This window comes from Pseudophryne corroboree, chromosome 10, assembly GCF_028390025.1.
Source record: "Pseudophryne corroboree isolate aPseCor3 chromosome 10, aPseCor3.hap2, whole genome shotgun sequence".
NCBI lineage: Eukaryota > Metazoa > Chordata > Amphibia > Anura > Myobatrachidae > Pseudophryne > Pseudophryne corroboree.
Genome location: NC_086453.1, coordinates 278,642,099 through 278,714,187, shown reverse-complemented (window position 1 = coordinate 278,714,187; position 72,089 = coordinate 278,642,099). Strand labels below are relative to the sequence as shown.

The 72,089-nt window shown below is 46.4% G+C and overlaps 1 protein-coding gene across 1 annotated transcript; it reads left to right on the top strand.

Annotated features, from left to right (window-relative positions):
- The first annotated feature begins 20,223 nt into the window (after positions 1-20,223).
- Positions 20,224-67,677, top strand: APOA5 (apolipoprotein A5). Its single transcript, XM_063943286.1, has 4 exons — positions 20,224-20,462; positions 27,928-28,007; positions 40,979-41,084; positions 62,744-67,677. Exons 2-4 carry the CDS (start codon positions 27,959-27,961, stop codon positions 63,618-63,620), a joined length of 1,032 nt encoding a protein of 343 aa, XP_063799356.1. The 5' UTR covers positions 20,224-20,462; positions 27,928-27,958; the 3' UTR covers positions 63,621-67,677.
- The last annotated feature ends 4,412 nt before the right edge of the window (positions 67,678-72,089 follow it).

Genomic DNA, 72,089 nt, shown 5'->3' with positions numbered 1-72,089 from the left:
GGACTGCTTCCGCTGTCACCCAAAGTTTTTGAACTTGTCAAAGACTTCTGATGAATGCGCTCCAGGTGACGTATAAGGGAGGATGTTCCTAGGTGGTTAACGTCATTACCCCTACTTATTTCAGCTTGACAAAGGCAACACACGGCTTGACACCTGTTGTCCGCATTTCTGTTGAAATAATTCCACACAGAAGAGGTGATATTTTTTTGTATTTTGACCAGACATGTCAATGGCCTTATTCATCCCACGGACAACAGGTGTCTTCCCGGGTACCTAACTTAAACAAACCACCTCACCATCAGATTCCTCCTTGTCAATTTCCTCCTCAACGCCAGCAACACCCATATCCTCTTCCTGGTGTACTTCAACAGTGACATCTTTAATTTGAATATCAGGAACTGGACTGTGGGTGCTCCTTCCAGCACTTGCAGGGAACGTGCAAATGGTGGAAGGAGCCACCTCTTTCCGTCCAGTGTTGGGAAGGTCAGGGATCGCAACAGACACAATTGGACTCTCCTTGGGGATTTGTGATTTAAAAGAACGCACAGTTTCTTGCTGTGCTTTTGCCAGCTTAACTCTTTTAATTTTTCTAGTGAGAGGATGAGTGCTTCCATCCTCATGTGAAGCTGAACCACTAGCCATGAACATAGGCCAGGGCCTCAGCCATTCCTTGCCACTCCATGTTGTAAATGGCATATTGGCAAGTTTACGCTACTCCTCAGACCCTTATAATTTAGATTTTTGGGTAATTTCACTGAACTTTTGTTTTTTGGATTTTACATGCTCTCTACTATGACATTGGGCATCGGCCTTGGAAGATGACGTTGATGGCATTGAATCGTCTCTGCCATGACTAGTGGTAGCAGCTTCAGCACTAGGTGGAAGTGGATCTTGATCTTTCCCTATTTTACCCTCCACATTTTTGTTCTCCATTTTTTAATGTGTGGAATTATATGCCAGTAATATATCAATAGCAATGGCCTACTGTACTGTACTGTAATACTATATACTGGTGGTCACCACAATGCTGCACTGTACTACTAAATACTGGTCACAACAATGCAGCAGATATTGAGCACTGATCAGGATACTAGAAGTGACACAGAGCTGCAAGATACAGCAATGGCCTACTGTACTGTACTACTATATACTGGTGGTCACCACAATGCAGCACTGTACTACTATATACTGGTCACAACAATGCAGCAGATATTGAGCACTGATCAGGATACTAGAACTGAGTCTGACACGGAGCTGCAAGATACAGCAATGGCCTACTGTACTGTACTACTAGAATATACTGGTGGTCACCACAATGCAGCACACAGAGCACAGATATTGAGCTTTTCAGGCAGAGAATGTAGCCACGTCCTCTCCGCTCAATCTACAATGCACGAGTGAAAATGGCGTCGACGCGCGGTTCTTTATATGGAATACCAATCTCGCGAGAATCCGACAGCGGGATGATGACGTTCAGCCTCGTTTGGGTTAACCGAGCAAGGCTGGAAGATCCAAGGCTGCCTCGGACCCGTGTAAAACACGTGAAGTTCTGGGGGGTTCGGATCTTGACGAACCGAACCCGCTGATCTCTAAGTTATAGATAGAAAAACAGTTGCATTCAATGTGATCTCAATAAACTGAATTCAGTTGATATTTGGGCATAATTTATTTTATTTATTTATTTATTAACAGTTTCTTATATAGCGCAGCAAATTCCGTTGCACTTTACAATTTGAAATAACAATAACAAACTGGGTGATAACAGTCATAGAGGTAGGAAGGCCCTGCTCGCAAGCTTACAATCTATAGGGAAATAGCACCTTTCCTTGTGTACATATGCCTATCTATTGCATAGAATGAGAAGACATGTGAGGATATGTGTGGACTGTACAGAGTGGATGCAATTTGATAGGAAGGTTTATGAAAGTTATGTGGGCGGTTCTGCAATTTGATACGCTTGCCTAAAGAGGTGAGTTTTCAGGGAACGCTTGAAGGTTTGGAGACTAGAGGAGAGTCTTAATGTGCATGGTAGGGCATTCCACAGAGTGGGTGCAGCCCGATGAAAGTCCTGCAGTCGTGAGTGGGAGCGAGTAATGAGTGTGGATGAGAGACGCAGGTCTTGTGAAGAGCAAAAAGGTCGGGTTGGGAGATATTTTGTGATAAGCGAAGAGATGTACGTTGGTGTAGTTTGGTTAATGGCCTTGTGTGTGAGTAAAAGTATTTTATATTGAATGCGGTAGAGTACAGGTAACCAATGGAGGGACTGACAGAGTGGATCTGCAGACGATGAACGTCTAGCGAGGAAGATAAGCCTCGCAGCTGCATTCAGAATGGATTGTAGTGGTGAGAGTCTTGTTTTGGGAAGACCAGTTAGGAGACTATTGCAATAATCAATGCGGGAGATAATGAGAGCATGGATTAGAGTTTTAGCAGTATCTTGTGTAAGGTATGGTCGTATTTTGGATATGTTTTTTAGATGCATGTAACATGATCTTGAGACAGATTGAATGTGGGGAACAAAGGACAGATCAGAGTCAAGGATGACACCTAGTCAGCGAGTTTGTGGGGTAAGGTAGATAGTCGAGTTTTCAACAGTGATAGAGATATCAGGTTGGTACCTACTGTTGGCCGTTGGAAATATAATTAACTCTGTCTTTGAACTATACAGTTTGAGGTGGCGAGATGTCATCCAGGATGAAATGGCAGAAAGGCATTCAGTGACACGGTCCAGTACAGATAGGGACAAGTCAGGGGAGGATAGGTAGATTTGAGTATCATCTGCGTACAGATGATACTGAAAACCAAAAGAGCTGATTAGTTTACCAAGAGGTGAGGTATAGATAGAGAAAAGCAGAGGACCCAAGACTGAGCCTTGCGGTACTCCAACTGAAAGAGGTAGCGAAGAGGAGGTAGATTCAGAGAAGCGAACACTGAAGGAGCGATTAGATAGGTACGATAGGAACCAAGAAAGGGCTGTGTCTTTAAGACCTAGGGATTGTAGTGTCTGTATGAGTAGAGAGTGGTCTACAGTGTCAAATGCAGCAGATAGATCTAGAAGAATAAGTAGTGAGTAGTGGCCTTTAGACTTCGTAGTGACCAAATCATTAACCACTTTAGTCAGTGCTGTCTCTGTGGAATGTTGGGAACGGAAGCCTGACTGAAGTGGGTCCAACAAAGTGTATGAGTTAAGAAAGTGTGTGAGTCGAGTGTAGGCAAGTCTCTCAAGTAGCTTAGAGAGACAAGGGAGCTGAGAGATAGGGCGGTAGTTTGAGAGAGCATTAGGGTCAGAATTTTGTTTTTTTTAAATGGGAGTAATCACTGCATGCTTGAAGAGTGAAGGAAAAATACCAGTAGAGAGAGAGAGAGATCACAGATGTTAGTTAAGGTAGGGATGAGCACCAGAGACAGAGCTTTACTTATTTGTGAGGGTAAAGGATCAAGAGGAGAGGTAGTAGAGAAGCAGGATGAGAAGAGTGATGATACTTCATCTTCATTTGTGGGATCAAATGAAGAAAGAGTGCCAGAGGGTTCAGGTAAAGAACGGAGCAGGTCACTGGCTGTCGAAGAGCACACCATTTCATCTCGGATCTTATCAATCTTCTCCTTGAAGTAGGAAGCAAGATCCTGTGCCTTGATAGTGGCGGGTGGGGTAGGTGCGGGAGGATTCAGAAGTGATTTAAATGTATTAAAGAGTCGTTTGGGGTTAGAGGCTTGAGTAGAGATAAGAGTTTGGAAATATGTTTGTTTGGCAGTGTCCACGGCATTTTTATAAGAATGGTAGACAGTCTTATATGTGAGGAAGTCACTTGAAATACGAGATTTACGCCACTGACGTTCAAGTTTTCGTGTGAGTTTTTGTAGTTGTCTTGTTAATTTGGAGTGCCATGGTTGACATCTAGGCCTACGTGGAGTGTGATGGGTAGCTGGAGCCACTTCATCAAGGGCTAGTTCTAGAGTCTCATTAAGGTGTGAAACAGCCATCTCAGGAGAGGTGAATGCAGAAATACAGTAGGTGAAAGCAGTTGTTGGAGTGAAGTGGAAAGTTCTTGAAGATTAATTGTGTTAATATTTCTGCGGGTTTGAGGAAGATTGGAGGACTTCAGCAACACAGGGTTTGAATTAACAGAGGAGAGCATGCAGGTGATGAGGTTGTGATCTGAGAGGGGAAAAGGAGTGTTAGTGAGTTCAGAGATGGAGCATAGTCTGGTGAATACTAGATCAAGGCAGTGGCCCGCCTGATGAGTAGAGGAGTCAGTCCATTGGGAGAGGCCAAGAGAGGAGGTTAGAGAGAGTAGTTTGGAGGCGTGTGCAGCAGATTTTGGACAATCAATAGCAATATTGAAATCACCCATGATAATGGTGGAGATGTCAGAGGATAAGAAGTGAGGGAGCCAGGCAGAAAAATCTTCCAAAAATTGTTTTGGATGCCCAGGTAGGCGGTAGATAGCTGCAACACGCAGAGAGAAAGGAGAGTAAACCCTAATGGAATGTACTTCAAATGATGTAAATGTGAGTGCTGGAACCTGTGGTAGAACAGTGTATGCAAAAGATTGAGAAAGTAAAAGTCCAACTCCTCCTCCTTTATGGTTATCGGGTCTGGAGGTGTGTGTAAAGTGGAGACCACCATGTGCCAGTGCTGCAGGGGAGGCTGTGTCAGATTGTGTGAGCCAGGTTTCTGTTATAGCCAGCAGATTGATGTTGTTGGATATGAAGAGGTCATGGATGGATGTTAATTTGTTACAAACAGAGTGTGCATTCCATAAGGCACATTTTAGTGATCTGGAGGGTGATGGAAGACATATGATGTTTATGAGGTTAGCTGAATTTCTATGTTGCTGTGAATCAGGTCAATGTGAGCGATGCAAGTGGCTGGGTCCTGGATTTGGTGAAATGTCACCAGCTATCAGAAGCAGAAGAGAGAGATATATGTGGGTGTCAGATGTTTGTGAAAGTTTTTTATGGTGAGAGGTTGTAGATGTAAGAAAAACACTTATATATATATGTAGAAATGTAATGCTATTACACGGACAACTTTATTTTATTACTTTCCTGTGCATGAAAAACATACCGGAAGGGTGTAGTATTGTATGCCGGTGGCCGGGCATACCGGCGCCGGAATCCCGACCGTTGGCATACTGACAGCGTGGTGAGCGCAAATGAGCCCCTTGCGGGCTCGCTGCGCTCACCCCGCTGGGCACGCGCGCTACGCGCGCCACGCTATTTATTCTCCCTCCAGTGGGGTCGTGGACCCCCAAGAGGGAGATAAAGTGTCGGTATGCCGGCTGTCAGGATTCCGGTGCCGGTATACTGTGCGCCGGGATCCCGACAGCCGGCAAACTGAAGACCACCCTACCGGAACACACCTGAACAATTTTTCCTCTAGATCATTAGTTCTACTATGGCCTTATCCAGCTGCCTCTCGTTAAGGGAATCTATGTGTAAAGCACGGTACACAGTGGAGTGACTGGCATTCATTCTGACAACAAAACGAATGCCCTTGAGCCCAGATTGAGTGTACACACTGGAACGAATTTAATGAAGGACGGAACAATCATATTTCATCCTTCATTAGCATAAACATGGTTGCTAGTGATATCGCTAGGTCTGATGTGCAGCACACCAAACCTAGCTTCCTTCGCTAGTGACCGCGGGAGTGCACAATCACCTGTAGACACTGAGTGAAGTAAGCAGTCTGTCGCTACAGAATGGCAAATCCACCCGACATAGCTCCAGAGCGTATCCACCTTAAATTACATGGACCAATAAATCTGGATGGTACTATACATTCCATGTCTGTCCCTCTCTCTGTGTGTCTCTCCTCCTGTCCTATCCTTTATCTGACTCTCTGCACCCCTCCCCCCTTTTTCGCTCTTTCTCTCCCTCTAGAGCCTGCATTACCCCATCTATGCCCCCCTCTTGCCCCATCCTTCTTGCATCTTTACACTCTTCCCGTCCCACTATGTCCATGTCCCACTGTCTTTCCTGCTGTCTGTTTTATGAAAAATAGTCTGATATATCAACACTGACCACTATATTGAAGTAGGCGCAGATTGCTTTTCCCATATATCAATGCCCTGTTGTGCACCCAGGGGGGCATTCTGTATGAGCCACATGTGGGTGGCATGGCGTCCAGTTAGCTGGTGGAGATGGCAGGCTTTGGCTAGCAGACAGCCAGTGAGAGTTGTGAAAGAAGGGAGAAGGCAGGGCTTCCTTACAGCTTTCTTCTGCGCATCTGTTACATGCCTTACTGCATGATATAATGGATTACATCTCCCAATAAGGGGGGTAATTCTGAGTTGATCACAGCAGGAAATTTTTTAGCAGTTGGGCAAAACCATGTGCAATGCAGGGGGGGCAGATATAACATTTGCAGAGAGAGTTAGATTTGGGTGGGTCATTGTGTTTCTGTGCAGGGTAAATACTGGCTGCTTTATTTTTACACTGCAATTTAGATTGCAGATTGAACTCACCACACCCAAATCTAACTCTCTCTGCACATGTTATATCTGCCTCCCCTGCAGTGCACATGGTTTTGCCCAACTGCTAAAAAACTTGCTGCTGCGATCAACTCAGAATTACCCCCAAGGTACAGTAAATGCCATAAATGTATTACTTTTCCATCAAGAAAATAATTTTCATCAATTTCCTGCCACACAAAACTTAGACTAGCATTGTCCAATATGCAGTACTGTCTGTATTACACAGTTCGTGAGGAACATGAAGGGGTACCTTTCCTTTAAATGAATCAGGGCATGTCAGCACTGCACGAAACACAATGCAGGAGGTTATGAGGCAACTGATGAATATGGACTTTAACCTGGATCATCAAGTTCTGTATGGTTGGAAGTCTGACACTGCACGTTGGACTTTGTCGTTGATTTAGTTGTCAGTGTCTTGTAGACAGGATGAAAATAGCAGATAAAGGCATCAACTGCATTCGGCCATCAACTTTACCCCAATTTTGAATGTTTGTACACAAAAGAGCAGCTTATCATGTGATATAGGCAGGGGCAATGCTCCCTCTACCCAGACAGTGCAATTCTGTTTACACAGGTAAATGCAGACAGGGGCAGTGCCAGACTCGTCCTCTTGACGTCACACATATGTTTTAAAACACAAATTGGATCTACGCATATAAACAGCAATACATATGTGCAGGGGTGGATTAAGGGAGGGGTGACAGGGACGGCTGTCCCAGGGCCCCTACACATTAGGGGCTCCCACACATTGCAATGCTGAATCGGAGCAGTCTACCTCCGGTGGCTTAGCTATTCATTAACAGCGGCTGCTGAGTAGCTCCTCCCTGCACAGGCAGTCTCACAGATCATGATGGGAAATCCCGCAACACAGTGTCTGTGTGCTCTGACGCAGTGTCCATGCCGCCGCTCCGCTCCAGACATGTGTGTGTTTGCGTGAGCACGTCAGGAGGGGGGCTTTATTCTGCAGGATATTGGATTTAGGTCTTCAGTATTGCATAATGTCACATGAAGAGTAGTTAATAACTAGTCTAATGGTGCGTACACACTGGACGATATATTGCAGGTTCGTTGACCGGTGCTTCTGAACGATATGTCTGTGAGCACCGTCGTTCACAGACATATCGCTTCGATCCTGCAGCACGGCCAGCAGCCAATATATCTAGCAATATTTTGGCGCATCGCTGTGTGTGTAGGGGCGGTCAGCCGACTGCCCGTACACATGCTGCACCAGCCGACGGTGATTGACAGCTGAACTGAGTAGGCACATGTAAACGCCCGCCCAGTTCGTGACGTCAGTCCCGACGGATCAGGCAGTGTGTATGCTCAACACGCTGCCCGGTCCGTCCATAGATATATCTGCAGACCAAATGATTTGCAGATATATCTACTAGTGCAGGCATGTCCAAACTGCGGCCCTCCAGCTGTTGAGAAACTACACATCCCAGCATGCCCTGACACAGCTGCAGCATTTTCTGACAGCAAAACTGTGTCAGGGCATGCTGGGATATGTAGTTTCACAGCAGCTGGAGGGCCGCAGTTTGGACATGCTTGTACTAGTGTGTACCTAGCATTAGATAAGAATCAGGAATTAGCTAGTGTGGAGTTTTACCTTAGTAAAATAACCTGTGTATTGCTGGTAACATCCTTCTTTCTGGTTAGTAACATTGCAAATAATCGAGATATACTGTGGACAAATTTCCAGATATATTTGCTAACTACACCAAAAAATAATATGTAAAAAATGTTTGCCTAATTAAAATTATTATAATTTACTGGAGTATCTCCTGAAAATAGGACTTCTTCCCAAGATCAACAGCTGGAGGGATCACATCATGGAGGTCATTCCAAGTTGATCGCTCGCTAGCTGTTTTTAGCAGCCGTGCAAACAATATGCCGCCTCCCACTGGGAGTGTATTTTAGCTTAGCAGAAGTGTGAACGAAAGGATCGCACAGCGGCTACAAAATAATTTTGTGCAGTTTCAGAGTAGCTTCAGACCTACTCAGCGCTAGCGATCACTTCAGACTGTTCAGTTCCTGTTTTGACGTCACGAACACGCCCTGCGTTCGCCCAGCCATGCCTGCATTTTTCCTGGCACGCCTGCGTTTTTTTCGAACACTCCCTGGAAACGATCAGTTGACACCCAGAAACGCCCACTTCATGTCAATCACTCTGCGACCAGCAGTGTGACAGAAAAGCTTTGCTAGACCTTGTGTAAAACTACATCCGCCGTTGTGAAAGTACGTCGCGCGTGCGCTCTGCGCCGCATACGCATGCACAGAAGTGCCTTTTTTTGCTTCATCGCTGCGCAGCGAACATATTTAGCTAGCGATCAACTCGGACTGACCCCCCATGTACAGCATGAAGCCCACTAGGTGCAGATCGTAGTAGCTTTCAGTTTGCACCCTTACAACCAGCACTCATAAGAGTGATATTCTTGTTATCACTCATTACTGTTCTTAAATGGTGCTTCAACTAATCAGTGGAATTATAACCACAAAGTACTGTAGGCTCTAGAGAGTAACAATACATAGAAAATAAGATGCGGGACTAGCTCCTTTCCGTGAACCCAGACAGGCCCTTTGGGTGAGTGGGAAAAGAAGGGACCTCTCTGGTCTGTGCATTCACAATAAAGACATACTGTACAATCCCATTGCTATGGAGACTTCACATAGCAAAGGCTGGCAGGGATCCAAAACATCCTCTGTCTTCGCAAATCCTGAGATTTTGGGCCTAATTCAGACCTGATTACAGCAGCAAAATTGTTCTCTAATAAGCAAAACCATGGGGGTAATTCCAAGTTGATCGCAGCAGGATTTTTGTTAGCAATTGGGCAAAACCATGTGCACTGCAGGGGAGGCAGATATAACATGTGCAGAGAGAGTTAGATTTGGGAGTGGTGTGTTCAGTCTGCAATCTAATTTGCAGTGCAAAAATAAAGCAGCCAGTATTTACCCTGCACAGAAATAAAATAACCCACCCAAATCTAACTCTTTCTGCACATGTTATATCTGCCTCCCCTGCAGTGCACATGGTTTTGCCCAATTGCTATCAAAAATCCTGCTGCGATCAACTTGGAATTACCCCCATGGTTTTGCTTATTAGAGAACAATTTTGCTGCTGTAATCAGGTCTGAATTAGGCCCAAAATCTCAGGATTTGCGAAGACAGAGGATGTTTTGGATCCCTGCCAGCCTTTGCTATGTGAAGTCTCCATAGCAATGGGATTGTACAGTATGTCTAAAGGCCTTTATCCATGAATGGAAGAGGTAGCAATGTTATGTAGGCAATGTTAAGTAGGGACCATGCAAATGTCAGATAAGTGCAGCCAAGATTACAGGGCATAGAGAGCATCAAGTGTCTGACACGGGGATCAGCTGATTTACAACAAACGGCAATCAAGCCCATAGTAGTATCAATATTTTCAGAGACCAGAATTGATTAGGCAATAGCGGACCACTAGGAATGTAGAGAGCAGAATACAGGTGTGAGGTATAAATCAACCTTATTTGGCCTAATGAATAATATTAATAAGTAAAGTCAAGATCCATTTCATTTAAACGCAGGCTAAAATACCCTGCACAGCTGGTCACTCTGCTTCAATTTGTGATCTCCGCTATATATGCTAGATCCTTTTTTTATAGCCTTTATCCATTAATAAATAGTGGGGCACGGCTCTAGTTGGTACGGACAATATTACACTGAGACTACTTATTAGTACACACATGGTGTGGGACATGCTGACTCCCGTATAAGGGTACGCACAGACCAGCAGCAATATTACATGAATTGGCTGGAAGTGTGCAACCCGCTATAACACAGATACGTCTATTACGGGAAACAACAAAGATATAGGACGTTCCCTTGGTATAATTTGAACGGGATCTTAGTGAAATTTCTATATCTATTGTAGTTCCAATCATCAAGGTTTAAACTGGCAGTACCGCTAATTATAGAGCCTGCAGTCTGAATATATACATCTATATATTAGGGTGCCACCAAACAATTGGCATAAGTACAAGTGGCTACTAATAAATTTTAAATATATGTGTTGTGTATTGCTAGACATAGAGCACGCAGTATGAACCTATATATTCAGGATCCCACCAATCAATTGATATAGACATGAATGCTCTCTAATAAACTTGAAGGATACATAACAAACGACAAGATAGGTCCACTGCTTATGACTTGAACTCTCTTTCATACATGGTGTAGCAATCACTGTATATAGGACTATAATTGGGGATATTCTTTTTAAACTAGAGATGAGCGCCGGAAATTTTTCGGGTTTTGTGTTTTGGTTTTGGGTTCGGTTCCGCGGCCGTGTTTTGGGTTCGACCGCGTTTTGGCAAAACCTCACCGCATTTTTTTTGTCGGATTCGGGTGTGTTTTGGATTCGGGTGTTTTTTTCCAAAAAACCTAAAAAACAGCTTAAATCATAGAATTTGGCGGTCATTTTGATCCCAAAGTATTATTAACCTCAAAAACCATAATTTCCACTCATTTTCAGTCTATTCTGAATACCTCACACCTCACAATATTATTTTTAGTCCTAAAATTTGCACCGAGGTCGCTGTGTGAGTAAGATAAGCGACCCTAGTGGCCGACACAAACACCGGGCCATCTAGGAGTGGCACTGCAGTGTCACGCAGGATGGCCCTTCCAAAAAACCCTCCCCAAACAGCACATGACGCAAAGAAAAAAAGAGGCGCAATGAGGTAGCTGTGTGAGTAAGATTAGCGACCCTAGTGGCCGACACAAACACCGGGCCCATCTAGGAGTGGCACTGCAGTGTCACGCAGGATGTCCCTTCCAAAAAACCCTCCCCAAACAGCACATGACGCAAAGAAAAAAAGAGGCGCAATGAGGTAGCTGTGTGAGTAAGATAAGCGACCCTAGTGGCCGACACAAACACCGGGCCCATCTAGGAGTGTCACTGCAGTGTCACGCAGGATGTCCCTTCCAAAAAACCCTCCCCAAACAGCACATGACGCAAAGAAAAAAAGAGGCGCAATGAGGTAGCTGTGTGAGTAAGATAAGCGACCCTAGTGGCCGACACAAACACCGGGCCCATCTAGGAGTGGCACTGCAGTGTCACGCAGGATGTCCCTTCCAAAAAACCCTCCCCAAACAGCACATGACGCAAAGAAAAAGAAAAGAAAAAAGAGGTGCAAGATGGAATTGTCCTTGGGCCCTCCCACCCACCCTTATGTTGTATAAACAAAACAGGACATGCACACTTTAACCAACCCATCATTTCAGTGACAGGGTCTGCCACACGACTGTGACTGATATGACGGGTTGGTTTGGACCCCCCCCAAAAAAGAAGCAATTAATCTCTCCTTGCACAAACTGGCTCTACAGAGGCAAGATGTCCACCTCATCATCACCCTCCGATATATCACCGTGTACATCCCCCTCCTCACAGATTATCAATTCGTCCCCACTGGAATCCACCATCTCAGCTCCCTGTGTACTTTGTGGAGGCAATTGCTGCTGGTCAATGTCTCCGCGGAGGAATTGATTATAATTCATTTTAATGAACATCATCTTCTCCACATTTTCTGGATGTAACCTCGTACGCCGATTGCTGACAAGGTGAGCGGCGGCACTAAACACTCTTTCGGAGTACACACTTGTGGGAGGGCAACTTAGGTAGAATAAAGCCAGTTTGTGCAAGGGCCTCCAAATTGCCTCTTTTTCCTGCCAGTATAAGTACGGACTGTGTGACGTGCCTACTTGGATGCGGTCACTCATATAATCCTCCACCATTCTATCAATGTTGAGAGAATCATATGCAGTGACAGTAGACGACATGTCCGTAATCGTTGTCAGGTCCTTCAGTCCGGACCAGATGTCAGCATCAACAGTCGCTCCAGACTGCCCTGCATCACCGCCAGCGGGTGGGCTCGGAATTCTGAGCCTTTTCCTCGCACCCCCAGTTGCGGGAGAATGTGAAGGAGGAGATGTTGACAGGTCGCGTTCCGCTTGACTTGACAATTTTGTCACCAGCAGGTCTTTCAACCCCAGCAGACTTGTGTCTGCCGGAAAGAGAGATCCAAGGTAGGCTTTAAATCTAGGATCGAGCACGGTGGCCAAAATGTAGTGCTCTGATTTCAACAGATTGACCACCCGTGAATCCTTGTTAAGCGAATTAAGGGCTCCATCCACAAGTCCCACATGCCTAGCGGAATCGCTCCGTGTTAGCTCCTCCTTCAATGTCTCCAGCTTCTTCTGCAAAAGCCTGATGAGGGGAATGACCTGACTCAGGCTGGCAGTGTCTGAACTGACTTCACGTGTGGCAAGTTCAAAGGGCATCAGAACCTTGCACAACGTTGAAATCATTCTCCACTGCGCTTGAGACAGGTGCATTCCACCTACTATATCGTGCTCAATTGTATAGGCTTGAATGGCCTTTTGCTGCTCCTCCAACCTCTGAAGCATATAGAGGGTTGAATTCCACCTCGTTACCACTTCTTGCTTCAGATGATGGCAGGGCAGGTTCAGTAGTTTTTGGTGGTGCTCCAGTCTTCTGTACGTGGTGCCTGTACGCCGAAAGTGTCCCGCAATTCTTCTGGCCACCGACAGCATCTCTTGCACGCCCCTGTCGTTTTTTAAAAAATTCTGCACCACCAAATTCAAGGTATGTGCAAAACATGGGACGTGCTGGAATTTGCCCATATTTAATGCACACACAATATTGCTGGCGTTGTCCGATGCCACAAATCCACAGGAGAGTCCAATTGGGGTAAGCCATTCCGCGATGATCTTCCTCAGTTGCCGTAAGAGGTTTTCAGCTGTGTGCGTATTCTGGAAAGCGGTGATACAAAGCGTAGCCTGCCTAGGAAAGAGTTGGCGTTTGCGAGATGCTGCTACTGGTGCCGCCGCTGCTGTTCTTGCGGCGGGAGTCCATACATCTACCCAGTGGGCTGTCACAGTCATATAGTCCTGACCCTGCCCTGCTCCACTTGTCCACATGTCCGTGGTTAAGTGGACATTGGGTACAACTGCATTTTTTAGGACACTGGTGAGTCTTTTTCTGACGTCCGTGTACATTCTCGGTATCGCCTGCCTAGAGAAGTGGAACCTAGATGGTATTTGGTAACGGGGCACACTGCCTCAATAAATTGTCTAGTTCCCTGTGAACTAACGGCGGATACCGGACGCACGTCTAACACCAACATAGTTGTCAAGGCCTCAGTTATCCGCTTTGCAGCAGGATGACTGCTGTGATATTTTATCTTCCTCGCAAAGGACTGTTGAACAGTCAATTGCTTACTGGAAGTAGTACAAGTGGGCTTACGACTTCCCCTCTGGGATGACCATCGACTCCCAGCAGCAACAACAGCAGCGCCAGCAGCAGTAGGCGTTACACGCAAGGATGCATCGGAGGAATCCCAGGCAGGAGAGGACTCGTCAGAATTGCCAGTGACATTGCCTGCAGGACTATTGGCATTCCTGGGGAAGGAGGAAATTGACACTGAGGGAGTTGGTGGGGTGGTTTGCGTGAGCTTGGTTACAAGAGGAAGGGATTTACTGGTCAGTGGACTGCTTCCGCTGTCACCCAAAGTTTTTGAACTTGTCACTGACTTATTATGAATGCGCTGCAGGTGACGTATAAGGGAGGATGTTCCGAGGTGGTTAACGTCCTTACCCCTACTTATTACAGCTTGACAAAGGGAACACACGGCTTGACACCTGTTGTCCGCATTTCTGTTGAAATACTTCCACACCGAAGAGCTGATTTTTTTGGTATTTTCACCAGGCATGTCAACGGCCATATTCCTACCACGGACAACAGGTGTCTCCCCGGGTGCCTGACTTAAACAAACCACCTCACCATCAGAATCCTCCTGGTCAATTTCCTCCCCAGCGCCAGCAACACCCATATCCTCCTCATCCTGGTGTACTTCAACACTGACATCTTCAATCTGACTATCAGGAACTGGACTGCGGGTGCTCCTTCCATCACTTGCAGGGGGCGTGCAAATGGTGGAAGGCGCATGCTCTTCACGTCCAGTGTTGGGAAGGTCAGGCATCGCAACCGACACAATTGGAGTCGGACTCTCCTTGTGGATTTGGGATTTCGAAGAACGCACAGTTCTTTGCGGTGCTACTGCTTTTGCCAGCTTTAGTCTTTTCATTTTTCTAGCGAGAGGCTGAGTGCTTCCATCCTCATGTGAAGCTGAACCACTAGCCATGAACATAGGCCAGGGCCTCAGCCGTTCCTTGCCACTCCGTGTGGTAAATGGCATATTGGCAAGTTTACGCTTCTCCTCCGACAATTTTATTTTAGGTTTTGGAGTCCTTTTTTTACTGATATTTGGTGTTTTGGATTTGACATGCTCTGTACTATGACATTGGTCATCGGCCTTGGCAGACGACGTTGCTGGCATTTCATCGTCTCGGCCATGACTAGTGGCAGCAGCTTCAGCACGAGGTGGAAGTGGATCTTGATCTTTCCCTAATTTTGGAACCTCAACATTTTTGTTCTCCATATTTTAATAGGCACAACTAAAAGGCACCTCAGGTAAACAATGGAGATGGATGGATTGGATACTAGTATACAATTATGGACGGGCTGCCGAGTGCCGACACAGAGGTAGCCACAGCCGTGAACTACCGCACTGTACTGTGTCTGCTGCTAATATATAGACTGGTTGATAAAGAGATAGTATACTCGTAACTAGTATGTATGTATAAAGAAAGAAAAAAAAACCACGGTTAGGTGGTATATACAATTATGGACGGGCTGCCGAGTGCCGACACAGAGGTAGCCACAGCCGTGAACTACCGCACTGTACTGTGTCTGCTGCTAATTTATAGACTGGTTGATAAAGAGATAGTATACTCGTAACTAGTATGTATGTATAAAGAAAGAAAAAAAAACCACGGTTAGGTGGTATATACAATTATGGACGGGCTGCCGAGTGCCGACACAGAGGTAGCCACAGCCGTGAACTACCGCACTGTACTGTGTCTGCTGCTAATATAGACTGGTTGATAAAGAGATAGTATACTCGTAACTAGTATGTATGTATAAAGAAAGAAAAAAAAACCACGGTTAGGTGGTATATACAATTATGGACGGGCTGCCGAGTGCCGACACAGAGGTAGCCACAGCCGTGAACTACCGCACTGTACTGTGTCTGCTGCTAATATATAGACTGGTTGATAAAGAGATAGTATACTCGTAACTAGTATGTATGTATAAAGAAAGAAAAAAAAACCACGGTTAGGTGGTATATACAATTATGGACGGGCTGCCGAGTGCCGACACAGAGGTAGCCACAGCCGTGAACTACCGCACTGTACTGTGTCTGCTGCTAATATATAGACTGGTTGATAAAGAGATAGTATACTCGTAACTAGTATGTATGTATAAAGAAAGAAAAAAAAAACACGGTTAGGTGGTATATACAATTATGGACGGGCTGCCGAGTGCCGACACAGAGGTAGCCACAGCCGTGAACTACCGCACTGTACTGTGTCTGCTGCTAATATAGACTGGTTGATAAAGAGATAGTATACTCGTAACTAGTATGTATGTATAAAGAAAGAAAAAAAAACCACGGTTAGGTGGTATATACAATTATGGACGGGCTGCCGAGTGCCGACACAGAGGTAGCCACAGCCGTGAACTACCGCACTGTACTGTGTCTGCTGCTAATATAGACTGGTTGATAAAGAGATAGTATACTCGTAACTAGTATGACTATAAAGAAAGAAAAAAAAACCACGGTTAGGTGGTATATACAATTATGGACGGGCTGCCGAGTGCCGACACAGAGGTAGCCACAGCCGTGAACTACCGCACTGTACTGTGTCTGCTGCTAATATAGACTGGTTGATAAAGAGATAGTATACTACTAATATTATATATACTGGTGGTCAGGTCACTGGTCACTAGTCACACTGGCAGTGGCACTCCTGCAGCAAAAGTGTGCACTGTTTAATTTTAATATAATATTATGTACTCCTGGCTCCTGCTATAACCTATAACTGGCACTGCAGTGCTCCCCAGTCTCCCCCACAATTATAAGCTGTGTGAGCTGAGCACAGTCAGATATATATATATACATTGATGCAGCACACTGGGCTGAGCAGTGCACACAGATATGGTATGTGACTGAGTCACTGTGTGTATCGTTTTTTTCAGGCAGAGAACGGATATATTAAATAAAACAAACAACTGCACTGTCTGGTGGTCACTGTGGTCGTCAGTCACTAAACTCTGCACTCTCTTCTACAGTATCACAGCCTCAGGTCAATCTCTCTCTCTCTCTCTCAACCCTAATCTAAATGGAGAGGACGCCAGCCACGTCCTCTCCCTATCAATCTCAATGCACGTGTGAAAATGGCGGCGACGCGCGGCTCCTTATATAGAATCCGAGTCTCGCGATAGAATCCGAGCCTCGCGAGAATCCGACAGCGTCATGATGACGTTCGGGCGCGCTCGGGTTAACCGAGCAAGGCGGGAAGATCCGAGTCGCTCGGACCCGTGAAAAAAAACATGAAGTTCGTGCGGGTTCGGATTCAGAGAAACCGAACCCGCTCATCTCTATTTTAAACCCCATATTTCAAATACTGTTATTGGGATATAGTCTCCCACCATATCCAGTGGTGGACAATATTTAGTCTGTGTGATTGTGGACCACATCCCGTGTCTAATAAACCTTATGATATTAATGAGGAATCTGGATGTGATAGAACTGTGACAATCACCTATAATGAAATACCTACATTCACAATTACCCACTGGATGTGTCTAAAAAAGAAAACAATGGACCATTCTGCCTAATTGACGGGACCTATTTTCATACATAATTATTGAAATCGTAGATATTCAGGTTTTGATATTAATGCTAACTGCGAAAACCAGTTGTGCTCTCATTACACATGTATGAAAATGCGAGGGTGCTACAGGGTTTGCTGTCAGCAGTAAAAGGTCCAAACAACCACATTGATGAGGGCTTATAATATTTAATACCATATACAGTTACCATGTATTTCTCACGATCCACAAAACTAATATACAATTAATTGGGCAGATAAATAAGGCATTGTGAATCAGTTTTTATTTATTCATTTGCACCTGTGAATTAATTCACGGAATTTACATAAATCTGCACACATTTTTTCACACTTATGTTTCTCAATTGCAATATTTTAAAATGGTACTAATAAAAGTTATTTTTTAATGAAACTTGTTATTCATAATAAATGTAAATAAATTCCTTTCCTTCTCTATAGTGCGCCAACAAAGAGACAATCTTTCCCTGTCCTGTGTTGTTCTGTAATTTATTGTCTATGGCAGCACCCCCTATGATGAATGGTGACATAATTTCCTTATAATCATAAAATTTGGGGAAACTTTCATTCTAATTAAAAATGTCAAAATTATTCTAGTGCAGAGGACATCCCTGTCCCCCATTTCCCTTACATATACTGAAAATCCTCGGGGCCGTGGAAAGCCCAAACGGCAACGTCTGAAACTGGTAATGACAGTCCCATACAGCGAATCTCAGGTACGCCTGATGAGGAGGATATATGGGGACATGAAGGTATGCATCCCTTATGTCGAGTGACACTATAAAATCCCCCCTACCTGACTGGAGATCACAGCCCGGAGCGATTCCATCTTGAACTTGAACTTTTTCAAGTACAGGTTTAGGGATTTTAGATTTAAAATGGGTCTGACCGAACCATCCGGCTTCGGGACCACAAACAGGGTCGAATAGTACCCTTTCCCCTGTTGGACTAGGGGAACCTTGACAATCACTTGCTGTTGACACAGCTTTTGAATTGTAGCTAACACTACTTCCCTCTCTGGGGAAGAAGCTGGCAAGGCCGACTTGAAAAATCAGCGAGGGGGCACCTCTTCGAATTCCAGTTTGTAGCCTTGGGATACAATATCCATCGCCCAAGGATCCTTGAGGCCTCCGTGTCCGGAGACGGTAGCGCCACCTTCTTGGACAGGCGTGTTAAAGCCTTGTCCACCCTGGGTGAGGATTCCCAACGTACTCTGTCCTGTGCAGGGAAAGGATACGCCGTAAGAATCCTTTTGGGAATCTGCAGTTTTTTATCAGGAGTTTCCCAAGCTTTTTCAAATAACTCGTTAAGCTCATGGGATGGGGGAAAGGTTACCTCAGGTTTCTTTTCCTTATACATGCGCACCCTCGTGTCAGGGACCGAGGGGTCATCTGTGATATGCAAAACATCTTTTATTGCAATAATCATATAATGAATACTTTTGGCCACCCTTGGGTGTAACCTCGCATCATCGTAGTCGACACTGGAGTCAGAATCCGTGTCGGTATCAGTGTCTGCTATTTGGGATAGGGGACGTTTTTGAGACCCAGAAGGGCCCGGTGACCCAGTTGAAGCGGTGGATTGACTCCCAGCTTTTTCTCTGGACTCTTTGTCCAATCTCTTATGTAATAAGGTCACATTTGCCTTTAAAACATTCCACATGTCCATCCAATCTTGAGTCGGCGTTGCCGACGGAGACACTACAATCATCTGCTCCACCTCCTCCTTAGCTGAGCCTTCCGCATCAGACATGCCGACACACTCGTACCGACATCCCCACACACACAGGGATATAGTTATAAGGAGACAGTTCCCCAATAAGGCCCTTTGGAGAGACAGAGAGAGAGTATGCCAGCGCCAACTGACACTGGAAAATAATCTCCCAGATAACAGCGCTTTTATATTAGATTACTGTGTAATACACTCACTGCGCCTTACAAGTGCCCCCCCCCCCCCCTCCTCTTTTCAGCCCTGTGTCACCGTGTTCAGCAGGGGAGAGACCAGGGAGCCAGCTTCTCTGCAGATCTCTGTGGAGAAAATGGCGCTGTTTAGTGCTGAGGGACCAAGCTCCGCCCCCTCCAGCGGCGGGCTTCGGTCCCGCTCAAAATATCACAAAACTGGCGGAGGATTTATAGAATTACTGCCTCCGCAGTGTCTAACCTTATAATGCCAGAATTAGAGGTTTTTATTGCTGCCCAGGGCGCCCCCCCTGCGCCCTGCACCCATCAGTGCCCGCTAGTGTGTGTAGTGTGTGGGAGCAATGCCTCAGTGAAGATCTGAAGTCTTCTGCCGCCTTGAAGTCTTCTTTTCTTCTTATACTCACCCGGCTTCTATCTTCCGGCTCTGCGAGGAGGACGGCGGCGCGGCTCTGGGACGAACAGCGAGGGGAGACCTGCGTTCTGACTCCCTCTGGAGCTAATGGTGTCCAGTAGCTTAAGAAGCAGAGCCTACAGTATCATTTAAGTAGGGCTGCTTCTCTCTCCTAAGTCCCACGATGCAGGGAGCCTGTTGCCAGCAGGGCTCCCTGAAAATAAAAAACCTAACAAAATTCTTTATCAGAGAAACTCAGGAGAGCTCCCCTGTAGTGCACCCTATCTCCTCTGGGCACAGGATCTAACTGAGGTCTGGAGGAGGGGCATAGAGGGAGGAGCCAGTGCACACCCATTCTAAAGTTCTTTATAGTGCCCATAAATCCTGTGGAGCCCGTCTATACCCCATGGTCCCCAGCATCCTCTAGGACGTAAGAGAAAATAAAGTGATGTCATCTATGTACTGTCAGAATAAGTGCAGCATTGTCAGTGATTCATTCTCTCATCTCTTTTGTTACTACAGAAATGATTACACGGTCATATGATATATTTTGTATAGATATCATGGAACAGAGGAGCAGCTGCCTCCTTGTGGTCAAATTGTAACATTCACCACAACAGACTGTTCGTGTATCTTCCTGAAAATCAGGTGTGCTGACAACATCTCTGCCAGGTACACTGCAGCCGGAGAGGCGTCACCCAGGTGAGCGCTTTCTCATGTTCTATAAAAAGTGAGCAGGAAAGCATGAGTGCAGCAAGATGTCTGGCTCTCTCCAAGGTCTATCCCACAGGTGACAGCACAGGGTGGAATCAGCAGTTACTAGTGGGATCAGAAAGAAGAGGATTGGCTTAAAAACTATAGGTAAGAATATGTTTTAAACTCCACTGTATACACATTTGCTATGTATCTCTCTCTCTCTCTCTCTATCTATCTATATATATATATATATATATACTGATTCCAGCATTAGAGTTTTAACTAATATAACAACAGAATAATACATATATAATCTAAGTGTTTCCATGTGCAACTAAATAAGTTCAATATTGCATAGTATGTAGGTTTGCACTTTTTTTTTATCATCTAGAACAGGTTGTAAGGATATCCATGCTTGAGCACAGGTCACATAATTTGTACCTTGGTCATTTTGGTTTTATAATTTGTGCTCAGGCATGAATATCCTTAAAACCTGCACTGTTAGGATGCCATAAGGACTAAGCTCTAAAAACAAAGAAAAACACATAAATGTACCCCTGTACTTTGCTAAATGTTTGCCCAAAGGCCCTTAAAATTAATAGGCTCCTCCAACATAAAGTTATAAAAAATATCCCCTGTTCTTGATAAATGTATACCAAGTCATGCCTAGTAATTTCACATTTTTTTTCTAATAACCCATGTGATCTCTCTCTCTCTCTCTCTCTCTCTCTCTCTCTCTCATTTTTTTATATATATATATATATATATATATATATATATATATAATGTGTCCAGGTTTTACAGGTTTTAAATGTATCCATGCCTGGCCACAAGTGACTTAATTAGCACCTACTGTAAGTCAATTTGATTTAACCGTCTGTGCTGAGCCATGGATACACGTAAATCCTGGACTTTTGGGGTGCCTTGAGGACCGGGTTTGGCATACTTGCCTACCTGACCCTCTCCATGAGGGAGAAAATGCTCTGTTCCTGGTCTTTCCTGGTAATGTATGATTGCCATCACCTGTGGTGAGCTAGTTAATTGATAAGAAAGGTGTTTCACCACAGGTGATGGCAATCATACATTACCAGGCGTTTGGGAACCACTATATATATATATATATATATATATATATATATATATATATTAGTGATGAGCGGGTTCGGATCCTCGGGATCCGAACCCGCCCGAACTTCACCTTTTTTTTTCACGGGTCCGAGCAACTCGGATCCTCCCGCCTTGCTCGGTTAACCCGAGCGCGCCCGAACGTCATCATCCCGCGGTCGGATTCTCGCGAGATTCGTATTCTATATAAGGAGCCGCGCGTCACTGCCATTTTTCACTCGTGCATTGGAGATGATCATGAGAGGACGTGGCTGGCGTCCTCTCAGTTTCTATGTTCAGTGGGCTGCAAATTGTGCTGCAAATATCTGTGCTCAGTGTGCTGCAAGTGCAAATATCTACGTTCTCTGCCTGAAAAACGCTCCATATCTGACTGTGCTCAGTGTGCTGCAAATATCTGTGCTCAGTGTGCTAATTGCTTTATTGTGGGGACTGGGGACCAGCAGTATTATATAGTAGGAGGACAGTGCAGAGTTTTGCTGATCAGTGACCAGTGACAACCATTATTATACGTTCTCTGCCTGAAAAACACTCCATATCTGTGCTTCATTGTAGTATATAGTAGGAGGACAGTGCAGAATTTTGCTGACCACCAGTATAACTATATATATATATATATATATATATATATATATATAGCAGTACGGTACAGTAGTCCACTGCTCTACCTACCTCTGTGTCGTCAAGTATACTATCCATCCATACCTGTGGTGCATTTCAGTTTTGCACAGTTTGCTGTCCACCAGTATATAATATATAGCAGTACGGTACAGTAGGCCACTGCTCTACCTACCTCTGTGTCGTCAAGTATACTATCCATCCATACCTGTGGTGCATTTCAGTTTTGCACAGTTTGCTGACCACCAGTATATACTATATAGCAGTACGGTACAGTAGGCCACTGCTCTACCTACCTCTGTGTCGTCAAGTATACTATCCATCCATACCTGTGGTGCATTTCAGTTGTGCGCAGTATATATAGTAGTAGGCCATTGCTATTGATATATTACTGGCATATAATTCCACACATTAAAAAATGGAGAACAAAAATGTGGAGGGTAAAATAGGGAAAGATCAAGATCCACTTCCACCTCGTGCTGAAGCTGCTGCCACTAATCATGGCCGAGACGATGAAATGCCATCAACGTCGTCTGCCAAGGCCGATGCCCAATGTCATAGTAGAGAGCATGTAAAATCCAAAAAAATAAAGCTCAGTAAAATGACCCAAAAATCTAAATCAAAATCGTCTGAGGAGAAGCGTAAACTTGCCAATGTGCCATTTACAACACGGAGTGGCAAGGAACGGCTGAGGCCCTGGCCTATGTTCAAGGCTAGTGGTTCAGCTTCACCTGAGGATGGAAGCACTCATCCTCCTGCTAGAAAACTTAAAAGAGTTAAGATAGCAAAAGCACAGCAAAGAACTGTGCGTTCTTCTAAATCACAAATCCCCAAGGAGAGTCCAATTGTGTCGGTTGCGATGCATGACCTTCCCAACACTGGACGGGAAGAGGTTGCGCCTTCCACCATTTGCACGCCCCCTGCAAGTGCTGGAAGGAGCACCCGCAGTCCAGTTCCTGATAATCAAATTGAAGATGTCACTGTTGAAGTACACCAGGATGAGGATATGGGTGTTGCTGGCGCTGGGGAGGAAATTGACAAGGAGGATTCTGATGGTGAGGTGGTTTGTTTAAGTCAGGCACCCGGGGAGACACCTGTTGTCCGTCGGACGAATATGGCCATTGACATGCCTGGTCAAAATACAAAAAAAATCACCTCTTCGGTGTGGAATTATTTCAACAGAAATGCGGACAACTGGTGTCAAGCCGTGTGTTGCCTTTGTCAAGCTGTAATAAGTAGGGGTAAGGACGTTAACCACCTAGGAACATCCTCCCTTATACGTCACCTGGACCGCATTCATCAGAAGTCAGTGACAAGTTCAAAAACTTTGGATGACAGCGGAAGCAGTCCACTGACCACTAAATCCCTTCCTCTTGTAACCAAGCTCCTGCAAACCACACCACCAACTCCCTCAGTGTCAATTTCCTCCTTAGACAGGAAAGCCAATAGTCCTGCAGGCCATGTCACTGTCAAGTCTGACGAGTCCTCTCCTGCCTGGGATTCCTCTGATGCATCCTTGAGTGTAACACCTACTGCTGCTGGCACTGCTGTTGTTGCTGCTGGGAGTCTATCATCATCCCAGAGGGGATGTCAGAAGACCACTTGTACTACTTCCAGTAAGCAATTGACTGTCCAACAGTCCTTTGCGAGGAAGATGAAATATCACAGCAGTCATCCTGCTGCAAAGCGGATAACTCAGGCCTTGGCAGCCTGGGTGGTGAGAAACGTGTTTCCGGTATCCACCGTTAATTCACAGGGAACTAGAGACTTGATTGAGGTACTGTGTCCTCGGTACCAAATACCATCTAGGTTCCATTTCTCTAGGCAGGCGATACCGAAAAATGTACACAGACGTCAGAAAAAGAGTCACCAGTGTCCTAAAAAATGCAGTTGTACCCAATGTCCACTTAACCACGGACATGTGGACAAGTGGAGCAGGGCAGACTCAGGACTATATGACTGTGACAGCCCACTGGGTAGATGTATTGCCTCCCGCAGCAAGAACAGCAGCGGCGGCACCAGTAGCAGCATCTCGCAAATGCCAACTCGTTCCTAGGCGGGCTACGCTTTGTATCACCGCTTTCCATAAGAGGCACACAGCTGACAACCTCTTACGGAAACTGAGGAACATCATCGCAGAATGGCTTACCCCAATTGGACTCTCCTGGGGATTTGTGACATCGGACAACACCACCAATATTGTGCGTGCATTACATCTGGGCAAATTCCAGCACTTCCCATGTTTTCCACATACATTGAATTTGGTGGTGCAGAATTATTTAAAAAACGACAGGGGCGTGCAAGAGATGCTGTCGGTGGCCCGAAGAATTGCGGGCCACTTTCGGCATTCAGCCACCGCGTGCCGAAGACTGGAGCACCAGCAAACACTCCTGAACCTGCCCTGCCATCATCTGAAGCAAGAGGTGGTAACGAGGTGGAATTCAACCCTCTATATGCTTCAGAGGATGGAGGAGCAGCAAAAGGCCATTCAAGCCTATACATCTGCCTATGATATAGGCAAAGGAGGGGGAATGCACCTGACTCAAGCGCAGTGGAGAATGATTTCAACGTTGTGCAAGGTTCTGCAACCCTTTGAACTTGCCACACGTGAAGTCAGTTCAGACACTGCCAGCCTGAGTCAGGTCATTCCCCTCATCAGGCTTTTGCAGAAGAAGCTGGAGACATTGAAGGAGGAGCTAAAACAGAGCGATTCCACTAGGCATGTGTGACTTGTGGATGGAGCCCTTAATTCGCTTAACCAGGATTCACGGGTGGTCAATCTGTTGAAATCAGAGCACTACATTTTGGCCACCGTGCTCGATCCTAGATTTAAAACCTACCTTGTATCTCTCTTTCCGGCAGACACAAGTCTGCAGAGGTTCAAAGACCTGCTGGTGAGAAACTTGTCAAGTCAAGCGGAACGTAACCCGTCAACAGCTCCTCCTTCACATTCTCCCGCAATTGGGGGTGCGAGGGAAAGGCTAAGAATTCCGAGCCCACCCGCTGGCGTTGCAGGGCAGTCTGGAGCGAGTGCTGACATCTGGTCCGGACTGAAGGACCTGCCAACGATTACTGACATGTCGTCTACTGTCACTGCATATGATTCTGTCACCATTGAAAGAATGGTGGAGGAATATATGAGTGACCGCATCCAAGTAGGCACGTCAGACAGTCCGTACGTATACTGGCAGGAAAAAGAGGCAATTTGGAAGCCCTTGCACAAACTTGCTTTATTTTACCTAAGTTGCCCCCCGTCCGTTTGTGCAAGGAGAGATTGATTGCTTCTTTTTTGGTGGGGGCCCAAACCAAACAGTCATTTCAGTCACAGTCGTGTGGCAGACCCTGTCGCTGAAATGATGGGTTCGTTAAAGTGTGCATGTCCTGTTTATACAACATAAGGGTGGGTGGGAGGGCCCAAGGACAATTCCATCTTGCACCTCTTTTTTCTTTCATTTTTCTTTGCATCATGTGCTGTCTGGGGACTATTTTTTAAATCTGCCATCCTGTCTGACACTGCAGTGCCACTCCTAGATGGGCCAGGTGTTTGTGTCGGCCACTTGGGTCGCTTAGCTTAGTCATCCAGCGACCTTGGTGCATATTTTAGGACTAAAAATAATACTGTGAGGTGTGAGGTGTTCAGAATAGACTGAAAATGAGTGGAAATTATGGTTATTGAGGTTAATAATACTATGGGATCAAAATGACCCCCAAATTCTATGATTTAAGCTGATTTTGAGGGTTTTTTGTAAAAAAAAAACACCCGAATCCAAAACACACCCGAATCCGACAAAAAAATTTCAGGGAGGTTTTGCCAAAACGTGTCCGAATCCAAAACACGGCCACAGAACCGAATCCAAAACCAAAACCCGAAAAATTTCCGGTGCACATCACTAATATATATATATATATATATATATATATATATACACACACACACACACACACACATATATCTATATATATATATATATATATAGAAGTTTGTTTATAGGTCGGTGCGCTTATCTAGTGTTCAAACGATCCCTTTCCGAAGGAGGGATACACCGAATTGTCTATGTGCTGAGACTCAATTAGTCGTATCCGGGTCCGTATCTTCAACCTTCCAGCGAGGATTCTATACTTAAAAGACACCTCCCAAACCTCTTTGGTGGCAGCTCAGTTCTTCAGTAAATGACCTAGGTCGGTTCAGTCATGCGATTCTGTGGAGGTAGGGAAGAAGAACAAGCGCCATATGGTGTAGTAATTTAGGGCACAAAATAGGACCAAAAGAAGTGCTCACTGCTGAGCACTATTTGGAAGGTGGGGACAGCCGATGTGAAAGTCTGAGTCTGACAGGCCTAATTCCAAGAAGTCATCCGGTACTTACCAAATTTTGTCCTTCTTTTGGTCCTATTTTGTGCCCTAAATTACTACACCATATGGCGCTTGTTCTTCTTCCCTACCTCCACATATATATATATATATATATATATATATATATAAAATTACACATACTTTATATAGCATTTTATGCAGTGACAAATGCAATTTTATTATTTTGAGTAACATGTATGCCTTAAGTGACCCTTAGACTGGTGGTTCTCATCTGAGCTGAGCCATGGATTTACATAAAACCAGGACCGTTGGGGTGCCTTGAGGACCACATTTGAGAACCTCTGCATTATCACAGTTTGAGAACACCAGATCTAGAGCACAGGTTCTCAAACTCGGTCCTCAGGACCCCGCACAGTGCATGTTTTGCAGGTCTCCTCACAGAATCACAAGTGAAATATTTAGCTCCACCTGTGGACCTTTTTAAAATGTGTCAGTGAATAATTAATACACCTGTGCATCTGCTGGGGTACCTGGAAAACATGCACTGTGTGGGGTCCTGAGGACTGAGTTTGAGAACCTGTGATCTAGAGAACGCATCACTGGCAATTCTGTTTGCATTTAGCATACATAGGCTTACATACCTCCCAACATGACCCTCTCCAGGAGGGACAAAATGCTCTGCTTCAGGACTTTTCTCTTTAATTTATGATTACCTGCACCTGTTTTGAACAGGTTACTGGATAAGTAAGGTGTTTCAGCACAGGTGATGGCAATCATACATTAAGGAGTATATTCAATAAGAGTCGGGTCCATTCCGACATGCAGTTGTCGGAATGGACCCGACAACCCCTATTCAAAGAGCGGCCAAATCCGACTGTCGGATTTGGCCGTTCCCTGTGTCCTGTCCTGCCGCTGCTGTCAGCGGCTGCCGGGAGCACTGACAGCAGCGGTGGGGGGAGCAGCATGCGGTGGCCGCCGGGGGAGCAGCGTGAGGCGGTGTGAGCATTGTGGCGATCGGCGGCCGGAGCTGGCAGCGGGGGTGATGTCTGCGGTGGGGGAGGCACTACAGGGAGAGAGGTGCCTGGCCGGGGGATGGCTGTCAAGGTACCTCTCATCCCCGTAGCCTGCCGCACCCCTCCCCATCTCCTCACCTCAATCCGACTTGTTCTCAAGTCGGATTGAGTTTGTCGGAAAGGGGGCCAAAACCTGTCGGATTTGGCCCGTTTCCAACAGCAGCAGGTGGATCGGCAGCTATTCCGCCGTTCCAACTGCTTTCCAACAGCATTCCGACAAGTCGGGTTTCCAACAAGATGGCAGTTTCTGACTCTTATTGAATACAACCCTAAGAGGAAAGTCCAGGAGCAGAGCATTCTGTCCCTTCTGGAGAGGGTCATGTTGGGAGGTATGTAGGGTGGAGGGAAGACCGAGAAGGGAAGGTGGGGGAACTTGGAAGACACCTGTCATGTCAGTGCTCCCAGCAGTTATGCCTTGTTTTGAATCACAGATAACTCACTGATACCATGTTAAATATCTGTATAGTGATCATAATGTTGCAGAAACTTTGTTTTATTCACAGATTTAGACAACGTTAAGTTTCCAGCATCCAGATGGAAAGTGGAGGGATCTTATGTATCATGCTAATCTTAACTCTAACAGGTAAGTGTTCATGTGTAACATACATATTCCAGCCTGGCATAGGTGCATGCAAAGGACTAAGCTACATGTCCTAGAATTTTGTATTGATGAAACCATATAGTATAAGTCATATGCTAATATTTACATACCTCCCAACATGACCCTCTCCAGGAGGGACACAATGCTCTGCTTCTGGACTTCCCACCTAATGTATGATTGCCCTCACCTGTGGGAAAACACCTTTCTTATCTATTAATCTGTTCAGCACAGGTGATGGCAATCATAAATTAAGAGAAAAGTCCTGGAGCAGAGCATTCATGACCTGTCCAGGGTCATGTTGGGAGGTTTGTATTTATGTGTCATAGGGAAAAATACACCTGAATGGCGCCACTAGAGAAACTTACTGTAGCAGCTGTCTAAAGGAAAATGTCAAACACCTTCCCCAAAGAGTACGAAGTACAAGAAATATATAAAAGGAAACAGTGCTTACTGGTTATTTGGCTCATTGTAAGGGCTTGTATTTTAAAGTATTGCTTGGATTTGTAAGTGTATGTGAGTTGGTAACAGCAAAAGCAGGAGCTGGAAGCAGAGTGAAAAGGAGGTGCAGTGAGCTGGAACAACTGGATCGGTGCCGCAGGAGAGGTCCCACTCAGAGGGTGCACTGGAGTACTACGGCTGCATAAAAGTGAAGGACCAAGAACCGCACAAAGATAGATAAGTATAAGCCAGCTTAATTATTGTATAAGTGAGATTGCTTGTCTTCTACTTTTTATTTTTGCTGCTTTTTCTTTGAGAGTAACAGGGAGTTAGACCTTACAAACAATATGGGAGGGGCTGTGATTGGGGACCTCACTCAGTGCATGTCGTGCAAGATGTATGCACACCTGGAGCTACCGGCCCAGTGTGAATACATCTGCACGAGGTGTGTGTGAACGGTTGCCCTGGAAGCCCAGGTAACTGATCTAGAGCAAACCGTTACGCGACTGAGGGAGATTCACAATCTCGAGCGTAGTTTAGACAGAACGGTGGAGGAGTTGCGGGAGGGGTCACTGGTAGAAGAGGATGATGATCAGGTAGCCAGCTGTGTCACAGTTAGAAGGAAGAAAAAGAGGGGGAGGCTCGACATCTCCGAACTATCAAACCCGAACAAATTTGCCCGACTGGACGAGGAATCGTCGGATGATAGTGAAGAAATGACGGTGCCGGAGGAGACTGCTCCCTCTAGCATCCAGAGGAGCGGTCCCTCTGGCGCAGTTGGGATAAAAGATAGTGAGGTACCTAGTCAGATGGTGGTGGTAAGGGATTCTATCATCAGGAAGGCAGATAGGGCAATCTGCTACCGGGACCGTGATAGCCGTACAGTCTGTTGTCTCCCGGGTGCTCGGGTACGGCACATCGCGGACCGGGTAGATAGATTGTTGGGAGGGGCTGGGAAAGACTCGGCGGTCTTGGTGCACGTTGGCACCAATGACAAAGTTAGCGGAAGGTGGGATGTCCTTGAGAAAGACCATAGGGACTTAGGATAGAAACTTAAGGCAAGGACATCTAAGGTAATATTCTCCTAAATATTACCCGTGCCACGCGCTAGTCCAGGGAGGCAGAGGGAGATTAGGGAGGTAAATGTGTGACTTAGGGATTGGTGCAGGAAAGAGGGGTTTGTGTTCCTGGAACACTGGGCGGACTTCTCAGTCAGGCGCCATCTCTTTTGTCGTGACGGATTGCACCTGACTGAGGAGGGGGCAGTGGTGCTGGGAGGAAGGATAGTTAGAAGGTTGGAGGAGATTTTAAACTAGGAGCCTGGGGGGAGGGTTTAGCTAGAAACTACGGGTCATGCAGTGAAAATAGTGGGGATGGCGGTAGTAAACGAAATGGGGGAGAAGTTGGGGGGAGGGTAAGAGCAGGCGGTAAGGTTACTAACATGGGTACTAAAAAAGATTTTACCAAAGCACTAACCAATGACGATTACAGGTCATCATTGCTACATAAGGTAAAAGATGTCCCTAAAGCAAGGGAAAATACTTATCTTAGTTGTATGTATGTAAACGCTAGAAGCATTACTGGTAAAAAGGGCAAACTAGAAATACTTGCAGTAAGCAAACAGTATGATATTATAGGCATTACTGAAACTTGGTGGGATGAATCTCATGATTGGACAGTCAATCTAGAGGGCTATACACTGTTTAGGAGAGACAGACTAAATAAAAAGGGTGGAGGGGTGTGTCTTTACGTAAAGCCGTTTTTAAAACCTGATATACGGGAAGATATTCAGGAGGGGACTGTAGATACTGTCGAGACATTATGGGTAGGAATTGCATACGGGGAAAGAGGAATAAAAAAAGTTAGTATTGGGTGTATGCTATAGGCCGCCTGGTATCAACGTATCTGATGAGGAATTGTTACTAAAGCAAATTGAAAGAGCAGCAGGAGTAGGAGACATAGTAGTGATGGGAGATTTTAACTATCCAGAGACAAACTGGAAAAACGATTCATGTGATACTGCTAGGGGCAATATGTTTTTAAACACACTTAATGATAACTACTTAGTTCAACTAATTGAGGAACCAACTAGGTACAATGCAGTCTTAGACCTGGTATTAACAAACAATGGGGATCTGGTATCAGGTATTATAGTGGGGGAACCCATAGGAAACAGCGACCACAATATGGTCACATTCAATATCAGTTTTCATAAACAGCACTATACTGGCTCAACTAGGACTCTAAACTTTAGCAAAGCGGATTTTGAAAAGATGAGGGTATTTTTCAGGGATATTGAATGGGAAGGTTTGTTTTCAGGAAAAAATACTACGGAGAAATGGGAGGTTCTAAAATTCCTGCTAGCTAAAAAAAACACTCAAATTTATTCCTACGAGCAGCAAAAAAAGGAATAAAAATCAGAAACCAAAGTGGTTTAGCAAAAAGATAAAGGAACTTATGGGCAAGAAAAGGCGAGCATTTAAAAAATACAAATCTGACGGGGAAGCAGAGTCCTTTCAGCACTATAAGGAATGTAACAAAATACGCAAAAAGGAAATAAGAGCGGCTAAAGTAGAAACTGAAAAACTAGTAGCAAAGGAAAGCAAAGCAAATCCCAAAAAATTATTTAAATACATTAATAGCAAGAGATTAAAGAAGGAGAGTATAGGCCCTTTAAAAGACAAGTTGGGAGTCTTAAGCAAAAATGATAATGACATAGCGGACACACTAAAGGAGTTTTTTTCAACAGTATTTACTAGAGAGGACCCAATTCAGGGACTAACACATAATCTCAATAATGAGAATATCCCACTGATAGGTACTTATTTAAGCGAGGAAGTAGTCTGTGACCGATTAAAACATTTAAAGATTAATAAGTCACCAGGTCCCGATGGTATTCACCCAAGGGTTCTAATGGAGCTTCACTCTGAACTTGCAAAACCACTATTTTTGATCTTTAAGGATTCAGTAATATCAGGTATGGTTCCCAAAGACTGGCGTATAGCGGAAGTAGTGCCTATATTCAAAAAGGGAAGTAAAGCTGAACCAGGTAATTATAGACCAGTTAGTCTTACATCTATAGTGGGGAAAGTATTGGAAGGTATTCTAAGAGACAGTATTCAGAAGTTCCTTGAAGTCAATGTTATGCACACCAGTGCCAGCAGGAATGTACTGGTGTCTGAACGGAGAGGGATGCAAAACAAATGAACTCACAGACAGACTGGGGAATATGACATAACATGCACAGAAGGTGATAGGGTAACAAAGTAAACACAAAGTGAACAGAGAAGCCCAAAGGCTAAGAAACTGGGTGTCTCCCTAGTATTAGGAATGCTCAGATGGAAAGAAGCGAGATGTTGTGATTTAATACGTAGAGAACCCGAAATGCTGTTGCTAAGGGCAACAGCAAAACCCTAAAGGGTTACCAACGGGTGTGGCAGTAAACTCCTTGGTCAGAGATGGAATAAAAGACACAAGGAGAGTCTCCACAATCCTAGTCCTCACTTGCAGTGCACTGGTTCAGCTTACTGCCACTAAACTGACACCTGAACACCTTGCACAGTGAGAAAGGATTTTGGCAGGCAAGTCTGAGAATACAGCCGCAAACTTGCTAGGTTCACAGAGTAGCAAAAGAATCCCAGCAGGTTAAACGACTGACTCCAGTCTTACTGCTAGGTCTGGATTGGCAGAGTGTAGTACCAAATCCCAAGGCCTATTTGCAGTAAGCAACAAACAAATACAAGTTACACAGTACTAGCTAGCTTTCAGGAACTGATTAACCAACAAAGATTCAGCAGCATCTGCCTAACCTGAGAAGAGGGTTTATATAGCAGGTGCTGTCCACGCCCCGCTCAGACCTCACAGACTGTGAGCACAAAAACCAGCACCGGATCCCCTGCCGTGCACAGAGCCTGTAACCACTGCACAGCAAAAGACCCGAACCGGAGTATCAGCTACGGTCAGGTTACTCCGCTAGCACTTGTCTCCCGGTTGCCATGACGACGTGGCAGCACACAGCAGGAGACCCCAACAGTCAATAAGGTCATTAAAAGGAATCAACATGGGTTTATGAAGGACAGATCCTGTCAAACCAACTTACTTGGCTTTATGAAACAGTAAGCACAAACCTAGATCAGGGTAAAGAGGTGGATGTAATCTTTTTAGATTTTGCCAAAGCATTCGACCACACATGAGACTTATCTACAAGCTACAAGAATCAGGGCTAGCACAATATGCACTTGGGTCAAAAACTGGTTAGATAATAGGGAGCAGCGCGTTGTGGTTAATGGATCTTTTTCAACTTGGCCTGAAGTGCTAAGTGGTGTGCCGCAAGGCTCAGTATTAGGACCGCTATTGTTCAATATTTTCATTAACGACCTAACAGAAGGTCTAGAGAGCATGGTGTCAATTTTTGCAGATGATACCAAATTGTGTAAAGTTATAAATGCGGAGGGGGATGCTGAGTCGCTTTAGAACGACTTAGTTAAATTAGAAGCTTGGGCAGCGAAATGGAGAATGCGCTTCAATACAGACAAGTTGTCACGGCGCCGCGGTCTTCATACTTACCTCTCCGGGCGCGCTGGGTCTCCGTGCGGCCGTCCTCGCTGGCGGGTCCCCGGCGTCCGGCGCTCCGTCTAGCAGGCCTCCACGTCCGACTTCCTCGGGAGCTGCGGGTGACGTCATCGGCCCGTCCTCCAGTCAGGCCCTGGCGGGAAGTTTAAATTCAGACGCCGGGCAGTGCTCCGGCGCCTGAGTATCATCGTTCAAACTGTACCTGTGATCTCCAGTGCTCCGTGCCTCCAGCACATCCGTGCCTCCAAGCACTTCCGTGCCTCCAGCACCTCCGTGCCTCCAAGCACCTCCGTGCCTCCAAGCACCTCCGTGCCTCCAAGCACCTCCGTGCCTCCAGCACCTCCGTGCCTCCAAGCACCTCCGTGCCTCCAAGCACTTCCGTGCCTCCAGCACATCCGTGCTTCCAAGCACTTCCGTGCCTCCAGCACCTCCGTGCCTCCAAGCACCTCCGTGCCTCCAAGCACTTCCATGCCTCCAGCACATCCGTGCCTCCAAGCACCTCCGTGCCTCCAGCCCTTCCGTGCCTCCAAGCACCTCCGTGCCTCCAGCACCTCCGTGCCTCCAAGCACCTCCGTGCCTCCAAGAACTTCCGTGCCTCCAAGCACCTCCGTGCCTCCAAGCACCTCCGTGCCTCCAGCACATCCGTGCCTCCAAGCACCTCCGTGCCTCCAGCACATCCGTGCCTCCAAGCACCTCCGTGCCCCCAAGCACCTCCGTGCCTCCAACACCTTCGTACCTCCAAGCACCTCCGTGCCTCCCAACACCTTCGTGATTTACCAGCACCTGTCAAGTTCTCTCTTTCAGGAGACCTTCAGCATCCGCACGTGCCTCCTGTCCGCCGATCAGATCCTGCATGAGGAAGACTTACATCCGGCCATCTCTGCTGCGGCCCAGTTGCGGTTCCACTTCCCGGTCATCGGAAGAAACCCCGAGTCCACAACCTCCTCAAACCAGGTCAGTTATAGTATACTCAGGCCCCATGGACCCGGGGAATCGGAACACGGACTCAAGTGCCATCCAGGACCTGGCTTCCCGTGTACAAAGTCAGGAAGCGGCACAAGGTCAGGTGATGCAGTACCTCCAGGAGTTGTCCGGACGTCTGGATCAGATTCAGGCGTCTCTAGCCTCAGTAATTCCGGCACCAGTTCCGGTAGCTGCACCACTTGCCACCCAGCAATGTCCAACCATCGGCCGGTGCCACTCCGCGCCTTCAGCTGCCTACGCCATCCCGTTATAATGGGAATCCTAAGAATTGTCGTGGTTTCTTAAACCAATGCGAGGTACATTTCGAGCTACTAGCTCACAACTTTCCTACAGACCGGTCCAAGGTAGCATATATTATTTCTCTGTTGGAAGGATCTGCCTTGGACTGGGTGTCTCCATTATGGGAACGTTCTGATTCACTGGTTTCCAATTACTCCGAATTCATCACGTCTTTTCGACGAATTTTTGACGAGCCCGGCAGGATGACCTCGGCCTCTTCTGACTTACTCCGCATCCGTCAAGGCTCCCGATCCGTGGGTCAGTATGTGGTTCATTTCCAAACCATTGCCTCTGAACTTCGTTGGAATAATGAGGCTCTGAGAGCTGCTTTCTGGAACGGTCTTTCTGATCGCCTGAAGGACGAGTTGGTCACTCGAGAGCTTCCGGGTTCTTTAGAGGAATTGATCTCCCTCTGTTTCAAGGTAGATCTCCGGATGCAGGAACGTGGAGGAGAACGTAGTCGATCGGATCGTTCTAGGTTCCGGCTTCCTCCTGCAAGGCAAGCGGTGGGTCCAAGTCCAGACGAACCCATGCAGATTAACCGATCCCGATTGTCCCCGGAGGAGCGGCAACGTCGTCATGAGGGTAAGCTCTGCCTGTACTGCGGAGCTGCGGGTCACTTCATCAAGTCCTGCAAATCCCGTCCGGGAAACGAGAAGGCCTAGCTTGTTCCGGAGGAGTCAAGTTGGGGGTTACGACCAAATCTTCTCCCACTTCGGACTGTTTGCTTCCTGTAACGTTAATCACCAAGGCCACTTCCAAGTCTTTTGAAGCCCTGTTGGACTCTGGAGCTGCGGGGAATTTCGTTTCTTCCCTCTGTGTTCAAAGCCTGAATTTGGAAGTACGGTCCATCGAACGGCCTATTTCCTTGACAGCCATCAATGGTACTAGGATATCCAAGGGTATCATAACAGAACGCACGGTTCCAGTTAAACTACAGGTCGGGGCTCTACATCAAGAATACTTGGAGTACCTGGTGATCCCGGAAATGCATCACGATCTGGTTCTTGGAATACCTTGGCTCAAAAGTCACAATCCCCATATCGATTGGAAGACCGCACAGATTCGGTCTTGGTGTTCTTTTTGTCACGTTAACTGTCTCACCCCTGTTTGTCCGCTTCGTGTTTCTTCTAAGGCGGAGGAGGAACCTATTTCAGAGGCATACCAAGAATTTAGAGATGTGTTTTCGGAACAAGCAGCCGACCAGTTACCACCCCATAGAGCTTGGGACTGCCCCATTGACCTTATCCCTGGAAAAATGCCGCCTCGGGGTCGCATTTATCCTCTGTCTCTCCCAGAGACACAGGCTATGTCTGACTATATCAAAACCAATCTTCACAAGGGATTCATCCGCCCCTCTACTTCCCCGGCTGGAGCGGGCTTTTTCTTCGTGAAAAAAAAGGACGGAGGGTAAAGACCATGTATCGACTACCGCGGCTTAAATGATATTACCATCAAAAATAAATACCCCTTGCCTCTAATCACAGAGTTATTTGATAGAGTTCGTGGTGCCCATGTTTTTTCCAAGCTCGATTTGAGGGGGGCCTATAACCTTATACGCATCAGAGAGGGAGATGAATGGAAGACCGCCTTCAATACCCGGGATGGGCATTATGAGTACCTGGTGATGCCGTTCGGTCTTAGCAATGCTCCTGCTGTCTTCCAGGGATTCGTCAACGAAATATTCCGAGACATGTTATACCTAAGTGTCGTGGTGTATTTGGATGACATCCTGATTTTTTCAAAAGACCTTGCTGAACACAGATTACAAGTCAAAGAGGTACTCCGCCGTCTATGTGAGAATCATCTCTATGCCAAGATGTCCAAGTGTACTTTTGAAGTAACATCAATACCGTTCCTCGGTTATATTATCTCGGGGAAGGAGCTTCGCATGGATCCGGAGAAACTCTCTGCCATTCGGGACTGGGCACAGCCACTCTCCTTGAAAGCAATACAAAGGTTCCTGGGTTTTGCGAACTATTATAGAAAGTTCATTAGAGGTTTCTCCACCATTGTTGCACCCATTACCGCCCTAACGAGAAAGGGTTCCAACCCGGGGTTGTGGTCTCCCGAAGCCATAGAGGCCTTTTCCCACTTGAAATCAGCTTTTATGTCCGCTCCAGTACTCCAACAACCAAATTTCGAGGAACCTTTCTTCCTAGAAGTCGACGCATCCTCGGTCGGAGTTGGGGCCGTTCTCTCTCAGTATGCCTCAGATAAGAAATTACATCCGTGCGGCTTTCACTCTCGTAAATTCTCTCCAGCTGAACGGAATTACACTATTGGAGACCAGGAACTCTTGGCGATTAAATCTGCCTTGGAAGAGTGGAGATATCTCTTAGAGGGGGCCAAACATGTGACTACCATTTACACTGATCACAAAAATTTGTTGTATATCAAAACCGCACAGTGTTTGAATCCTCGCCAAGCTAGATGGGCACTCTTCTTCACTCGATTTTCTTTCATTATCAAATACCGAGCCGGGACTTTCAATACCAAAGCGGATTCACTGTCCCGTTCACAAACTCCCACAGATGATGAGGATTCCTTTGAACGGAGTTTAATTTTAAATCCAATTTCTGTCTCTGCTGCCTCGACTACTCCAGGTTCTCTTCCTGGAAGAATGTCCGTACCGGTCAAATTCCGGTCGAGGATACTTCAGTGGGCCCATATCTCCAAATTCTCCGGTCATCCCGGCACCCAGAAGATGTACAAGTTTCTGCAAAGATCTTACTGGTGGGACTCCATGAGGAAGGATGTACAGGATTACGTTAATTCCTGTCCCCAGTGTACAGAGCATAAATCTCCCCGTTTACCTCCTGCTGGGTTGCTTCGTCCTCTGTCCATTCCTATGAAACCCTGGACTCATATTTCCATGGACTTCATCACTGACTTGCCCCATTCCAAGGGTTGCAACACCGTTTGGGTAATCGTCGACCGTTTTTCGAAGATGGCACACTTCGTTCCTTTGACTGGTCTACCAACAGCCCCGAAACTAGCTCTACTGTTCATCCAAGAACATTTTCGGTTGCATGGGTTGCCACAGGAAATAGTCTCTGATCGTGGGGTACAGTTCACCGCAAGGTTTTGGAAAGCCCTCTGTTCGACTCTACAGATTAAACTTAAGTTTTCCTCTGCTTATCATCCCCAAACGAATGGACAAATGGAACGAATCAATCAAGATCTAGAGACTTTCCTCCGTCTTTATCTCTCCCCTTCACAGGACAACTGGGTGGAGTTGTTACCTTGGGCAGAGTTTGCCCATAATCATTCGTTTCATTCTTCCACTGGTGAATCTCCATTTTTCATCAACTATGGGTTCCATCCAAGTGTTCCAGAATTACTAAGCCTTCCGATGGAAGAGGTTCCAGCCGTAACGTCCACTCTACTACACTTCAAACAAATTTGGAGTAAGGTTCATGCTAATCTTAAGAAGGTTTCAGTCCGGTACAAGTTCTTTGCGGATAAGAAACGGCGAGCCGCTCCACAATACAAGGTTGGCGACATGGTATGGCTGTCCACACGTAATCTCCGGTTGAAGGTGCCCACCATGAAGTTTGCTCCAAGATTCATCGGTCCTTACCCTGTGCTACAAGTCCTGAATCCTGTGGTCTGCAAGCTGGGTTTACCTTCACACCTACGTATACCGAACGCCTTCCATGTTTCTCTTCTTCGTCCTCTCGTCCTTAATCGTTTCCATTCAAAGACCTCTAGCCCCACCTCAGTGGAGACTGAAACAGGAACAGACTTCGAGATCAAAAATATTCTAGACTCGCGTTACCTTCACAAGAATCTGCAATATCTGGTGGAATGGAAAGGATATGGTCCTGAGGAGAGAAGTTGGATAAAGGCTTCTGAGGTCTCGGCTCCTCGACTAGTACGGATCTTCCATGCTAGACATCCTACGAAGCCGGGAAAGTGTCCAGGGGCCACTCCTAGAGGAGGGGGTACTGTCACGGCGCCGCGGTCTTCATACTTACCTCTCCGGGCGCGCTGGGTCTCCGTGCGGCCGTCCTCGCTGGCGGGTCCCCGGCGTCCGGGGCTCCGTCTAGCAGGCCTCCACGTCCGACGTCCTCGGGAGCTGCGGGTGATGTCATCAGCCCGTCCTCCAATCAGGCCCTGGCGGGAAGTTTAAATTCAGACGCCGGGCAGTGCTCCGGCGCCTGAGTATCATCGTTCAAACTGTACCTGTGATCTCCAGTGCTCCGTGCCTCCAGCACATCCGTGCCTCCAAGCACCTCCGTGCCTCCAGCACCTCCGTGCCTCCAAGCACCTCCGTGCCTCCAAGCACCTCCGTGCCTCCAAGCACTTCCGTGCCTCCAGCACATCCGTGCCTCCAAGCACTTCCGTGCCTCCAGCACCTCCGTGCCTCCAAGCACCTCCGTGCCTCCAAGCACCTCCGTGCATCCAGCACCTCCGTGCCTCCAAGCACCTCCGTGCCTCCAAGCACTTCCGTGCCTCCAGCACATCCGTGCCTCCAAGCACCTCCGTGCCTCCAGCACTTCTGTGCCTCCAAGCACCTCCGTGCCTCCAGCACCTCCGTGCCTCCAAGCACCTCCGTGCCTCCAAGCACCTCCGTGCCTCCAAGCACTTCCGTGCCTCCAGCACATCCGTGCCTCCAAGCACCTCCGTGCCTCCAGCACATCCGTGCCTCCAAGCACCTCCGTGCCCCCAAGCACCTCCGTGCCTCCAAGCACCTCCGTGCCTCCAACACCTCCGTGCCTCCAAGCACCTCCGTGCCTCCAGCACCTCCGTGCCTCCAGCACCTTCGTACCTCCGTGCCTCCAAGCACCTCCGTGCCTCCCAGCACCTTCGTGATTTACCAGCACCTGTCAAGTTCTCTCTTTCAGGAGACCTTCAGCGTCCGCATGTGCCTCCTGTCCGCCGATCAGATCCTGCATGAGGAAGACTTACATCTGGCCATCTCTGCTGCGGCCCAGTTGCGGTTCCACTACCCGGTCATCGGAAGAAACCCCGAGTCCACAACCTCCTCAAACCAGGTCAGTGATACAAGTGTAAGGTAATGCACTGTGGTAACAAGAACAAAAATAACACCTACCTACTAAATGGGGTAAAATTAGGGGATTCTGTACTGGAAAAGGACTTAGGTGTCCTCATAGATAGCAAACTAAGCAGTAGTATCCAAAGTAGGACTGCAGCAAAGAAGGCTAATAAGATATTAGCATGCATAAAACGGGGAATTGATGCTAGGGACGAGAGTATTATACTCCCGTTATATAAATCACTTGTGAGGCCACACCTTGAATACTGTGTACAATTCTGTGCACCTTACTACAAAAAGGATATCCTGGAGCTAGAAAAGGTTCAAAGGCGGGCGACCAAACTAATTAAGGGTATGGAGACGCTGGAATACGAGGAAAGGCTTGCAAGACTAGGCATGTTTACACTGGAAAAGAGGAGATTAAGAGGGGACATGATCAACATTTACAAATATATAAGGAGACCATATACAGATCTTGCACAGGACCTGTTTTTGGTTAGATCAACACAGAACTCGTGGACACTCGCTCAAGTTAGAGGAGATTCCGCACAATACGGCGTAAAGGCTTTTTTACGGTAAGGACGATACGTGTTTGGAATTCCCTGCCTGAGGGAGTTGTAATGGCCGACTCAGTCAACTCCTTTAAGAATGGGTTAGATAAATTCCTAATGGATAAGGATATCCAGGGTTACGGGGCATAGTCACGCACTATGGTTATTATAAAAAAGAGGGGTAAAACGTAACGGCAGTCATCAACTTCAGTCAAAATTTTATACAAAATAATCGTGCATAGGAGACCACAAATAGGTTGAACTCGATGGACAATTGTCTTTTTTCAACCTTAGATATTATATTACTATGTTATGTCGCTATTGGAATTACATTACAGGGGGGGACTTGAGTTCCGATGAGTCCATACTGTATGTCGTGTATGTTTTATACACATATCTATTGTGTACTTCTTTTTTTTTGTTTTACATTTCATTTTATGTAAAACATTTTTTCATGATATCTGATTCGCATAACCATTCTTTTTGAATTTTGATCTAATTGTTTATATGTAAGCGCTGTTTCTTTTCATATATTTCTAATAAGCTTTCGTAAACTTGTTACAATACATGTCGGTAATGGCCCTTTTAGATGTGTCTAAAATGCTATAACAATGAAGGACATATTCTATATAAATTAAATTACAGATGTAGCCATGTTCATCGTTGCTGCAATCCTGCGTAATTTGCTGGACAGTGACTATTCGCAGCCGGCGATTGCTCCATTAATTCCATTAGGAATTAATGACGGGATCACAGAGTGCGACATCGCAGCCTGCACGCCATGTAGAATGCCGCATCGCAGCAAAGATGAACATGGCTACATCTGTATCATGTATGCATTTAGGAGTGCAGAGGAATTGGGGTCGGGATGAAAAGGAAGAGTCATCACTAAAGTCCAATCAAGAAAATGTTTTATTGCTGCTTATGATCTAGTTCTGTTTCAAGATAGTTCCTTTTTTAACTATTGTGACATGCAGACCTTAGACATAAATCATGCTAAAATGTAAATGCTTTTTCAGTCAAATGATCTATAAATGAATCTAAGACATTGTCATTATTTGTTAGGCAAGGATCTTACATCCTGACTGATGTAATCATCTGTCTGTCTTGGACTTCACTTTTGATAGGATGCCAAGCGGCTGATTTTCGTAGTGGATTCTGGGAGTATTTTAGTCAACTGACCAATGAGAAAAATGGATGGAATCTGCAAGAAAATGCTGTCAGAGAAGTCACGTGAGTGCACTATAACTGCTCCAACTGTTCACCTGCAACTTCAAGAAATATGTTCATCAGGGGCAGATGTACTATAGTGGAACATAGGGGGTAATTCTGAGTTGATCGCAGCAGGAACTTTTTTAGCAGTTGGGCAAAACCATGTGCACTGCAGGGGAGGCAGATATAACATGTGCAGAGAGAGTTAGATTTGGGTGGGGTGTGTTCAATCTGCAATCTAAATTTCAGTGTAAAAATAAAGCAGCCAGTATTTACCCTGCACAGAAACAAAATAACTCACCCAAATCTAACTCTCTCTGCACATGCTATATCTGCCCCCCCTGCAGTGCACATGGTTTTGCCCAACTGCTAAAAAAGTTCCTGCTGAGATCAACTTGGAATTACCTCCATAGACCATTTCCTGTTTTGCCTCATTACCAGGTGAAGCAGCAAGGTATATCAACAAGATGTATAAACATCTCGTTTGCAGGAGTGGGGGAGTAAAAACTCCCTCCTCCGGCGATCCCCGCTGAAGCGCACAACGCATCAGTAAGCTGATGTGCTGTGTCTCCCTGCCCGGCTGGCTGCAGTGCACATGTGCGAGATCTTGCTGCAATTGTGAGATCTCTCATGCAGCCCGGAGCTGGCAGCAGCCACACTGGCTGTGGTGTATGGGCAATGTGGTGTTGAAATCGATAACTGCAGGTTTCGGAACATCGTGCACTGCCCTGCATATCAGCATGCTACTGTACCTTGTAGATAGCAGCGCAGATATAGATGGGGGCCACTGAGCAAGCACCGCTGGTGTAATACATGGGAGAGAAGTGCAGAGGTGTCACCGGGTGTGGTGACACCTGGTGCGCACCCTTGGTATCCGAGTGCGTCAGGGACATGGCTGTAAATAAAGGTCTTGTGGGATCGGCACTCTGGTCTCCCAGCGCTGTCGGCTCCTCTTCTATGACAGGAGCCGGGTGCTGTAGCAGACTTTCACACTGCAGCTCCTGTCACTGCAGAGGAGCCCACATTTTGGTGTCACCCCTTCCAGGCGTCACACCCGGGTGCAGGACACACCTCCCAGCACCCGCCTTGTGACTCCACTGGAGAAGCGGTATAGTGCACATAACGTGCGCTGATACTACTTCTCCCCCATAATGATGATTCATACATCTACCCCTCAATCTCTTGCACTAACAAGTTAGATGTATTAACTATTAATAAACTATTTCCTAAGGAGGTGACTTTTGCTTCACCATGAAGAACTTCAAACCAATACTCTATAGTTGGGAGACTCTGCTCCTTCCACTGTCAAATGCTCAATGTAATGTGCTGCTTCATCATCCGCTTGCAGGTGTCTCTGCTGAAGAGCACACACAAGGGAAGTGCAGCCAGGGGAGGCAGTGCCTCCCCTGTCATAATGATTAAAATAATACAAAGATCCTACTTTGTATTATTTTTATAATTTTTAATCTGAGAATGCAGCCAAATCTCTATGGGAGGCAGCGAGAGCGCTGCCTCCCACTGACAATAATAAAGTGTCTGAAGCTGGGGGTTGGGCCAAATTGCAGGCTGGAAAAGCCCATCGAAAAACGAATGAAAAACGGCACCAGCACAACTGCCTTATTGACAGGAGGCTGTGCCTTCAGCCCACATCAAGGCACACCCCTGTCAATCATTGGACAGCAGCAGGCAGTGGGCTGGAACGGATGGGCAGAGAGTAAGATCTCCACACACCCCCCCTTCCCGGCCGGATGCATCTTTAGTACATAGAGTACTCTTATTACTATCAGGGGCGGATTGGCAGGGGTAGACTTTACCAGGAGTTTACCCAGGAGGTCAGTCCGTGTGGGGGCCGCTGAAGTCATCTGTCATGCTTCGACCAGCACTGATCGGGAGCTGGCCACTGAGTCAGAGACGGAGAGAGGCTTCGCCTACTGTCCTCACAGGTCAGCCTCTCGCAGATGGAGGCTGCATGAGACAGACGCCGGGGCTGGGCACAACAGAGTCTCTTTTCCTCAGGTTCCCACTGAAAAGGGCCAGACTGAACAGCACCGCCAGGCATCTGAGGGGCTACTGTGTGAGAGCGCAGTGCTGCAGCTAGCATGCGGGACCAGGCATGGCAGGGATAGGACACCAGCAACACCAGGTCAGTGCTCAGTTCAGTGTCCCTGTCCCCCACCATAACTGACTCCCCCCCCCCCCATCCCTGTGTCTCCCTCCCTTCCATCCTCTACCAGCCCACTGCAGCCATCTCACTACTCCCACTCCTAGAAACTCCCAGCCAGTCCAGTCACAGTGTACCCCCTCCCTCATTCAGCTTAGAGTCCCCCTTCTCCAGCCTAGTGTCCCCCCCCCTCCAATCACCATCTCACTGATAAAGCGGATTATTTACCTTAGAACACAAGCTATTTATTAATATCGTGAAGCCGTAATGGCCGCTGTCCCTCGTGCACGTGCTACGCACTTTGTACGCTATTTGCGTACAAAGACCTTGCACGTGGTACGCTAGTTACGTACACACGCTGCGCTGTGAGTACGGAATACACACAGCGAGCGTACACACAGATAATATCCTTTTAACCCTTAAACAGAGTATGCTTATACTGTAAATCTTAGTGTTGAGATACTGCAATGATATAATGCTATTTAACCTTGATCTGTAAGCTAGCTGTTTGAGCGATTGAGATGCTCCGTTTACCCTCAGCAATGTAATAAACACACAATACCTTGCTAAGGTTCCAACACCTTTACTAACAATATTTAGCTAAGTAAAAGAGAAAAGAAAACAGTGAACAGTTCATACACTACAGGCTAACATTAAAACCTAACAGAATAACTAAACAAAAATATACACAATAGCGAACGATCGCAAACACAAATACATCGACTAAGAATGAATGGCTAACATTAAAACGGGTAACAAAGTGGCCACAGAGAAACATACCATACGGGGAACACTCGCAAGCGCAACCGGAATCCAGTCCTCCAATTATCAGAGATAAATGTTGAAGAGAGAGAGTACTGGCCGGTCTGGGGACAGTGACCCTTATATACACAACATACAGTGTACTACAAAGGGCCCTACAATCTTATTGTTCATTGGACACAGGAATGTCTCCTCACATTATAACAAAAGGTCATAGGTTAGTTTGAACAGGTGGGCTGTGACTATATCAAACTGCTCAGGTGGGAGGGAATCTCAGAATTCCCGCCGCATGGATAATGAACTGCAAATATAGGAAATGTCCAGAAACTACTAATGGCCATAACTATACGCAGGAGCGATTAATCTTTACCCAACTAGCACCGGATTGTTCCTAATAAAATGTTCTTTAGTTAGGTACCAAACACCACTGCTCAAACCCTGTCTGACCCTTCATATCATGCAATGAGGAATTCCTCTGTACAGCGACCAGTTACATTAAACAAACTTACAGTCATTATTAAGGGGAACATTATCTATAAAACATACTATTTGGTTTTATTATTTAACTATTGAGTCGCCCGCTAGACGCACACAAACTCTACCGTAAATGCACATACCACGCGCTTGAGCGCATGGCCGAGGAGACGCCATCACGCAGCTGCGAGTATCCGCACGCACGGGAGAGAATGTGCACGTGCAGCGGGCAAGCGCATGAGGTGAATATATGGCAACGTGTAGCATGATATTTTTCCGACTTTGACAGTCCACCCTTTGGCAGTCACCAATAACTGCCACTTCCTAAAACAGTTCAAAAAGAGAAAAATATATGTCATATGTAAATACATTTCTATGATTGGGTAAGGGAGAAGAGAGGAAGGTGGGAAAAAGGTATGACCTAGTGAGATAGTAGAAGCATGTGTGTATGAATCCATGTTTGAGGGGTCATGTATCATCGTGCCGTACGTGTTTTAAATCAAGCTTCGAGGTATTGCGAAGTATACATTTGAATTCCTTCTTATCCCGTATTACGGGTCTGTGGATGGGCTGTCAAACTTTACCGAGCTCTTTTCGGCTTTTGGTTGCAACAAATGGGGGAGCACATTTAGTTGATGATACATGAATGGGGGAATATGTGAGTGCTGATATCTGTATCTATATTCCCTATCGACTATGTGTGTCATTACCTGAAGGTTGTAGAAATGAAGATAAGAAGCAATTATGGTAAATGCAGTCATTACTTCAGGCAGTACTTTTCCAATATAGCACAATCCCTCTGAGTTTCGGGCAAGCCACTTATACACCTTTCTCCCGCATATGAAATATGCATCATCGGGGAGAACAAATGGGACGGAGTATGACATTATCATGTTACAAATTTTCCATGTGAAATCTCCTAACCCTAACTCTCCCATCTGTTTAGTACACGTATCTGTTTGTACGATATGTGCACAGTATCCTGGTGATACTTCTCCAAATCGCATGGTTCTACTTCCTAGAGTGTACCTATACTGGAAAAATCTTCCATGGTCAGCTATCTGGCGTATAAGTTCTGTGTCTATGGGCATTCTGTCGGCTCTGTATGAAAAGGTCATGGTTTGATTACTCCATGACACTTCCCAATTTCCCGGCTTTCGGGGATTGGAAATGTTAAAGCACACTAAGGACCTATCCACATGATATTGGTGGAGCTTCAAACTAGGAGGACTAGAGATATTAAACCTCTTGTCCACCGGCCTCCCACCACTTAGCTCAAGTACCTCTCCTACAGTTAAAGGAAATGGTACTAGTCCTGATTTGCTATGGCCTTGAGGTACTTGAGAGCATACCCAACAGTCTGTCTGATTTAACACTTTACCCACTAAGGAGTGATAGTCACTCAATGGATGCCGGTCCATGTGGACATTAAAACTGGACTGACATTTCTTGATGCACCCATCCTCAACTATATTGTCACAGTGCCTACAGATGCAGTTCTCTTCAGCTAACAATCCTTCACAATTTCTTCTATTATCAATGCTACCAGATCGTTTTCTGATACTCGTCTTTGCTCGGAGATTATGTTGCTCTTGGAAATTTACGCCTGCATCCTGGTCATCAGAACCCATTCCAGATCCTTTCTCGACCTCCATGGTACTCTCACCGAAACAGACTGCTCTGGTCAACATTATGGTCAACAGGAAAATCCGGATCACAGTCTCTTGGGGCAAGTCCATCTTAGAGGAGTAAAAGGAGAAAAATAAGAAGGGGGAAAGGAAATAGGAGGGAGGTGGGAACTGGAGAAAATAACAAATGGGAAAAAGAAATCTGGCTCGACAAGCTTCTGGTCTTATTATTCTCAGCGCTCAGGTGTCGTCTCAATCCTCCCTGAACAGACACTCTAGTGATACAACCTCTACCGTCTGTTCTTTATCACGGGACCTCTCTGGGTCAGTGACCTTTTTGCAATGAGACGAATGGACCCAAGTCTCTCTCTCGGCAACCTTCAATGCTGTTGTGCTGGTCAATAAGACTTGATATGGTCCTTCCTATCTGTCAATAAGGCGACCTGAGCGTAGAAAATTCCGTATCATTACATAATCCCCAGGTTCAATGTCATGACAATTACTGTCTGGCAGGTCAGGAGTCACCAACTTTAGATTATCATTCTGATTCCTCAATTGCTTACTCATCTTAACCAAGTACTTTACGGTTACTTCATTGTTACATTTCAAATCATCCTGGGGGTTAATCATAACATGGGGTTGTCGACCAAACAGAATTTCAAAAGGAGACAGATTAAGAGGGGACCTGGGGGTGGTTCTGATGCTGTATAATACAATTGGCAAAGCTTCAGGCCATAACAGTCCTGTTTCAGTCATTACCTTGCTCAATTTATTTTTAATAGTGCTGTTCACTCTTTCCACCTTCGCACTTGCCTGGGGAAAGAGTGAACTATTAATTCCCAGCTTACTATTAATTCCCATCAATTTACACATTGTTTGAAAGACTTCACCTGTAAAATGGGTACCCCTATCACTCTCAATGATTCTAGGGATACCGTACCTACACACAAATTCCTGCACAATTTTCTCTGCAGTAAATACAGCGGTATTTGTGGCTGCGGGAAATGCTTCGACCCAATTTGAGAATACATCAATACAGACCAAAACATACTTTACATTTCTACAAGGTGGTAATTGTATGAAATCAATCTGTATTACCTGGAAAGGGCCATCTGTCGGAGGGATATGGGATGGCTCTGTTGGTATTGCCTTTCCGATATTCTTCCTCAAGCAGGTGAGACATGTCATTGCTCTTTTACCCGCATGGGAAGAAAATCCTGGGGCGCACCAATAAGCTCTTACTAGCTTACACATTCCTTCTTTGCCTAGATGAGTCAGCCCATGTGCCGCTTCCGCTAGACTTGGAAGGTATGCTCTGGGTGCCACTGGTTTACCATGTCCATCTGTCCAGAGTCCTGAGGACTCCTGGCCATATCCTTTTGACCTCCAAACTGCCTTTTCCTGCGGGGAACACAAATTTTGCATTTCACACAATTTCTGTGTGTTTACAGTATTAAATCAGTCTTGTACTATCTGTTTGTATGGGGTTACTAGCTGCTGATTTAGCAGCTTCGTCTGCTCGGCTGTTACCAAGTGATACCGGGTCTTGGCTATATGTGTGAGCTTTACACTTGATAACAGCCACTCTGTTGGGTTCCTGTATCGCTGTTAGAAGTCTTTTGATGTGGGCTGCATGCGCTACGGGTGTGCCAGCTGCCGTCATGAAATTTCTGAGGCGCCATAGGGCTCCGAAATCATGGACTACTCCAAAGGCGTACCTAGAATCTGTGTAAATATTGGCTGACTTGCCCTTAGCCAATTCACATGCTCTGGTTAGGGCAACCAGTTCAGCAACTTGTGCTGAGTGTGGTGGGCCTAGCGGTTCTGCTTCTATGGTACCTTGGTCATCTACGACTGCGTATCCAGTATACAAGTCTCCCGAGTCCGTCTGTCTGTGACAACTACCGTCAGTGTAGAAAGTAAAATCTACATCTTCCAGTGGGTTGTCACTGATGTCAGGCCTTGCCGTGAAATTTTGGGTCAAATATTCCATACAATCATGCGTGTCATCCCCTGTATTAAATCCTCCTTCACCATCACTCTCATCCTCCACCCTTTGTGCCTGTCCAGGCACACCTGGGAGATACGTTGCAGGATTTAATGCGCTGCATCTCCTTATGGTAATGTTTACTGGGGCCATCAATGCCAATTCCCATCTTGAAAACCGCGCTGATGAGACGTGTCTGGTTTGGGCCGAATTCAGCAAGGCTGACACTGCATGTGGTGTATGAATTGTGAGGTTGTGTCCTAGCACTACATCTTCGCTCTTTGTGACTAGCAATGCTATTGCTGCAACACTTCGCAAGCATGTGGGGAGGGATCGCGCTACCGTATCTAGCTGAGCGCTATAGTAGGCTACCAGCCTGCTGGCATCACCATGCTTCTGGGTTAAGACACCTGCTGCGCACCCAGCACTCTCTGTTCCGTACAGCTCAAAGGGTTTCCCATAGTCTGGCATATCTAATGCCGGTGCCTGCGTTAGGCACTGTTTGAGTCTCTCAAAGGCCATCTCGGATTCGTCTGTGTGCGAAATCCGATCAGGTTTGCTTGATGAGACCATCTCCTGCAAAGGTAGGGCCAGTATGGAAAAACCTGGGATCCAGTTACGGCAATACCCACACATTCCTAAAAACGTTCTAATCTGTTGCTGGGTTTGTGGCAGGGTCATGTCACGAATTGCTTGAATTCTATCAGCGGTAAGGTGTCTCAGTCCTTGTGTTAGACAGTGTCGCAAATACTTCACACGGGTCTGGCATAATTGTAACTTGTCCTTGGAAACCTTGTGTCCTGTGTCTGAAAGATGAAACAGGAGTTGTTTCGTATCTCTCAGGGACGCTTCCAGTGAATCTGAACACAGTAGTAAATCATCCACATACTGGATCAATACTGATCCACTCTCTGGTTGGAAAGACTGTAAACAATCATGCAGGGCCTGTGAGAAAATACTTGGACTGTCTATGAAACCTTGTGGTAAGCGAGTCCATGTGTATTGAACTCCTCTGTATGTGAATGCGAATAAGTATTGACTGTCAGGATGCAGAGGTACCGAGAAGAAAGCGGAGCAGAGGTCAATTACAGTGAAAAATTTGGCAGTGGGAGGGATTTGCATAAGGATGACAGCTGGATTTGGCACTACGGGGAATTGACTCTCAACTATTTTGTTGATCCCTCTTAGATCCTGCACTAATCTGTAACCCCTCCCCCCACTCTTTTTAACAGGGAAGATGGGACTATTGGCAGTGCTGGACGTCCTTACCAGAATGCCCTGTTGTAGCAAGCGCTCTATTACAGGGTAAACTCCTAACTCCACCTCCGGCTTCAGAGGGTATTGTGGGATTTTTGGAGCTATCCTACCATCTTTTACTTGCACAACTACTGGGGCTACGTTTGCCATCAATCCAGTGTCTTGTCCATCCTTGGTCCAAAGTGATTCCGGTATCTGGGAAATCATTTCCTCTACCTTGGACGGACACCTATTTACAACAACAGTGTGTGACATTAATCTTGTTGGGGAGTCTAGCATATCCTGCGCTTCCTGAGCGTGGTTTTCGGGTATGTCCAAGAACACACCTTCAGGAGTACAGTATATGACGCATCCCATTTTGCACAGTAAATCTCTCCCTAGGAGATTAGTCGGAGCCGATGCAGCCAGCAGAAAAGAATGCTTGGTATGTAAAGGCCCTATCGTAATCTCTGCTGGTTTGCTTAAAGGGTATTGTCGCACTACTCCTGTTACCCCCATGGCTGGAATTGTTTTACCAGTGGTTCTCATGCCCACGGTCGAATTTATCACTGACTTGGCCGCCCCCGTATCTACAAGGAAATTTAGAGATTTTCCAGCTACATCAATTGTGACCTCAGGTTCATTTCCAAGGCTCGCAATTAATTTCACTGGCTGCAGACTACAGGTGTGGCCCCACCCCTATGGTGCATGGTGAACTCCCTGCATTGCGCTGGCAGCTATTACCTGTGAAGGAGGGAAATGGGAATTATCAGAGACTTGCCAGTCTCTTCTTGGGGGATACCTTCTTGTTTCCCCTGCGTGTGGCTCATAACTCCGTCTCTGCGGTCCTTGATCCCAATTTCGTATGTCATGTCGTTGTCTAGGGTTTTTATATGCATTGTGTGGATTACTGGTGCAGTTACGTGCAAAATGACCTTCCCTATTACAATTGTAACATTTTACCGTATGTGGCTTACCACCAGGGGTCTGAGATTTAGACTGAGGCGGCCTTGTTGTAAGGGCTTGGATACTTATAGCCATCAGTCTATCACTCTGTGACTCCCTGCATCTTGTGATGTTCCTGTCGTGCCCAACAGCAGTCTCTCTTAAGGCGGCCACCGACATACCTCTCCAGTTAGGTTGAGTGGTTTGCACCCTATTCCTTAATACCTCCTTTAAACCGTCCATCAAGACGGACACCGCTACCTCTCTATGGTGTACATTTGCCTCAATTTCCACGATCCCAGTATATTTAGCCATTTCCTCCAGTGCCCGGTGGAAATATTCAGAGGCAGTTTCTCCTTCCGTTTGTTTGATGGAGAAAATTTTGTTCCATTTTACCACAGCTGGGAAGTATATTCCTAGCTGAAGATTGATTCTGGTTACATTATCTTGATTATACTCATCTGTAAGGGGTACTTCTTCATCTAATTTACAGTCAGCTATAAATTTCACAAGGTCAATACTAGAGGGCAGAAATGCCCTCAGTAGTGTCCTCCAATCTTTGTTGTTGGGTTCAGCGGAGTTACCCAGGTCCTTAATGAACCTTTGACATGCGGCTATATCTTTTCTGGGATCAGGAAATGCAGACAAAATTGTTCTTAATTCTGCTCGGGACCAGGGACAATGCATTGCAATATTCCTGATGGGTGTGACCCCATTTGTGTCGGTCTTCCCATTGGGGACCGCTATCACTCTAACAGGATTAATATTAATTACTTCACTCTGGGTTGATTCTACAGTGGGTGGTGCAACAGTTTCAGCATATTGTACAGTGCCGTACTTACCTCTAGATACAACCTCACGTGTACCTGAACTATGTGCCTTTGATACCACTCTTACTGGTTGGGCGATGCCCACTGAAGTATCGTTTATGGTGGCCGCTAGAGAGAGAGCTGAAATCGTAGTGGGCTCATCTTCCTGGTCGTATTCCTGGGGGAAGTTTAAAATGGGATACAACTTGCATGGGTTAGCGTTAGTATCAACATTTGCATTAACTTTCATTTTATTCTTATCATTACTACATTGATTAAGTGCACCCTTATCGTACACCCGCATGTCATTTTCTGCAGCCACTTTGTCCCCTATTATATACGGTGGTGCCGTTGCTATCAGACTCCTACCAGGATTTGAATTTGCTTTCTGAGCTTATTCCTGTTGTATTTCACTTTCCTGTTGCCATACCTGTAAACAATCATAATGTCTAATCCTCTGCTTTGCAGATTTTATTAGACCTATCCTTTTTCTTAGATTCTGCAATACCTCAGGGTTCAAACTGCCTACCCGGGGAAACTGCTCCCCATCATCCTCTGTCATTCGTTCCCATTCTTTGCAAAATACCTGTGTGTGTGATCCGTATTTTTCACACATTATATACCGTGCTGACCCTTTGGGCCAACAACTACCAACGTGAACCCTTGTTGGACGTCCCTTCTTTGAACAACTGGCCCCCATTGTTTGCAGATATTGCTGCTCAGCAAATTCTTACAAAACAAACCAAGTTGCCCGCGGTAAGGCGACGGTGAAAGTTCCACTAGTGCCTTCACTCACTTTACGCCCCAATTGGCCAGTACGAGTTCCAGCAATGTGCCCACCACTGGACGTACCCAATCCGCGGGATCTTTTTGTAACCTCTATTTACTGGGGCGTGTGGGAGTATGCTACCCTCCCCAGTAAGTATTGGTTGTTGGAGATTTCCTGAGTGAACAGCGAAACTCCCTTAAAATAACAAAAACCTACACAAATCACGTTAGAATGTACAAATAGCGTTTATGATCCCACAGTAAATTTTTAATGGGTATCAAGGTAACAAACTAATGCACACAATTACGTGCGGTCCAGTCGCACTGCGCATAAGTAACTTAATATTTATACGCTGTACGACCAACGGAATCAGTTGTTTAGGCTGCGAAACCTTCAGCCGGAGCTCAATCTATATGGGTAATACGCAAAACCCCCCGGGCAGCGCTTAAACCTTCGCAGTCGTTTTGTCTGCGGATACTACTTGCTCCTTTTACCTTGTATAATGTTAACGCGGGCAAGCCAGTCCCACGCCACCAAGTGTCCACTCACCTGATGTGGTCTCCGACGGGATCCCGATTTGTGGGTTCACAAAAAATAATACCTTTATTTCCACACTCACTCCTACTCACTCATATACACTGATCTTTCTGTACAGAAATTCCTTTCATACAGGCAGTAGTTCAATCCCTGAGTATTGCAATAGAAAAAGGTTCTCTTTTAACTAAGCTTTTTGGAAACTGAACAAACCTGTGCTATTATCAGGTGGCTATACTATACCGCCCCCACTAAAACAATGTTATCGTGTGATTTGAGTTTTGGTGGGCGTATCCGTACGCTCCGTTGCGTAAACACGCCACATGCGTATGCCTTTGTGTTGCGTACGTAATCTCGCACGTTGCCCGAGACACGTATGCACAAAGTCCAGATATGCCCACAGCAACGCAACTAACGCGCTTCTATAAATGTAAACGATGTTCAACTGTAATCGCTTACCATACACCACACAGTATTTGCTATGCTGTGTGCGTGTCCTTTACAATTATTTCCTTAAAAATTATCCTTTATAATCTCAACTAAATAGCACCAGATTTCCTCAGTACGTTTCTAATGGCAACAAGAGAGTGAGCCGCAACAATGCATGTGTGTGCGTGCGTGTGTGCGTACGCAAAACAGAAATAAACAGTTTTAAAAGATAATAGCGTTTTGTTCTTACCTTCCTACCTTCCGGTTTCGGATTCCACCCCAGCACTCCTACAGCGTAGCGTAACAGACGCTTATCTAGTCAGCACCACTGTATCCCTCACCACCAATACGGATACGAAGGGATACTGCGTTCCCGCCCTTTGCTGACAGATAAAGTCTGTTCTTGCTAGTGGCGAATATGTGGAGGACGGACGAGCCCTCAATTGATAAAGCGGATTATTTACCTTAGAACACAAGCTATTTATTAATATCGTGAAGCCGTAATGGCCGCTGTCCCTCGTGCACGTGCTACGCACTTTGTACGCTATTTGCGTACAAAGACCTCGCACGTGGTACGCTAGTTACGTACACACGCTGCGCTGTGAGTACGGAATACACACAGCGAGCGTACACACAGATAATATCCTTTTAAACCTTAAACAGAGTATGCTTATACTGTAAATCTTAGTGTTGAGATACTGCAATGATATAATGCTATTTAACCTTGATCTGTAAGCTAGCTGTTTGAGCGATTGAGATGCTCCGATTTCCCTCAGCAATGTAATAAACACACAATACCTTGCTAAGGTTCCAACACCTTTACTAACAATATTTAGCTAAGTAAAAGAGAAAAGAAAACAGTGAACAGTTCATACACTACAGGCTAACATTAAAACCTAACAGAATAACTAAACAAAAATATACACAATAGCGAACGATCGCAAACACAAATACATCGACTAAGAATGAATGGCTAACATTAAAACGGGTAACAAAGTGGCCACAGAGAAACATACCATACGGGGAACACTCGCAAGCGCAACCGGAATCCAGTCCTCCAATTATCAGAGATAAATGTTGAAGAGAGAGAGTACTGGCCGGTCTGGGGACAGTGACCCTTATATACACAACATACAGTGTACTACAAAGGGCCCTACAATCTTATTGTTCATTGGACACAGGAATGTCTCCTCGCATTATAACAAAAGGTCATAGGTTAGTTTGAACAGGTGGGCTGTGACTATATCAAACTGCTCAGGTGGGAGGGAATCTCAGAATTCCCGCCGCATGGATAATGAACTGCAAATATAGGAAATGTCCAGAAACTACTAATGGCCATAACTATACGCAGGAGCGATTAATCTTTACCCAACTAGCACCGGATTGTTCCTAATAAAATGTTCTTTAGTTAGGTACCAAACACCACTGCTCAAACCCTGTCTGACCCTTCATATCATGCAATGAGGAATTCCTCTGTCCAGCGACCAGTTACATTAAACAAACTTACAGTCATTATTAAGGGGAACATTATCTATAAAACATACTATTTGGTTTTATTATTTAACTATTGAGTCGCCCGCTAGACGCACACAAACTCTACCGTAAATGCACATACCACGCGCTTGAGCGCATGGCCGAGGAGACGCCATCACGCAGCTGCGAGTATCCGCACGCACGGGAGAGAATGTGCACGTGCAGCGGGCAAGCGCATGAGGTGAATATATGGCAACGTGTAGCATGATATTTTTCCGACTTTGACATCACTGTCCCCCTTTCCGATCCAGCACAGTGTCTTCCCATCGCAATGCACCCCACATTCAGCTCATTGCCCCCCTGTATATCAGTTATGTTCTCCATGTAGTCTGACTGTCATGTATATCACTATATATATTGCTGTGTCGTGTGTATGTATATCTATCATTGTCCCTGTCGCCTCTTCCTGGTATCACTCATTGCGTCTCCCTGCCACACTCTCCTGTCACCCATTGCCTCTTTGTCTCCCACTATCTCTCCCCAAAACTCTCTGTCTCCCAAACATCACCCTCTGCCTCTCCCAAACACTGACTGTCTCACCCTGTCACCCACTGCCTCGACCTTTTAACCTCTCCCTACTGTTTTACACTGTCACCCACTGCTGGTCACATTCTCCACATCTCCCACTGCCTCTCTCCGTCTTTTCTCCCTGTCACCCTCTGTCTTTCCCTGACATCACCTACTGTGTCTCCCCGTCACCCTCGCCAGGTGCCACACACATAATGCCCCTTCCCAAAAAATTTAAAGGGACACTTTAGGTCCCAATCTGCCCCTGCTTACTACCCTGGACCCTGCAATCAGTGACACAAATGATCAAAGTGCCGACAGGACCAGAATTTCCTTCAGGTGGGATCATGACGTGTCAGCTGCTGCTCCTGACTGCGAGCGCATCTCAACCACGGAGCTTCCACAGCTCCTCACCTCCAGTTCAGACAGACTTGCAGATGCTTGACTGCCCTAACTTCCGAACCTGCAAAAGTGACCCCCTCTCTGGCCGCTGACAGCTCCCTGCAGCTGCAGGTGTCCCTCTGCTTGCACTCTTGTGCTTGTGGACAGCAGAGTGCCTGTGGTGCTGGGCACTTAGTGGAGCGATGAAGGGAAGGGCAAAATGGTGGACCAGCTGGCTCAGGATGCGGACATAAGGGATCATTCAGACCTGATCGCTGCTGTGTGTTTTCGCACAGTGGGCAGTCGGGTCCTAATTGCGCATGCATATGCACCACAATGCGCACGTGTCAGACAGCAACAACGAGCATCATTGCTCAGCGACGGGATGGTGCGAAAAATCCGATCGCACGGGCGTTCGCAAGGTGATTGACAGGAGGAGGCTGTGGTAACTGAACATTTATTGGGAGTGTCCAGGAAAACGCAGGCGTTCCCAAGCGTTGTCAGGGAGGGTGTGTGACATCAGCTCCGGCCCTGATCAGCCTGTTCTCATCGCACTGGAGGAGTAAGTCCTGGGCTGCGCACACATTGCACAAAGTGGATTTTTGCAGCTCTGTGTACACATAGCATCGCACACTTACACAGCGAATTTACACTCCCCCTGGAGGCAGCGACTATCTGATCGCAGGACAGCAAAGTTAGCAGCCAAGCGATCAGGTCTGAATCACCCCCATAGTGTGCCGCTGCCAGGTGAGTATAGGGCCTCATGTTCTGTAGCGCTAGCTGTGCTGGTTATGGAGAGTGTGACTAGTAGCTGGTGAATTCCTGCTGTGCAGTCAGTGAGGACATTTGCTCAGCAGCGTCAGGGTGGGTACGGGATCCCGGCGCTCAGAATACCGATGCCGGGATCCCGACCACCAGAATGCTGGCAGGGGGTGAGCGCAACACGCTGCGGGCTCAGTGGCTCTATTTCCACTCCATGGGTGTCAGACACCCACGAGTGGGAATAGCTGTGGCGGCGCTGCCGGCATTCTGGCAGTCGGGATCCTGGCGTCGTATTCTGACCACTAGGATCCCGGCCACCAGGATCCTGACTACATGCCGCAGCGGCATTTGGGGGGTAGCAATCCAGTATTATGCAGCCACCTGTTGGAATACATTCGACAGAATGGTTCCTTTAGTAAATATCCTGAGTGGGGCTGACTGCAGGCACAGATCATATTTATGTCTACGTTCTAGGTGTGTTCTGTTGGTGTCATTCCAGGGCCTAGGGCCTCATTCAGCATCACATGCTGATGCTGTGTGATCGCATCTGCCCACTTTTTTGGCCCAGTGCGCACGCTCAGGGACCGTTCCGCGCAGGCCGGGCAACGTGTTCGCGGGGGTGGTGATGCGCCATTGCAGGGGCGGGCACTGTGATGTGGAAAATGGCGGTGGCCTGACTGCCTTTGCAGCTTCACTTATTCAGAGATGCATTCACAATTGAATTGCGATTGCATCGCTGCCCACCATTAGCATGCGGCGTGGCCTTGACCTGTGCTGCGGGACCCCAGCATGGGAGTGATAGCAGTTGCAGTTTTGCACAATGCTGAATAAGGCCCCTAGCACAACACCTCCTGTCATAGCTACTAGGAAACATGTCACCTCTGGCTGTTCCGGGAAATAACTTCCCCATCGCTGTGCATATACATGTGTGCTGCTCAGTTTAGCCAGTGCCTCCACAGGCATTTATCTCACGTCACTGGCACACACGTACTGTATTTTACAGATGTGCAGTCCGTTTTTCAGATATCCAAACTCACCCGAATTTAGAGGACCTGAGTCTGACACAGTCCTGATTTGAAGCCTCCCTCAGTTCGGAACGCAGATTTAAAATCAGAATTTTGGGTTTTGGATTGCTTGTAAGTCCCTCCGTTGTAATGTCAGTTGCTACTTCACACAGGAGATTGTGGTAAAAATTGACTGGAAATGAATGTAATTGATGTTGATAACGCTGCAGGAATAAAAATAAGTCCAAATGACATGTTTTTAGCTGTTTTTAGCAATTTTCAAGCAAACCAAAGCCAAAACAAAACACGTGATGATGGATTTGCTAAAACCAAAACATGAGGGACCACGTACTTTTCTAACTTATTTATACCCCATGTCCCAGCAAGCCAGCACTACTGGGTTCATTACTAGCATTTGTAAAAGTTTAGCTCAGTCCCAGATACCACTTACAGTACATTCCTTTTCCCACTTCAGCTATCCTGGACCTAAGGGTCTGATTCCGAGTTGGACACAGTGTTGCTGTTGTACACAGTGAAGCAATTTTTTGCCACTGCGCATGTGCCCGGATTGTCTAGCGATGGCGGTCGTAGTGTTGTTTCATTTTTAAAGTGATTAAATATGTGTGTATAGAATCAGAATCAGCATAAGCTTTATTGGCCAGGTATACTTGCGTATACTAGGAATTTGCTTCCGGTTTACATTGCAGCAGCTGAGTAACAACATGAGAGGGGGGGCATATAGCATATCATACCGCATATCATATAACACACAACATACATAATTTCATGGGCACAGAGTAGTGCTACTGTGTTACTTTATCAGTTTACTTGTTTGAGCATGCTAGTCTTTGTTCAGCTGGTGGACCGCTTCGGGAAAGAGGCTTTTTGAGCGCCTAGTAGACTTGGCTGGGATGTTCCTGTAGCGCCTGCCCAATGGTAGCAGTTTGAACAGGTCATGTACTGGATGCAGCTGGTCACCCGCAATGTTCTCTGCGCATTTCTTGAGCCTGGATTGGTACAGGTCCTGAACAGAGGGTAGGTCGGTTCCGATGATCTTTTCCGCCATCCTCACCACCCTTTGGAGTCTTTTTCGCTAATGGAGCTGTACCAGACTATGATTGAGGAGCTTAGTCCTGACTCAACGATTGCAGAGTAGAAGAGGAGCAGCATTTTCTCTGTGACGTTGAATTTCCTGACTTGCCTCAGGAAGAACAGACACCGGTGCGCCTTTTCTGTGATGGTATAGGTGTTGGACCTCCATTTTAGGTCTCGGGAGATCTTAGAGCCTAGGAACTTGAAGGAGTCCACCAATGGGACTGCGCTGCCAGTGATCACGAGCGGATGCATGACAGTTGGTTTCCTTCTAAACTTCACCACCATCTCTACTGTTTTAAGCAGGTTCAAGTCAAGGTTGTGGTTTCCGTACCACAGGGCAGCCGGTCCACCTCCCATCGGTAGGCAGACTCCTCCCCAAATTTTGGGATTTTTACCAATTTGCTCATCTGAGGAGCAGTCATTGGTGTACAGGGAGAAGAGAAGGGGCAGAGTACACATCCCTGGGGGTCCCCGGTGCTGATAGTGCACTCACTTGACAAGAATTTCCCAGCTTTAACCACCTGGCTTCTGTCTGACAGGAAGTCCATTATCCAGTAGCAGGTAGGTTCTGGGATCCGTAAGAATTTGGTTACCCAGGGGTACTCGGGCGCTCTAAGTATGGGATGCTCCACCAAGCAGCGGCCTCAAAGGTAAAAGGGAAGTCACTCCCACAGAGATAAACAAAAAACAGAATGGAGGCTGCGCTGAGTTTGTTCAATATAACAACAATAATGGTTTATCTGATAATTGCACAGTTTAATAATGGAGAATTAATACACTAAAATTTTGTGGTGAATACACCATAAAATGCATGCAACAATAATAAGGGTTAAAAAACATACAACTGAAATGAAAAGCGTATTTAGGGTTACCCAAATTGCCAGGAATTGGAAGAAGATTTAGAGATGGGAAGTCCGTTCCAAAAGAATCCCCCAGATGTATCTAAGTCTAGCGTAAGCAAGTTTTAGGAGGTAAGCAGTGTCCAATGTAGTGGCAAGTTACCGCTAGAGGATGTAGTGCTCCAAGGTTTTGGATGGTGAGCTCCTCATGCAATACGGTAGATGAAGTTCATCGGTTCAACTTGCTATTAAAGTCCTCCAAGTGCAAGTGATAGTCTGGATTTTGTTGGGGGTGGTCCGGTCTTCCAGCAGTAAGTTCCTGGCTTGGGTCCATGTGCACCTAGGTTCTGGGATCCCTAGATGGAGTAGTTTGGGGAGCAGGATGCTGGGTACAATGGTGTTGAACGCTGAGCTGAAGTCAACGAACAGGACTCTTGCGTAGGTGCCCGGTAAGTCCAGATGCTGCAGAATAAAGTGCAGCCCCATGTTGACTGCATCTTCGATGCACCTGTTCGCTCGGTAGGCAAAATGTAGGGTGTCCAGGTGAGGGCCAGACACTTCTTTCAGGTGGTTCAGCACCAGTCGCTCAAATGCTTTCATGACCACAGATTTCAATGCGGCCTGTAGTCGTTCAGATCTTTGGCGCTGGTGTTCTTAGGGACTGGGATGATTGTAGAACGTTTGATACAGGAGGGGACTTTCCACGACTCCAGTGAGGTGTTGAGGATCTTGGTAAGTATGGGGGCAAGTTGGGCGGCGCAGATATTCAGCACAGATGGCGACACGCCATTTGGTCCAGCAGCTTTCCTGGGCTTGGCCCTCTTGAACATCGTTTCTACCTCCCCTTGCTCCACTCGTAGTACCTGAGAGTGATTGCCAGGGTAAGGGGGGTTGACTGGCCTGCCTGGGTTGAGGCTAGTGCTATGGCCGGGAGCCTCCTTTTTGAACCTGCAGTAGAAGTTGTTCAACTTATTCACCAGTTCCTGGGGCATGGCAGTGGGGTTTGGGGTTTTCTTGTAGTTGGTTATGGTCTGCATGCCTCTTCATACTGACACAGGATCGTTTGCTGAGAGGTTATGTGTCAGCTTGACAGCGAACCACTATTTTGCCAGCCTGATTTCTCTTGTCAGAGTGTTCCTGGCCTGCTTGTCCCGGGCCCTGTCCCCGCTGTGCAGTAAGCCTCCTCCTTGGCCCGTCGGAGCTGTCTGAGCTGAGCGCTGAACCATGGCTTTTTGTTGAGGTTGCAGAAAGTTTTAGATGGCATGCACGTGTCCTCGCAGATAGCTGATGTAGTAGGTCACAATGTCAGCTAGTTCGTCCAGGTCAGTGGCTGTGGCCTCAAAGACCCACCAGTCCATGCATTCCTTGCAGGCCTGTAGCTTCAGCTTAGCCTCACTGGTCCATCTTTTAACAGTCTTGACCATGGGCTTGGCTGACCTCAGCTTCTGTGTGTAGGTCGGTAGGAGATGGACTAGGCAGTGGTCTGAGTGACCTAGAACAGCTTGCGGAATGTATAGATTTGTTGATGTGCCAGAGTTTCTGTACACAAAAGTGTACACCTTCAAGACTATAAACGGCCCAGTTGCTTAACCAGTGCAGTGTAGGAGCAGATGAGGCACAGCTGTACTCACTGTGATACACACTGGTTAGGATGGAGTGAAGCTTGAGTGGAGTGGGGTGTCCTACAGTTCACCAGCCTGTGAGGATGCGAGTAGTGGTGCAGGATACTGGAACAGCTTTTTGTAGTCTGTATATTGCAGGTGCCTCGTGGAGCTAAGTTCACTCTTACACAGGGGCAAGATGGTGCCATGTATGCGCAGTACTTAGGTGAGTGGCCATCTTGGAACAGGGAATGAAACTTCCCTGAAAAATGGCAACATGGAGTCTGCACAGTAGTGCACTCCACTTTCAACAATTGACAGTCAAGGAGCGTTTGTTGCAGGTAAAAGGGGAGTGGTGGTTGCAATGGGATGTGGTAAAGATCCCGTCGGATGGGATCCCGGTGGTCAGAATACCGACACCGGGATCCCGACCAGCACAATCCCAACATATTCTCTCTCTGTGGGTGTCCACGTCACCCATAGAGGGAGAATAAATTAATGTGCCGAGCGCAGTGAGGCGAGCCCGCAAAGAGCTGCGTTGCACTCGCCCCCCTGTCGGGATTGTGCTGGTTAGGATCCCAGTGTCGGTATTCTGACCGCCGGGATCCCGTCCGGCAGGATCTCATACTGATTCCGTTGCAATACGCCTGTGTTTCAGTCACTTTGGGGGTGCGTCACTGCTTGCAACTGTGATCCCATATGGAGTAAACATGTCTCTTACTGCCGATGGCAATGCTGCGCGAGCATACTATTCAGAAGATCAATTATCGACAGATGTTCGTCCAACAGTTGCGTTGCTGTACACAGTAGCGGATCTTGCCACGGGCAAGCAGGACTTTTGCCCGGGGCGCCGCCTTCCGGAGGGCGCTGGCGCCATCCGGAGGGCGCCGCACCGTGGCAAGATCCGCCACTGCTGCCCGCTGTGTCCCCCGTCCGCCTCCGCTGCCCGCTGCCGTCCCCGTCCGCCTCCTGTGAAGGGAACTAGACGCCATGCGTCTAGTTTCCCTTCGTGGAGAGTAACTTTGCTGAGCGGTGCGCGATGACGTCATCGCGCACCGCACAGCAAAGGTCCTCTCCACGAAGGGAACTAGACGCATAGCGTCTAGTTTCCCTTCGTGGAGAGGACCTTTTGCTGTGCGGTGCGCGATGACGTCATTGCGCACCGCTCAGCATTCAAGCGGCGCTAGCAATGTACAGGGGGCGTAACTGACCACGCCCCCTGTGTTAGGACACGCCCCTTTTCCTGCCCGGGGCGCAGAGCGCCCTTGAACCGGCCCTGGCTGTACATATGCAGTCAGAGGCGCCTTACTACAAATCCCAGCAGCAGCAACATTTGCACATTTTCGCACAGTTGCTACATACTGAATCTCAGCTGCAAAGGCATTACAGCTCTGAATCAGGACCCTATGAGCGTGTAAGAACAGCAGGCAAAACGAGAATATGTACGATTTCCTGTACATACATACGATGAAAGTACCTACCTACATACTATACCTATCTTTAATACAATGGAAACATGGGCCCTCATTCCGAGTTGTTAGCTCGCTAGCTACTTTTAGCAGCATTGCACACGCTAGGCCGCCGCCCTCTGGGAGTGTATCTTAGCTTAGCATAATAGCGAACGAAAGATTAGCAGAACTGCTACTAAATATTTTCTTGCAGTTTCTGAGTAGCTCCAGACCTACTCCTAGATTGCGATCAGCTCAGTCCGTTTAGTTCCTGGTGTGACTTCACAAACATGCCCTGCGTTCGGCCAGCCACTCCCCCGTTTCTCCAGACACTCCCATGTTTTTCCCTGACACGCCTGCGTTTTTTAGCACACTCCCAGAAAACGCTCAGTTACCACCCAGAAACGCCCCTTTCCTGTCAATCATTCACCGATCAGAAGTGCGACTGAAAAGCGCCGCACGAACACCAGCAAATCTACTAAGTTTTGTGTTAAATAACTTAGCACATGTGCTCTGCGTACCATGCGCATGCGCATTTCGCAACAAATCGCAGCATAGCAAAAATCGGCAACGAGCGAACAACTCGGAATGACCACCATGATTATATACTGTATTATCTATGCAAAACTGGTTTGTTCTATATATTGTATTATGAATAAAATACTAGATAATATTAGTGAACATTTTTTAATCTATACTACTATTTAATCCATCTAACTACCAGCAAGGTCAAACCTATTCATGTTAATATTATTCTTTTCTCTCTTCCTCAACAGTGGCCTTAAAAACAGCCTCAACAGTGGGGCGAGTTATGTGGGTAATATCTTTGGACCCTTGAAGAGTGGTTTCCAGAAGCGCCTGTATGAGGATTCAGATGGGCTTCGCAGGCTGATACAAAGGGAGGTGCACGATCTCCAAAGGAAGATCTACCCTTATATGGAAGAAGCGCACCAGAAGATAAGCACGAATCTTGAACTACTACGAAACCGTTTGCTGCCTTATACGGAGGAGCTGAAATATCGTGTGGGATGGGGAACACAGGAGCTCAGTATGCAGTTTCATCTCTTTAAGAATGATGCAACAAATGGGGTAGCAGACAAGGCAACCCAAAACATCCAGGACCAAATCAGTTTGCACACAGGGAAAATGAGACAACTGCTCTATCCTCTGGCTGAGAGATTGTTGGCAGAGATCCGTCACGCCTCTGAAGAACTCCATGGAAATCTAGCTCCCCATGCTTTCATCTCCCAGGAGAAATTGACCTTACAGGTACAAGAACTATCTCAGAAACTGACTCAGAATGCAAAGGAGCTGAATGCGAAGATCCACAAAAACTTGGATGATTTGAAGGAACAGCTTGTCTCCTATCCCTGGGAGGTTAGAGAAGGGTCTCCAGATAGCCAGGTGGCAGAACCTGTAGCCCCCTATGTGGAAGAGATGGCAGCACAGGTGCAGAGAGAAGTAGAGGAATTCCACAGGAACACTCAGATGCAAATTGAAGAGTTTACACGGACCATTAATACTGAAATGGAAGAGATGAAGTACAAACTATCCCCTGCTTCTCCGGACTTACAGCACACCGTCACTTCAATAGAGGAGGTGCAAGATAAATTGGAGTCACTGTGGAAGGATATATCCAAGCACTTAAAATAGACAGGCCTGTGTAAAGTTTGGAGCCCTGCTGATAACCATACAGTCCTGCTTGCCTTAGGAGGAACTAAACGCTAAAAGTGAAAGCACTTATTTTAAAATTCCATGACCATGGCATCTCTACTTACATGTGAAACTGATTGATCTGTGTATTATATTGACTGAAGTTATTTTTACAAATAAGGGAAGCTATAATTATGAGCGTCAGTAATGATCTTCCTTAGAATCGTAAAGCAAATTATATGATAATGTAAATCCCTTATACCAGTGACGTGTTGTATGGTGAATGGCTGGGGAGGCAAACCTGGGGATGGGTCTGAATGCTGGGAGTCTGTCTCGCCCCCTACTCACTGTAACTCTCCCCTTACTACATTAAGCTACAGTGTCCATTTAGTCTCCTATCTGCATCCCTGTGTCTTCTCTTGCTGCTGCTGACTGAGCTCCGAATACAGTGCACTTCCTGATCACATGACGCATCCAAGTGTCCATCAGTGAACAAGGCCACCCCCACCCCCAGAGTCATGCCTCTATTATCTCGCTTTCTGTGTAACGTTACTGTCCGTGGTGTGGCCCCACCCACAGCTCTGCAAAGCAGTGTGACTGTAGAACTGTGGCAGAGCTGTTGCTGCCTCACCTCTCGTCTCCCCGCAGCTCCAGGGATCTCCACAAAGCTGCCGAGTGTTAGCTATAAAAAGAATTACAATAGACAAAGCAGATGTTTGTTATAAATATCTTCTCTGTATTATTCTAATCATTTTTATATAAACTCGAAGGAGTTTGACAGGGAGTCCAAAAAGACCACCAGTGGATGTGGTCTTTTTGGACTTTGCTAAGGCCTTTGACAAAGTCCCACATAAGAGACTAATTTTCAACTTAAGAGAGCTTGGGGTAGGAAACACTATTTGTACTTGGGTGAGTAATTGGCTGTACAACAGGGAACAGCGAGTGGTAATTAATAGGATGTTCTCTGAATAGGCCTTAGTGCTCAGTGGAATACCGCAGGGTTCAGTAATCGGGCCACTGCTGTTTAACATATTTATTAATGACCTAGGAGTGGGCCTAGAAAGCACAGTGTCAATTTTCGCAGACGATACTATACTGTGTAGACTAATTATAGGCCCTACACACTGGACGATATTCCTCAAAGATATGAACGATCTCGTTCATTATTGAACGAGATAACGCTCATATCTTTCAGTGTGGAGCCACCAGCGATGAATGATGCGCGGCCCTGCACTCGTTCATCGCTGGTTCCCCGTCGGCTGTACATGCAGGCCAATATAGACGATCTCGTCCATATTTGCCTGCACTTCAATGGAGCCGAGTGACGGGGGGAGTGAAGAAACTTCACTCCCCCGTCACTGCCCCCCCCCCCCCTCCCGCCACCTAGTCGGCCGTATCCGCCGTCGGGCAGCTCGGCGGTGGATCTTTATATGTGTAGGGACCATTAGTTCAGATAAGGATGTTGAGTCTCTACGGAATAATTTATCTTGACTGGAGCTCTGGGCAGACAAATGGAGAGTGAGGTTCAATATAGAAAAATGTAAAGTTATACACTTTGGGAGTAAAAACAATCGGGCAGCCTATAAACTAAATGCAGAAATTGTAGGGATAACGGTGGTTGAAAAGGATTTGGGAGTGCTTATCGATAATAGACTTAGTAGCAGTACGCAATGTCAAAATGCAGCAACAAAAGCAAATAAGGTGCTAGCATGCATAAAACGGGGAATGGAGACAAGGGATGAGAGTGTAAACCTGCCACTGTATAAATCATTGGTACGGCCACACTTGGAATATTGTGTACAGCAGTTCTGGGCACCTCACTATAAAAAATATATCTTGGAACTTGAAATGGTTCAGAGGCGAGCCACCAAACTGGTTAAGGGGTGAGAGGCATTGAATTATGAAGAAAGACTTACAAGGTTAGATATGTTTACACTGGAAAAGAGGCGGCTGAGAGGAGACATTATTACTATTTATAAATACATAAAAAGACAATACAAGGATTTATCAGACGATTCGTTTATCAATAAAAGTTACACAGGACACAAGGACATCCCCTGAGGTTAGAAGAGAAAAAATTTCATACACAACGGAGGAAAGGGTTCTTCACAGTAAGAGCAGTAAGGATTTGGAATTCTCTGTCAGAGGAGGTAGTAATGGTGGACTAGTCAATAAGTTTAAAAATGAATTAGATAAATTCCTAACTGAAAGAAATATCCAAGGATACAGCATTTAAATGATATCAAATTTTATAATACAGGTTGAACTCGATGGACATTTTGTCTTTTTTCAACTATGTAATTATATGAGTATGACAGGGGAGCCTACCCTGACTGCACACCCCTGCCTTACACATATGATCTATTTTTGTAAAACATGTAATATACTAACAGGGGAAAGATAAAAACAAGTCTCCTACATCACCTTTTGTCGCTAACAAATGTATTTATTCATAAAAAAGACCAGTGACTACAAACGTAGAGGTAAATTTACTAAAACTTTGAAAAATAAAGTGATGTTGCCCATAGCAACCAATCAGAGTCTGTACATCATTTCTCTATTGCACCCTAAAAAATGATAGACAGGATTTTGGTTGCTATCATTTTTTAGGATGCAATAGAGAAATGATGGACAGACTGGTTGCCATAGGCAACGTCACTTTTCATTTTTAGGAGCTTTAGTAAATTTACGCCATAGGATGATTGGAGGAATATTTAGGGATCTCTTTACTAAGCTTTGAAGAGAAAAAAAAGTGGACAGAGATAAATTACCAGCCAGCCAGCTACTAACTGCCATGTTACAGGCTGTATTAGAAAAATGACAGTTAGGTGCTGATTGGTTGATACTTTATCTCCGTCCACCATGGCTTAGTAAATAGACCCCTATAGATGCTAGTAAAACGACCTAGCATATACCAGGATACCTCAGTCAGCCCCTGCTCTGACTGATCCCACCCCCTACCTATACGCAGCTCCATTACCCTGGTGCTCTGTCTCATCCTGTCCCTTCCCCCGCTTGGTCCTGCTTTCATACTTGCCTTATTCCCAGTGGTGGGCCAGGTCCTCCTCCTAGGCTAGGTCTAGCAGTGGGAGCAGGGCTGTTTCTAGCCAATTTGGCTCCCAGTGCGAGATTTAAAAATGCGCCCCCCATGACATAAAAAATGTGCCCCCCCCCCCACGCACCTAGATAAAAAAAAAAAGACTTGTGCATGCACCCGGCAAGGGAGCGTGGCCTCATCTAAATGGGTGTGGCCTCGTCTGAAAAGACTACCTCACAATCCAGTTTTTGACCCTGCTCCAACAGATCACGACCACCACAGGGAAAAAAAATTCTACCATATTAAGCCCCACACAGTAATGCCCCCTGCACCATATTATGCCACACACCGCAATGCCCTTGATACATTAAATCCCCACACTATGGCAGGCAAGAGTCCCCATTTCACACATTACGGCAGGTGTCCCCATTTTACACATTGAGAGAGAGAGAGAGAATACTTGCAGAGGCGATTACCGCTCTTCGGCCCGCCTCACCAGTCGCTCCTCGCGCCGGCCTTTCCCTCTTCCTAACTTGAATCCCCCTCTGTACACGCTCGGGGGGGGGGGAGTTTCACGGAGTGACGGGGTTGCGTCGTGACGTAACGACGCAACCGCGTCATTCCGTGAAACTCCACCCCCCGAGCGGGTTACTAGGGGAGAAATAGGAGGGGGAAGCAGGGAGCCACAGTTAGTGCCGCGGCGGGCGCCCAGTGCGGTTGCACTGCTCGCCTGCCCCAAGAAACGTCCCTGAGTGGGAGCTGTTGGAGTGCACGCCCCAGCTTCTACTGTGTATGCATGTTGGAGCCAGGACAGACTATAGATCATTATTATATAGATTACATGTTATGCACTTATTAATCTTGTTATGTTTCTGCTCTGACAGTTCATGGTTATAATACCCAGTGGTACAAATCAAATGCTATGTCTACACACTATATATGACTAAACAAAATGTACAAATAGTTACATTTCTTCTCTCTTCCTAAAGAAAGCTTAATAAAGTAGCATTTCCCCTTCAATGTTTAGGGTATGCATCCCTTACATACTGTGCACCTTTGCACATTTATTCGTCAGAAGGTGTAGTCACTTTTGAAGAGGCTGAGGTCCGTTGTGTTCCATTTTTGAGCAGAGCTACATTATATGAAATAATCCAATATTACATATGGTGCCGCTCCAGAACAGACTACTGGCGTTCTATGTATATTGCTACGCACCAATACACACCCTAATCTTCCCTCGCAGGAGCTTTCTCTGCAAAATGAAAGTTGCATGCTGAGTCTCTGTTGTCTTTAGTGTAAACTTTGCATGAAAGTCCAACCTCCTATCCTTATGGTACTGCCCCTGTCAGTCAGAAAAGCTCTTCATTTTTTTTTCTTCTCAAGATGATGCTTGGTTTGGGCATATATCCATTATAAGAGTATGAGGACAAGGAGACTTATTACAGATGGCGATCCCCATTCTATACCAAGAAAGATGCGCTTCCTCATTAAGGCGTAACATACAGGAAAGAATCGGACATGGACTACGCTGGTGCAAAATTCATGTCTATTTGTGTAGTGTAAAAAGCACTTCTAGCACCATAAAAACTTGCCCAGGCGCCTAATCCATACTTTGCTAAGAACGCTCATCTCCCTCCTGCTTCAGCAAACTACTGCTCCTTTCCAAATGCACTCATTGTGTTCCTCCAGCCTGTACGCCACAGCATAAATATAGATGCACTTGTACAAATGGAGTCACATGGCTCATCAGAGGTGATTACCACAATATGTTTGTGAATGGCGTAGTTCACAGACATTTCATGCCAGCAGCATGGTAGGTGCCAATATATCTAGCTATGTGTACTGGCGACCGACTGGCTGACATCATAAGTGGACGGGCAGATTTAAATGCCCACCCAGTTGTGATGTCTGGCCAGACATAAAGGGCCTAATTCAGACCTGATCGGTGCTGTGTGTTTTCTCACAGCAGCGATCAGGTCTGAACTGCGGCTGCAGACAGCCGGCGCATGCCAGACAGCCAACGGCTGTCTTGGCCCTGCGATCGCTTCTGCCTGATTGACAGGCAGAGGCAGTCACTGGGCGGGAGGGGGTGGGCCGGCGGCATTTGGACACCATTTAGGGGGTGCGGTCCAGGCAACGTTGGGGGAGCGGGCTGTGGCGGCTGTGTGACATCACACGTAGCCGCTGCGACTCGAGCAGCTTCAGGTATCTTTTTGCTAGCATGCAGGAGCTGCGCTGGTGGGGAGCTACTCTTCAAGTACAAAAGCAATGCCGCTGTGCAATGCTTTTGTACTTGTGCGACGGGACAGGAACTGACATGCGGGGCGGACCAGCCCTGTGCTGGGCGGCCCCCCCGCATGTTAGTGTGACTGATCGTAGATGTGCTAAATTTACCACATCTACGATCAGGTCTGAATTAGGCCCGTTGTACGGTCAATTGTTTAGTGTGTATGCTTACCAAATCTGTCACTTGGTCGGCAAGCCGGTGGGTCGATCAGGTGTGTATCCAGCTGTTGTTATGTCTAGGATTTCCAGTTGTCATTGTTTATTTTTTCCATGTGTACAGCTAGTTGTTTTATTATCATGCAAGAAACTGTGTTGTTCAGTGTTAATGGAATATATGAGTGTATGTGTGTGTGTGTGTGTGTGTGTATGTATATATATATATATATATATATATATATACACATATATATATATATATATATATATATTGTAACACTGTAGGGGTGCAAGGCGCCTTTTCCTGGGGAATATGGTAGCACGCAGCAGCTGAGGAACAACACAAGTCCAGTTTCTGGTACAACTGACCCCGGCCAGTTTTATTGAAACAGAAAATAAAACAAACCCCAAAATAAAAATACCTTGCCTGTCCGGCACTAACTAAACATAAGATATTCCTAACTGTCACTAAACAAAACACAGAGTTCTTCAGTACATACTGTATAGCTTACTTGCATCAGAAAGCGTGTCTCTCACACACAGATCCCTCAGCCTTCCCAGGCAGTCTGCCCATACTAATCAGGTTAGAAGCACTATATCACTCTTACACAGCTGAAACCCTGATTAGCCCTCTGTGAGGCCAAAGACCCGAACTGGGCCCAATGTCTAGAACTCGCCTTATCACTCTCTCAGAGCCTTTACCCAGCTTTTACAGCAAACTGAAAAGGTTCAGACAAAACAAAAAGCATTTTTCCTAGAAGTTAACATTTTCTAAAACATGTAAGACAAGAACCTGGGACAAATATACCTGCCCTCAAACACTATCCCAGTGTTCTTGTCACATATCCCCCTCCCCTGTTTCGACCTAGGGGCCGGAACACTTGTAGCCCCCAAACAGAAGATGCGAGACAATGCATCTGCGTTGGCCAATTGTGTTCCCGGTCTATGTTCGACAGTAAACTTAAAGTCCTGCAACGCTAGAAACCATCTAGTTACACGAGCATTCTTACCTCTATTTACATACATCCATTTTAAAGGGGCATGGTCTGTCACTAGTCTGAATTGTCTACCCAAGAGGTAATATCTCAAGGTATCTAGTGCCCACTTAATGGCCAAAGCCTCCTTTTCCACAATGGCATACCTTTTTTCATGCTCATTGAGTTTCCTACTCAAATAAATGATAGGGTGTTCGTCCCCATCTCTGGTTTGGGACAGCACAGCACCTATCCCTACCTCTGAGGCATCTGTCTGTACCACAAATTCTTTTGAAAAATCTGGTGTTATCAACACCGGTTGTGAACACAAAGCCACTTTTAACGCTTGGAACGCCTTTTCTGCATCAGGGTTCCATTTCACCACATTTGACTGCTTCCCTTTGGTAAGGTCTGACAACGGCACCGCTGTGGTCGCAAAATTAGGAATAAACCGTCTATAGTACCCAGTAATTCCCAAAAAAGCCCTTACCTGTTTTTTATTCACTGGACGAGGCCAGTTTTGAATAGCATCAACTTTATTCAATTGGGGCCTAATCAGACCTCTGCCTATGGTGAAGCCCAAGTATTTGACCTCCTCCATTGCGAGGCAGCACTTCTTTGGGTTAGCAGTTAACCCTGCCTCTCTGATTGAGTCCAGTACTGCTTGTACTTTAACCAAATGGGACCCCCAGTCTGTACTGTGAATTACCACATCATCCAAATAGGCAGCTGCATATTTTCTATGGGGCCTCAAAATTTTATCCATCGCCCGTTGAAAGGTTGCTGGAGCCCCATGCAACCCAAAGGGTAACATCTTATACTGGTACAGCCCCTCCGGAACCGAAAAGGCTGTTTTTTCTTTGGCGCTATCAGATAAAGGTATTTGCCAGTAACCTTTGGTCAGGTCCAATGTGGTGAGAAACCTGGCTGTTCCCAGCCTTTCTACAAGCTCATCCACACGGGGCATGGGGTATGCGTCAAACTTGGACACCTCATTTAACTTACGAAAGTCATTACAGAAGCGTATGCTACCGTCGGGCTTCGGGATGAGCACTATGGGACTGGACCACTCACTGTTAGACTCCTCTATGACTCCAAGTTCTAACATGGTTTTAACTTCCTTAGAAATAGCTTCTCGCTGAGCTTCAGGAATCCTATATGGCTTTAAATGAACCCTGACCCCTGGTTCTGTGACAATGTCATGTTTTATTATGGTCGTTCGGCCAGGCAGCTCTGAAAATACCTCCCTATTTTGGATGAGAAATTCTTTAACCTGATTGTTCTGATCAGCTGATAATGTCTCTGACACCTTCACTGCGGGAAGCAACCGGGGTGAAAACACCGAAGGGCAAGGCTCCGCTGACAGAGACAACCTATCTTTCCAGGGTTTGATTAAGTTAACATGGTAAATCTGTTCGGGTTTTCTCTTTCCCGGCTGGTATACTTTGTAATTAACCTCATTCACTTTTTCCCTAATCTCAAATGGACCCTGCCATTTAGCTAGGAATTTGCTTTCCACAATGGGTACCAAAACAAGAACTCTATCTCCAGGAGCAAATTCCCGTATCTTGGCACTCCGGTTATAGACCCTCTGTTGAGCACTTTGGGCCTGTTCCATGTGCTCTCTGACAACAGGTACCACGGCTGCAATCCTATCCTGCATTTGTGTTACATGCTCAATAACGCTTCTATAAGGAGTGGGCTGTCCTTCCCACGTCTCTTTGGCAATATCCAACAACCCTCTGGGGTGTCTACCATACAACAAATCAAACGGAGAAAACCCCGTAGAGGACTGAGGAACTTCTCTGATGGCCATTAACAAGTAGGGCAACAAACAATCCCAGTTTTTCCCATCTCTCTCAACAACCTTTTTTAACATACTTTTTAATGTTTTATTAAACCTTTCCACCAACCCGTCAGTTTGGGAATGGTAGATGGACGTCCTGAGGTGAGTGACCTTAAATAACTTGCACAATTCTTTCATGATCCTTGACATAAATGGAGTACCTTGGTCAG

Excerpts from the sequence above, each read along its gene's own strand:
- APOA5 (XM_063943286.1), top strand. The coding sequence starts at position 27,959 with ATGGAAAGTGGAGGGATCTTATGTATCATGCTAATCTTAACTCTAACA. Across the intron at positions 28,008-40,978 it reads GCTAATCTTAACTCTAACAG|GATGCCAAGCGGCTGATTTT; the intron begins GTAAGTGTTCAT and ends CACTTTTGATAG. Across the intron at positions 41,085-62,743 it reads AATGCTGTCAGAGAAGTCAC|TGGCCTTAAAAACAGCCTCA; the intron begins GTGAGTGCACTA and ends CTTCCTCAACAG.